Consider the following 72,089-nt stretch of genomic DNA (forward strand, 5'->3'; position numbering starts at 1 on the left):
TTGATTTTGCTTGTATCCTTTTTGGTATTTGAAACCTCTTCCTTTTCTGTTTTAGTTGCAGTAATGTTTTGTCGATGGTCTACTATCTGTCCATCATTTTCTTTTACAGGTAATTCAGTTTTCTCTTTTATTACTGCGGGTGTCTTTGGTCTATCTAATGCTGCTATTTTCATGATAACGCCATCAAATCCGCCAACCCATATGCAATCGTATCGGTCGATTCCCAGTGCACATGGTCCATATATGCCTTCCGGTTCCCTATTATTCAGCAGGCAAATAAGCTCTCCGTTTGAATTTAATAAGTGCAATAAACAATTATCGAAATCTGATACAATGACTCGGTTGTGGCTATCACATTTGATTGCAGTCGGATTAAAATTTCTCAAATCTAAATCCTCTCTTCCACAGTAAATATACTTCAAGTCGCCGTCGTTGGTGATTGTGACAATTCTGCCAGTAAATAATGACGTAGAATCAATAACGCAGACGTCATTTGAAGGCGTTACCACGAGCTTCCTTGGTAACGTAAAGAAATTATTTCCCTTGTTTTCCTTTGCAAATCGTTGTAGTCCAGTTCCAGTACTTGAATACTTGATAACATATCTATTATTATCATCTGCCATTTCAGTGGAATCGTTATCTATTACCGATACATATATGAACCCATCAATAGTCACGTGGATCCCGTTTGGATAAAGAGGTTTGCAGTCAATGAAATCTAACTTTTGTCCGTTTAATTTCACTCGTAACAATCGATGCCGTTTCTTTAACACAACGATAATATCGTTTTCTTTAGAAATACCCATGTCTAGAACAACCGAGTCTACTTGTACAGTTTTCTTTATTTCTCCCTCTCGACTGAGATCAACCTGTTTTGTACTTGCATGACCAATCCAATGTGTACCATCTTTCCTTAAACCGATACAATTTACAGGTGTATCATGCAGCTTGTAGGTAGATAATGTGGTGATACTTTTTTCAACATTGACACGTGTAATCTTTTCGTTTTCAGCTTGGACTTCGACAAATATATCTCTATTTTTACATTGCCCGAATAACTCCTCTAATCTATTCCGTGATAGTTCAGATTCGGAGAACTCCATTGCTTCTATATAGGATGGTGGTGCTTGCTGTAGATTTTGAATTGCATTTTCTAGAGAGATACCAAGATGTATCATTTCTTGATCATTATTAGTTGTAATTGATTTCTCTATCGACCTGATCAATGAATTTAAGCCATGTAATTCTTTCGATAGATACTTTTCCATTTCTTGTTTTCTTTCTACTTCATATTTTTGAGATTCTTTCAATTCATGTATACTTTTATTTTTTATTATTTCAACCTGCATCCGTAGAGCTGCCGCTCGTCTACTAACACGTTTTGAACATTCAGTTATCGATTGTTTGGTAACTTTTTTGGATTCCTTGCTGCTCTGTATCCGGCTTCTTAGTTCTATAATGTGGTTATTTTTCACATGGTTTACTAAATCTACTATAGCATTCTTCTTGAGGGCTGCGAGTTCACTTATTTTCTGTATTGTATGTCCTTTGTGATCCTCAAGGATACACTCGAGACAGACAAATTGGCTGCATTGCTTACAATACCGTTTGACTTCTTCTCCCTTGTGTTCTTGACAGTATTGTTTTGGAGTGTTAGAACCAAGCAATCCCGTTAAAGAACCTCCACATGACATTTCTGTAGTAAATAAATGAAAGTACATGTAACACATTTGTATGCAACCACTTTATTGCTTTTTTTAATGCTTCTATATTTCTTTTTAAAAGTGAATGAAACTTATTTCAGTATTTAAAGATGAATTGCATTTACAAAAAAGTAAATCATAATCCAAAATACTTATTATTCAAACGCCTATTAATATTATTGATGAAAGATATACTTAATTCACAGAAGGATGTGCTCAAAATCAGAATTTTAGTTAATTTCTTACTTAAGGGCATACGATATAGTTACAGGGTAGGTAATGACGTTGCTAACGTAAAATGTTATTTTCGCGACGTCAAACTGTGACTTATCGGGGAAAGATGCATTTTTCGACTGATTTTTATCGTTCAAACTGATTTAATTTGAAAACGAGTTCATGGACCCCTATTTTACAAAACGGCATTTTGTTTCATTTTGCAGGGAGATTATGTGACCCAAATTTTATAAAACTGTAAATAGAGGTTTTTTTATAATTTTGATAAACATGCAGTAAAAAATGACGTTTTTTCCTCAATTCATGAACATTTGATGAATGTGAGTTATTTCTGAATAAAAAATTGCATATTTTTTAATGATATTATAAAATACAGAAATTACCGATTAATTAACAAAAAAACAATTTGTGTTTATCTTTTATAACAAAAAAGTTATGTCTTTCTTTCGAAAAAGAAATTACGGACACAAATCTGAATTTTGAGCAAATATACAAAATTTCAACCTCATTTTACTCAAAAAGTAGCACATGGAGGTATATTTTTATTACATATTTGATTTAATCAGGTAAAAAATAGCATATATGCAAATTTTCATGAACTTGTAAATACAGAATCAAAACTGTATCGTATGCCCTTAAGTGTGAATGGTTTGTATGATTTATACAACATTTTTTTTCTTACCTCTAGCTTGTAAATTTTAATCACTGAATATGCAAAATCCTCAATAACGTTGTTAGAGGAAATATATATCAGTTTTATAGCTATTATTGTTCTATCTCTATGGGTCCGAAAGTTATAAATATCATAACAAAAAGTAAAAAAGTAAAATCGAACTTACTAAGATTTCCGTTCATTTTCTCTTCTTTCTGTGTTTCGATTACTTCTTTTGTTCAGCAGATTTTAAAGATGTTTGATAGATCGTTGAGATTCTTTAAAGTAAACAGAAGGAACTTTCCCGAGGCTACTGCTTTAGCTATGTCAATATTTGTAAATAGAATTGTTATAACATTTTTTGTGAATTTTGGTTGATTAATTTGTTCAAAATAACTTTTCTAAACTTTTAAAAACACAGGCGTGGTTTATTGATTTGTTCAAAACAACGTTAAAATAATGTTAGCTTTCATTTCTGATTTGTGTTTCTAAAAGATATTCTTCACGAAGGACACCAATCGGAAATTGATTCTTAATACACAAGTGAAATCATGCTTCAATTTGGTTACTAAAACACCATATTAGGCACTAGTCACCTAGCAATAAAAACTTATAAGGTCAACTTAAGTACATGTACAAAACATATATAAAACGAAATGTGCCTCTTTATACTCAAAAAGTTCTATTTACATCACACAGAAATACTTCTTGGTGAAAGGTAATCCAGGGACAAATATCGAGTATCTAATTTCATATTTCCAAAACAATGCTATTTAAGGAATAACAGTACTGTAGTTGAAGAGTTGCCACCGTCAATTGTAGATTTGACGGTCGCAAATGCAGTTTTACTGGCGACGCGTAGCGGAGACAGTAAAACGGAGATTTGCGACCGTCAAATCAAAATTGACGGTGGCAACTCTTCAACTACAGTACTGTTATTCCGATTCTAATGCATTACAAAAAGAAAAAATACGATAAAACTTGAAAAAATGTCTAAATTTATCAAATAAAAAAAAAATCCGCGAAACTTTATGAAAGATTTTGGCACAAAGACGTCATGGCTAAACGTGACGTCATACAAATGAAAACTTACAAACTGGAGGTTCTAACGTTACCTGTACGCTTCAAATTCGGATAAAATTACATTGAAACGGCGATTTCGAGGTAGGGGTTGTTTTATTTTCGATTATATAGAAGTAATCGAACATTTGTTGATTCATCAATTCAAAATGGTGGGTCTCTCCTTAGTTACGCCTGGTCAACTGTGGATTTGACGGCAACTTCTAGCCAATAAAAAATGTTGTTACATAAAGATAGCATTAGAATTCCCGATTAAGGTAAATATGCACATATAAAAAAAATTATCAAGACAAATGTTTATATCATTGTTTGTAGTTCAGTCGTTGAATCTACGAAATGAGACTATAATATAGATATATTGTCCAAGTGTTTAATTAATTACGTGATCCTGAAGTAAGCTTTACCAATTGAGAAGAAATATTAATGCAAGCTTAATGTACAAGAGAAATGTTTTGTCGGTCAAAACAAAAGCAAGACAATAAGGTATAAGTCATGTAGCAAATACCAGCTAAGTCCAACTTTGCCTTCAACTGTCGAGTGCTAAGCGGCGAAACATCTTCTAAGTCAATCTGTTTGACAGGACAGATGATCGTATTCACGACCTCTTACACTCGGAGGCGATCACTCTTCGCCAAGACCACAGAGTCGGTTTCAGAACAAATAATGAACATCACATTACATATAATCAAGACAGAAGAACTCAAATATAATTTACTTTACAAATAATAATTAGTGTAGAAGTCCATCTACTAGTGTGGTTTTTCGCATATACTGTAATGGTCAAAGTTACATTCTTCGTCGTTCCACAATCCATTATAATATGTTGATGTATCCATACAATCTTCTAGTGGTGAACTCCTGTTAGGTTCACCAGGATACCACAGGTTGATGGAAATCTTTTGGCCTGTAGAAGCCCACTCCCATATACCCTCAGCTGCATCATCTACTCCATCTAACCAGTACACTCCTATTCAATGGATGTTTTTTTGTATTGAATTACATTTTCATTAAATATGCTATAAAAATCAAATATATATTATTATGAACTTTTTATTGGACGAGTCGATTTCTCAATATTTTCGTTGACGGTACAGAGGTGGTGGAATGTCTCAAACTCTGTAAAGTTGTCGCTTCCGTTCCAGAATTATTTTCCAGTGTATAGTTGTATGCACATCGGAGCTGGAACTGGCAGAAAGTTTCAAAATGGCTTAGACACGAATAGCTATATGTGATCATATGAATAAGCTCTGGAAAGGTGACTATCTCTGTTTGAGGGAATTTTAAAAGACAATTTAATGTGGACATTCGAAATATTTAACTTCCCGGGAGGTGCTCTAAATGTAAATATATTTTCTTTAAGGATACAACGCCAGTCTTAACGGAAATGGATTAGTCGAGTATCATTTTGGTATTCGATACTCGCGGTATTACCGAACGCTCATGTGACTCGAGTACTTGTTGACATTCCTATTATACATTTACAATGTTACAATTCATTTTGAAATCAGAGTAACTCGAGATTGATGTTAACCAATCAAAACAACGCATTAAAATGTAATTGTACAGGATTATCAACTTACCGGGCATATTCTGAATCATACCATTAATGAAGTCCTTTTCCGAGTCAGATTGGACAGTAGCCAGGTGGGCTCCACGGGATCGACAATAATTCTAAAAGACATAAAATACAAGTATGAGCATTTCACTAAACATAAAGACAATAATTCTAAAGGACATAAAATACAAGTATGAGAATTTCACTAAACATAAAGACAATAATTCTAAAGGACATAAAATACAAGTATGAGAATTTCACTAAACATAAAGACAATAATTCTAAAGGACATAATATACAAGTATGAGCATTTCACTAAACATAAAGACAATAATTCTAAAGGACATAATATACAAGTATGAGAATTTCACTAAACATAAAGACAATAATTCTAAAGGACATAAAATACAAGTATGAGAATTTCACTAAACATAAAGACAATAATTCTAAAGGACATAATATACAAGTATGAGAATTTCACTAAACATAAAGACAATAATTCTAAAGGACATAAAATACAAGTATGAGAATTTCACTAAACATAAAGACAATAATTCTAAAGGACATAATATACAAGTATGAGCATTTCACTAAACATAAAGACAATAATTCTAAAGGACATAAAATACAAGTATGAGAATTTCACTAAACATAAAGACAATAATTCTAAAGGACATAAAATACAAGTATGAGAATTTCACTAAACATAAAGACAATAATTCTAAAGGACATAATATACAAGTATGAGAATTTCACTAAACATAAAGACAATAATTCTAAAGGACATAATATACAAGTATGAGAATTTCACTAAACATAAAGACAATAATTCTAAAGGACATAAAATACAAGTATGAGAATTTCACTAAACATAAAGACAATAATTCTAAAGGACATAAAATACAAGTATGAGAATTTCACTTAACATAAAGACAATAATTCTAAAGGACATAAAATACAAGTATGAGAATTTCACTAAACATAAAGACAATAATTCTAAAGGACATAATATACAAGTATGAGAATTTCACTAAACATAAAGACAATAATTATAAAGGACATAATATACAAGTATGAGAATTTCACTAAACATAAAGACAATAATTCTAAAGGACATAATATACAAGTATGAGAATTTCACTAAACATAAAGACAATAATTCTAAAGGACATAAAATACAAGTATGAGAATTTCACTAAACATAAAGACAATAATTCTAAAGGACATAATATACAAGTATGAGCATTTCACTAAACATAAAGACAATAATTCTAAAGGACATAAAATACAAGTATGAGAATTTCACTAAACATAAAGACAATAATTCTAAAGGACATAAAATACAAGTATGAGAATTTCACTAAACATAAAGACAATAATTCTGAAGGACATAATATACAAGTATGAGCATTTCACTAAACATAAAGACAATAATTCTAAAGGACATAAAATATAAGTATTAGCATTTCACTACAGTCAGGATTCTACTTCGTCAAAATCAACTCCTCATTACGCCAGTTTATTTTCACAATCGTAAAGATGGAAGCCATTGTAGGGATGACGCGCTGCCAAATTTGCTCTTGAAAACCGATAAATTTATCCACATACCACAATTACGATCCTTAAATATCAGTTGTATTTTAGAAGACAAATGCTTCTACTAGCTAATGAGCATCAGTTAATGATCTTGTCTGCAGTGGTTCGACCGAAAACTATTGTCTGATCGGTTGTCCGTTGGGATTTTCGCAAATTCATAAACATCTAAAAAAAATCTAATTAAATATTTCGTGAAGGGGCAGACTAGATTTTTTTAGTGGTTGAAAACAAGAAACCCCAGTAATCACACACAAAAAAATATAACTTTTCGAAGATATGCATTTTCATCATCCAACTTGAAAGACTGTTAAAAAAAATAGCTATTCGAACACACCTACTCTGTCTTTATGATTCATTAGATTGGTATTTCACTTGACCCACAAATTTTATCTTTTAGTACTGTAATTTGTGTTTATGTTATAAAGTCAACCTGCAGCTTTGATATATAAAAATGATAGAATCTTAAGCGAGACGATGTATGAAATATTCTTGCTTTGTACGATATCAAGACAAAATATTCAACTCAAACACTCTCTAACCTAAAAAGGTGCACTCGATTATCTCTTTTCGATACAATTGTCACCCATTTTTTGGAATTTTTTCTTGAGTCACATAATGGAAGGGCAGACACGAAAATTACTGAAATAATAGATTGATATTTTTTCCGTCCGTGGTAAAAAAAAAATCAAAAAAATCGGAGGTTATGCATTTTCTACATCCCACATGAAAGATACCCATGTCGACGACTTGATATCTTATTGTTCTGCTTAATATTGTACTAGATAAACTTAATATGCACATGGTGTTTTTGAAATAAAACATTTCGTAATTTTGTTTGTTTCTTTTAACTTTTAAGATGTGTGTCACTATCGTAAACATTACAGTAAGCATTTATCGCCTTCTCTTACAAAGAGCATCGATTCTTTTGTTCTATTTCAACCGGCTTTCCGACTGACTAAGTATATAGACAATATACTGTTGGATTCAAGGCTCCCTACCAAGGTTTCAAAGAAATTCTGAGTTCCGTGATACATGTGTACTAGTATTTAATGTTTTAAATAAAAATTGGACGATCAACAAATGATAATATTTCCGTATCACATAATCAAACATAGATTATGATATGAAATCATAATAATTGTAAAAGTCTTAGATGCATGATTTTTTAATAAGTTTTTATTGGCTTTAAACTAACTGTTAATAACTGCGAGTATAGATTTCTCAGATCTTTACTTCATGTCTATGTTGTGGGGATGCGTTTTGTTATATGTATTTCTGTTTGTACCTATCTGATGACATAAGCCTGGTCGACTGATTTTTAAAGTTCGTTCTTATGTTGTATTGTAACAACACTCAGCTGTCCAAGGTTAGTGGGATAGTTGGTGCCTTTAGATAAGCTTAATCCCGTTACATTCCGTATGTACCTGTACCAAGTCAAGAGCCTGTAATTCAGTGTTTGTCGTTTGTATCTGTTTAACATTTTTGTTTTTCGTCCATTGTTTTGTATATATTTACGTCGTTAGTTTTTATCGTTGTAATTGTTTTACATTTTTCTGGTCGGGGCCTTTTAAAGCTGACTATGTGGTATAGGCTTTGCTCAAGGTTGAAGGCTGTATGATGATCTACATGTATGTGTCATGTTGTATCTTGTGGAGAGTTGTCTCATTTGCAATCATACCACAACTTCTTATTTTTGATGGAAGTCTGGTATTCTTTGTAGTTGGTAACGAGTCGTAATGACTGCACTGTATTGCAAAGACACTGGGAAAATTGGAAAAACAATATTGAATAGTAACTATTGGAAAGGCTGATCTGCAAGAATTCTAGACAGCAGATTCGTTTTCAATAAAAAGAAGTTGTTGGGTTGAGGTGATTTTGACGTTGTATTACAGACTAGGGGAATAGCTCTGGTAGCATGGATGGAGGCGATTACATATGGACACACAAAAACACATCAGCTTCCATTTCTACATTTTAATCAGACAAAGATGACGTCACAAACATAATTACAAAATACTGACAAAAGGGGAACAACTCTCTCTCACAAACAGAAACATAATCTGACCATACATACTGATATATAACATCCCGCCCCCAAAACAAAAATTTACTAAATTTTTACAATAGTCAATATGTTTATGTGTTAAAAAAATACAATAAATAATCATTTCAAAATTAAAAGTTTACATGAATAAAGTTAATCTCTCACACTCTAGTAACCATTTTAAGACAAACGTATCAACGCTGCAAAACCGAAAGTCTGGCATCTCGGACTCCTCCCTCGGATGACCTTATGCACGCATTACTCTCACACAAACAATTATAGTGATACACATACATTAATGGCATTTCCTACTAGACAAGCTGATATCATTATAAAAAGCTGAATACACATTTGATAATATCATCAGAGACCTTAAACTCTTAAATTTAATAAGGTTTTATTTATGATAAATATCACACCGCTAAATGATAAACACTTTCACAATTTAGCTTAAATTCGAAGTAAACAAATAACGTAGTTCGAAATTAACATGAAAAGTATCTGGATTCATAAAATCAACATAGTTAAAAATAAAATGTTCTCGTACGGAAAAAAAATCTTCAGGGTTTCTTTAAAATATGTCTTCTTGGAACTCTTCAAAACTATGGCGATACAGTTATCACCAAAATACGGTAAATATAACAGTTAATATAGGTTACGGCTGAATGAAACACAACAGCAATACAGTCAACATTACGCAATACACATCAGGCACACGTGTAGTTCAACGGGTTAATCTGGGTCAACGAATGTTATTTAAAATCGCTCTTCCATGTGATGAAATCGGAACTCGAGTATGCATGGCGATACAGTTATCACCGATACAAATTGAATAATGTCAAATGAAATTAGCATATAACAAATGTATAAACAGGATCCAAACGAATGTTACAGAAATAAAATGCATGATCATAATTAATGCTATGAGATAAATCTCACGTGCTTTAGGTTTATAGTTGACATTCATCACACTTCACAAAGACAGTACGTATACAAGACGAGACATGGTCTGTTCTTCTTTCCAAAAAATCAATTTAAATGTTGGTCGAATAATAAAAGTTCAGGTATAAATTTTTAAAAACAACGAAAAGTGTTCAGCATCATGGCGGCATGGCAGATCCATCAGGAACAGTCGTTCAACTTTAAAAGTAAAAATATCCAAAATCCAATGAAAAATATAATCCAAAATATGTATAAATCATTATTCACGATCGTTTAGGTCACTCCACCATATTACAGACTAGGGGAATAGCTCTGGTAGCATGGATGGAGGCGATTACATATGGAAACACAAAAACACATCAGCTTCCATTTCTACATTTTAATCAGACAAAGATGACGTCACAAACATAATTACAAAATACTGACAAAAGGGGAACAACTCTCTCTCACAAACAGAAACATAATCTGACCATACATACTGATATATAACAGTTGTGTGTTAGCAGTCTCCAATAGTACACAGAATGTAGTCCTTATGTTTTTGTGTTGTGTCTTGTGTACTATAATGTGTCTGTTTGTCTTTTTCTTTTCTACTCATGAAGGTGTCCGTTTATTTGCAATCTATGTATTTAAATGTCCCTACGGTATCTTTCGCACCTCTTTTATATTAATGTCCTCTGACCTCCTTATAAAACTGCAAAGACTAGTGGAAACATCTCTTGTAGAATGCGAATGAGTTTATATCTTCTTTTTTCAAATTGCAAGCATTAGTTCTTTATAGAAGAAAATGCAATTAAAAGTACTGTTTCACATTTGTTTAATAAATAATGTATCATTGTAGATATATATTTCATAAATCAGAAATAGTGTATTTTTTAAATAAAAAGTGCATTGATCTCATGGTTACAAAAACGTATGTTTAATCAAATTAATTCTAAATGTACAACTACATATAGTTCTTGTTTATTTAGCAACAAACAACAGTTATAATATGTCGTTCATTTAAGAACATCTGATTTCATAAAACAATGTGGGACCATCAACATTTTTCAAATGGGACAATCTCAACTGTTCATGTGGTACAATCAGAACTCTGAAATTCAAAAAAGGGTGACAATCGGCGATTATTATAAAAGGACAATATTAAATGATATTAAGTGCATCATTTTTTTAATATTATCATTTGATTTTATACTTTTCGCGACAAAGTATTAAATTAATTTAATATTGAAACGAAGCCCTCAAAGAAATAATTATCTGTTTCAATTCTTTTATTAGTTTTTTACAATTTAAACATGTCTTGAATCTACACGAGTTTTCAAGAAATGGCAGAATAAAAAATATATACTTTTATGTAAATAAGGAATCACGGAAGATACGAAAGATAAATAAAAAGAAACTGTCCGATGCTTTATTTTAAAAAGACAATCACTGAAAATAGATAAAAGGAAACACCAAAAACGCTCCACGGAAAGAAACCCACGAAACCTCAATTAAAAGAAACTCGTTGACGTTTTCAAAAAAGAAAGAAACTCACAGAAGAGTCTATCCATGTCGCCGGTGATCTGTGGAACAAATAACAAGAAGAATCATATCTTATCCAGCCGAATGGACATGTACTGTGTACGGAATCTGAAAACAAACAACTAATGTCAATAAAAAAAAAAAAAAAAAGGAAGGGTCACTAGGGTTAAAAATGCGACGAAGACAATACGAATGTGCAAGTCGTTATATATGTCAAATATCCACATACTATGATTAAGAGTTTTCTTTCGTTAAAATCATATACGTTGTTGCTTAAATTACCGAGGAAATTGACAAAACCACAAAATCTAAACATTGCCCAATGAACAATGAAATTGAGGTCAAGATCGGATGAAACCCGCAAGTCGGACAAGTACACCTTACAACCATTTCATAAACCAATTATAATTGACCTACTACTTGTAGTATCTGATGTGTACGGACTTGACCACTTACCTTTAACCTTGATCACTGAACCATAGAATAGTTATTGTGGTCAAGTGAACCCTACCTAACAGACATGTAGACCTTGCAATGAGCCCATATACCAGTTATAAATTTCCATTTCTCATAATAAGAGAGTATTTTACTTTTCCTAAGAACAGTTTTTTTTTTCTGAACCATGAAAATGAGATAAAAACAATGGACATTTGGCAGAAGTAAACTTGGTAGCATAATTTATCTGCATACATTGAATTAAGCATCCATTTTTTTTAAATTTTTTTAGCTTCTGAAATATGAAACTTTATACAAATAGTAAACGCCGTCGCCGGATTGTAATACACGTGTTTCGCATTCTGCGAATTTCGTTGCATGCGAGACATACAAAATTTTTAATAGATATAGGAAGATGTGGTGTGAGTGCCAATGAGACAACTCTCCATCCAAATAACAATTTAAAAAGTAAACCATTATAGGTTAAAGTAGGGCCTTCAACACTGAGCCTTGGCTTACACCGAACAACAAGCTATAACGGGCCCCAAAATTTCTAGTGTAAAACCATTCAAACGGGAAAACCAACGGTCTAATGTTTGTAATATACATACCCACAGTCATAACCAAAAATAGAGTTACAAATACAGGTTTCATGTCAAAGTACGATATGTCTCTTTACTACCTCAAATTCCAAAGATTTTGGCTATTGATTACAATATTACATAATCTATGGGTCTTCCTGATTATACTGGTATTTTGATTTATACTAAAATAGAACTGAAAAAGATTAGGCACAGAATAAATCTGGTTGGCTTAGTTGTATAGAGGTTGTAGAAAACAAATATTTATAAGAAATTTATTGGAAGGGACGCGCATTCACTTTTCGGTCATTTCAAAAGTCGTGGATCTGACATTGCTACATTGTAGTTGTTCAATAACCGACGAAGCAAAAGAAAGTAACATTTCAGAAGGGTCCTCATTTAAAAATATTGTTTATGAGGTCTGAAGTTTAAGTGAAAACAATTTGGTATACTGTTAACCTCCATAATAATGTTGAATACAACACCAATTATAATATTTTAGCAATACTTTATTTATTGTGACATCTTTGATCTGTGTCAAGTAATATATGTTTGCCACTGCATCATTTACTGAAGTATTTATCCATTCACATTTTTTTAATTTATTAATTTAAAGTTTGATGGGATTATGTCATACATGTCTGTGATCAAAAATTTTGTGGAAAGCATTGAAGAATTTTATATATATTTTGGGAAGATATTAGTAACTTTTTAACCACTAGTAATGCACTAAGTATACTAATGACCTCTAGATCTCTTAGTCTATATAATATATCAGTGACTGCTGTGGATATTAAACTTGAAATTGATAATAAATAACAAATGCCAGCTGTTTGTAGTATAGTTATTATCTAATGATACATAAACATGCGAAAATAATTGAAATTAATTGAAAACGATAAAATAACAGATGTGAAAAAAAGGGGGAGGGCAAAAGCAAATGTCCTGACACCAAGTATCTATGTCAATGATAGACAGCTTAGAAGATTGACAATTTCATGATTATAGGTTGCACCACTACAAAAATAAGATAAAGTATTAATTGATCAAATGTCATCCAAACAAATCTAATTTAAGACCTCTTAACAATATTTCCTGTTCAATATCTTTCCAGTTAGAACGAATATTGTAATGATTGCAGATATCAATTGATAAGACAAGGTTACATAGTTTACCTAGTTTGATAGTCTGTTTCCAAATGCACAGGGAGTAAAGAACGTGCTTAAAGTTTTTGGCCAAATTAAATATGAGCCAATTTCCTGCAATCAAAAGAAATTGTACCAACATAAAAATCCTAAAATAAACATAATTATCATAACAATCTTTAAAACATCTTTTTGGGTATAGCCTTCGCTTATAATTGACCATAAGGGATAATCACCTTGTAACTCAATATATATATATATGAATATAATCTCCTTTATAAGATCTAGTCTAACTTATCATTTCTGCAGTTTCTATATAGGTATAGGAAGAGGTGGTATGAGTGCAAATTTGGCAAAATTGGCATTCGGACGGTTTTGCATGGTTTTCTGGCAGATTGGCTCCTTTATGTTTGTAGTGTTGTCAAGTGCATGCATGTATTTTTGTGTTATGATTAATATTCCATACATTTTTCGTGGCAGCCTAGAAAAAGTGTGGCCACAAATAATTTTGTTTCCTTTATTTATGTGGGTACCAATTTTCATGGATTAAGAAAAGGATGATATATCTTCAATTAAGGATATTTGAATTTTGGGGTTTTCATAAAGACTAAAGGAAATTAGTATTTGGAATAACACTAGCTATCTTCATTGAACGAAATCAACAAAAATTTGTACCCTACAAATCATAATGAATTCGAAGCAGAGAAAGATTATGAATAGTCCTAACCTCATTTTAACTCTGCTATATAGACAACCATGGTATAATGCTCATGAGTAACAATGACAACAGACAATGACAGACATGAAGGCACTTTGAGCAACAAGAGCTAACTATAGCTATGACAATTGAGAGAAAATATGGTTTGATTTCTTTATATTATCAATTTATTTTGTATTTAAAACATGTTATATTTAACATAGTTTTAAGATATCAAATCAATTCATTCAGTAACAATGCTCAAATTAAAAAAGTGATATTTAGTCTATATACATAATAATACTCACTTTTTTTAAATAAGTTTTTAATAAATCTTAAATTTCTCATTACTACTATTAGTAGCCTGTGGCATCCATGACACAACATGACAGTATATCTAATATACATTTCAAAATTCAAATGCAATTTAAGTAAAACATTTTCACAACAAAAAGATATCTAAATCTATTTGTATGTGCATATAGCTCATCTTATTACTTTCAATCTACATACATATAGTTATACAGAAAATATACTTGAGCTAAGCATCACAAGAGTAAAATCAAAACCAGAAATTATGGGTAATTATGAATAACATACAGTAAATTCAGAAATTATTGGGTGCATTTATTATTGCGATTTTGTAATGTTAGACTACAATGCAATATTTATTAATAAAAACCTTGCAATAATTTATGAATTTACATATGATTGTTTTGAAATCATTGTCAAAAGGCACAGGTACAATCATTCACCACTTTATTTCTATACAACTATCTTCATTATGTAGTTGTTCAACAGTCTATTTATCATAATCTAAATTCATTTAAAAGAAAATGCATTTAAAATGTCCCAACTATTTGTAAATAAACAATCTGCTTACTAGATGAGGGCAATACCACACATTTAAGTATTCTTGACGCAACTAGTAAATTTGCTATGACTGGTTGATACAGAGGGCGTAGAGAGCACCAATGGATTTTTTCATATGAATGTTTATAAGATTATTTGGCATAAAGTTGTCTAAAATATAATACATTTTATGGACTTATACCTCTTTCAATATCCTAGATTAGCTCCTGATATAGGAACAGAAAACTTCTCCTTAACAAACCATATAAATGTCCTTCCATGGGTACATGAATATAACATTTTTAGCCTCATATTGACTATTTCTGGTATAATGTTCCTTTTCAAAATAAAAATTAATCCTAGAAATGCACCTAGAATATTTTTTTAATTTTTGACTGAATTATAATTAATACATCATACATATATGCAGCATTCGAAATACATTGCATTCAATCTTTAAAAACACCCATACATTTATGTTCATAAAATTAGTTATAAAAATAAACCACAAACATCTTAAAGTTTGCACCAATTTCAAGTTTATGATAAATCTATAAAATGTAATAAGATTTCAAGATACAGGTTTATTATTTAAGTTTTTAGTATTTCATTTTAGTTAGTTCACAATGACATGGCTTTTAAAAATCACGTAAATCTTTACTTCAATATTTACATATGCACGGTATAAAATATGATATTTTCACATATACATGAAATAGCACTAAAAGATTTCCCATGACATTATAAAGCACAGGACCACATATATTGTAGCTAATTGGCTGGTCAGAACCATTTTATTCTAATATCTTCAATTTTGTAATACAATATCTTGTCAGTCTGCTTGATAGTTACAGGAATTGATTGATTGTTGGATTAAAACATCCATTTCAGTGCTACAAACTATTTCATGCAGATCAGTTTTTATTGGTGGAGGAAGGCGGGTTTTCAAAATGAACTGCAGACCTTCATCAGGAAAAGGGATAATCCTAGTCATTTAAAATTTGAGACTAACACACCTGCCAACCTAAGTGTTTACAGTCTAGTAAAACAGTTGATTGACTACTAAAACACTCAGCCACTGAGACCCATATTGACAAAAAGAGGACACTCCTATGACAAAAAGGTATTTATACAGTAGTTGTTGTTTGTTTATGTAATATATACGTGTTTCTCGTTTCTCGTTTTTTTATATAGATTAGACCGTTGGTTTTCCTGTTTGAATTGTTTTACACTAGTTATTTTGGGGCCCTTTATAGATTGTAGTTAGGTTTGAGCCAAGGCTCTGTGTTGAAGGCCGTACATTGACCTATAATGGTTTACTTTTTTTAAATTGTTATTTGGATGGAGAGTTGTCTCATTGGCACTCACACCACATCTTCCTATATCTATTTATGAATTCTTTGTTTTAATCATAAAATAATTATTTGTTTACCACTTCACTATGTCAAGTACAATACTAGTCCACTATTGACAGATATTTATTATTTAAATGATCTGTCAGTAGTGAACAGATCACAGCTGACACCACATTTTAAATCTACTTCATTTTTACATTTCAAACATGTCAAAGGAGTTGATAATTATTTACCAAACATAAAGTTGGTATGTCTCCTTATTGCCATACATACATGCATTTCAATAGGAACAATTTGGTATGAAGAAATTATATTGTTTATTCTTTAGATTTATTAAAAGCCATAGATTTAAATAACATGCATCAATGTGCACACATAAAAGTTGATTCCTAATACTTTTTGGTTTAGTTAATTATTTTCTTAAATTGCATAAGTGAAGGGATTCATGATCTTTAAATTGTATAAAAATGATAGAAAATGTTAGGATTCTAATATGAAAGAATTATTAAATTACACAACCATATACTAATAATTCCTTTCATTTGTTCAAGTCATGTAATAAAAAAACTTGTAAAAGTCCTATATTACAGAACTATAGCATTAAATTTTTAATAAATAATTTAAAAACATATAGAAAACACATTACAATCAACATTTTTAATCTGAACACATGTTACATTTTCTTAATATGAACATGAGCACCATAATAACAGTCAGATCTGTCTTTCTGAATAAGTTATCTTTGATTATCAATTATACAATAGTCATGCATACGAGATCATCAATAATTCAGAAAAATTAGTTATTTAAATAAGAAAATTCTTTGGTATAAATTCTTTTTCATGCACTACCATTATTTTACAATATTCTATTATGTCCATTTGATTTAAATACACTTCATATGTCCATGTTTTGCCATCAAGGATCTGACCACACACGGTTATACTTTCTGATCTGAAAATCATTACATTGACCAATGAAATTTTAGCTGGACAATACCAGAGGTTCTCAAAAGGTCTTCAAAGAGAACTAGGAACTGAATGCTTTCATATCTATGAAAGAAAAGCATAGACACAATACAATAGATTTGTATGTTAGTCAGATTGTACTTATGTTCACATATAAATAATATCACTTGAACATGCTTATTATGTTTACAAAACATTGCTCAACTCAACATAAGTTAAAAAAGCTAGTTTATAGCTGCATTTGCATCATTCTTGAATGAACCATCAAAAAGTGCCCGATGACATCCGTACAAGATTAGATATGTGGAATATTTCCGTCCAGTTTATTCTATAAGGATTTCAGACAGTGAACACTTAATTGTTTGTGTTGTTTATCTGACAATTAATACTACGAATGATTCATTGTGTTTTGTTCTCTGAAGTAAGCCTTGAAGTATTCATATGAACTGATCATGATGGCACAAGCTGGAGCTACCTTTATGGTTCTGGGAACCAGTCCTAAAATTAAAACCAGACAATAATTGTTAGCAATGTGTATATAAATGTTATAAATCTGTGTCAGCTGCTCTTTTTTTCAAAACATTTTTTTTCTTTCTTATAAAGGAGTAGGTCCGGTAAGAGCCCTTTTTGGCCCCAAAATATAGCAGTTTTACAAAATTGTTAAAATGTAAACTTTTAGTTATTTATTGGATAGTAGAATGGTTCTGCTACATAAATATTGGCTGTTTTTGACAATACACTGCACATATATTGAGTACTAGCACCATTAAGTCATGCTAAATTACAGAAATCTTCACAATTCCAGCATTTTAGTTAAATTTTAGACGGTTTCCATGTAAAACGAAAGTGGCCGCATTCGTGTTCATCCAAAATATTGAAATGGAAGTTGTATTTGATGATAATACATAACATATATAAAGATTGAGGATGAACACAGATGCGGCCACTTTCATTTTTGACAAAAACCATCTGAAAAGTGACATTTTCTCGCATATTTGGTAGATTTTTCATATTTTAGCTTGAATCGGATCGTTTTAATTGATTAAATGAGTTAAAATCTTTCACAAAAAATAATTGAATCAAATGAAATAGACACTTAAGTGTTTAAAAAGTGGTCAAAATCTTTCGTCAGATGAAACTGAAATTTGAGGCCAAATTGGTCCTTACCGGACCTACTCCTTTATATGAGATGCTTCTGGGTTAGATTTGGCTTTGCAACTGTTTTACTTGAAGTGACGTTGATGAGTCTTGTATAGATGAAATTTTCAGCTAGTGTACAGCCTTGTATCTTTGACAGACATGAAATGTTCATACAGTTAAAGAATTTTCTATATTTCTAATTGTTGCATGAATGAAAATTGACAAATTGTTGAGCAACACAACCAACATGATCAGGGGATTACCATAATTGTGTATTGTATTGTTCCCCATTGATTATTTGTGTTTGTTAAAGGCATCACTCCTGAGCTGACATATAATACATACCTGTAAAGAGAGCATGATATCCATGATCAGCTTGCATCTTCATCATGAGTTTCCAGGTTGACCTAGTTGCATTTTTGTTTTCTGAAGAAAAAAAAATGGAGCAAAGTCTTTAGTATTCATACTATGTTAAGACAAAAATATATTAAAATTTGAACTTGTGGTTTGCCAATGGCCAGCAAGTTAGCTATAATCAATTTATAAAAACACTCATAACTGGTAAAAATTCAAAGAACTTGTAAATCTTGAACAGATTATCATGTTATGGAGGGGTATTTGCAAACAATACCAATCAAGGGACTGTGAAATTTCCAGAGCCCCAAGGCAAGGGAAATTCGTTACCAAGACTTGTATTTTTCGCAAATACCCCTCCATAACATGATGTGTCTGTTTAATTACATCAAGTAGATATGGATTGAAACTCTCTGTACAAATGAATTAAATTGTATTTTTTAACTTATAGGCTGTTATTCATAAACATGTTTATTCATAATTTTGAGGATATACAAGTACTGTACAATGTAAGTGGATACCATCATACATGTCATAGAACCACTAAAATATACATGTACTAATATACGTGTAAGCTTGCTTTCTTTTTGTAACGTCATATCTGAAAACATTTGGCGGGTATATGCTCTTGAGGGTAACAAGGAATATTCAAAATGGCCAATACCATAGTATTTGAGACACCGGCAGTGGTGCAATACAGGCAAACTCGTTTGAAATGAGGATTTAAAAAAAAATACACTGGCTACCAACCAATCAAAATCTGACATTCTTATATTTATGTATGGTGTAATTATTATAGAAACATCACATAAAATGTTTGTGCACAAAGAATTATTAATTTGTTGTGCTTAGCAAATACAAGAAAACAGGACGTAAGCGTAAGACATGAAGGTTCAGAGGTTATTATATACCCTGTAACAATGAGTTGGTAATCAGGTCATGAAGCTTTGACATGTTTACCTTTTAATACTTCTCCCAATTCAATCTGTCTGTGTGTCTTAATCACATCAAATGGAAGAGTCAGGATACCAGCTATCTGTAAATTAAAGTTTCAGATAAATGAAAAAGCTGGAATGAAGATTAAATGTATAGTATCTTTCATCTCTCAGTTTTTTAGGACATGCATATTGCAGTTGTTTGGATACATATGCTTTGCTCAGTAATGTCACATTTCACAGTAGGTCAAAAGTTAGTTATATATTAAAAAAGATTGGGAGTCCAACATCTTCACAGTCAGCTATATATATATAATTCTTTATTCAGATTTTTGTAAAGTTAAGTTATCCAGTATACTGATGAAAGATTTGCTGATTATTGCAGGGTTTTTTTGTTTACAAATTCACCATGTACACCCTTTTGTTGACCCTTCTGACCTTGGTTAAGATATCTGTTTTGAAAAATGTGAACTCACTGTTCCAGACACAGCACCAGCAGTGAAACTCTCTGCAAATGTCATTTGTGATGGTCCTCTCTGTAGCTGTACACGAGCTTTCATACTCTCATAGGACAACCAATACAGTGCTGAAAGTAAAGTTGTACGTTAATATGTGGAGGTGATTACAAAAAAGTATGTTTAACAGTTTGTTGCATATGAATATGGTAGCACTATATGGCCCCAATATGCAGGGTAATAATGAACCTTAATTTCCAGAAGACAGACACCTTTTTTCAGCAGTAGTGCAAAGTGTTCCTCCTCTATAAATAAAGTGTCTAGTAAGGAGTCTAAGTTTATCTAGAGTGGTAACATGTATAAGGCTGCTACATCAGCCTAAAATATGACAATAAGCTTAGTTTACATTTAAATATTTTTTTAATATATTATCATTAATGAAAACATGTAAATGAGGGAACATTTGACAAAAATGATACAAATTTGAATTTTCTTTTAGAAACTTTTGTGACAAAAGAATTTCTTGCTCTACATATTGTTTGTCATATTTGAATTATAGTTACAAAATATTATTAAACTTAAAAAGCTTAAGGGCATATCATTCAATAATCTGATCACTTAACATAGCCAAGTGAACCTCTACATCTACATATACCTTACCTGAAAAAGGAACATCTCTAAGCAGTGTTGGTCCCAAGCCTTTCCACAACATGGTAATACCTCCAGTTTTGATGGACTGACCAAGAGACTTCCTAATTTGGCTGTAAGATAGCTGTTCTGACTGTAATTTGGTTCTGATCATTTCTATGGGACTTATAACTGTCACACACAGTGCTGTTTAAAACAAATTACATCTAGTCATGGAAAGTAGGAAGGTTGTCCCCCCCCCCTCTATTCCATGATAAAGACATCACATATTGTTTTAAAATAAGATACATTGAACTCAATATTAATTGACTATCATAGACAAAAACACCACACCCATAGCCAGGCGGGGTTCAAGGGGTTTGTACAAATCCCTCCCCTTAAAAACAAATAAGCCCTGTTAAAGTTGACATTCTGTTTGAATTGTAGCTGTTAAAGTTGAGTATGATTGTTGTATCGACCCCCCCCCCCCCCCACCCCCCTCTCTCCTTTTAGAAATTCCTGGCTACATGCCTGAACACAAAGCTTAAGTGGATCAGAAGGCAATAAATGATTCGGGTGTATTAACAGTAGTTTCTCTAATTTTTGTGCTATTTTCACATTTCCTGACTGGTGTGGGAAAAAGATTTCTCCTCACTGTTCTCAGCAAATGATTGGTTAAAATTTAATTGTGACATTAAATTTTCTTGGGTTTTTTTAATTTTCTGAACGTCATGAAAAAAGGCGACCATGCCTGATGACCTCACATTAAAGTAAACAACTTTCCTCAAATCTTTGAAAAGAAAGGATAAAATCATCAGAGAACAGATTCCACCACTGTAACTCATGTATTACGATATTTCTCCACTCTCAACAGTTAAATTTTAATTATCTAAAAAGCTCCCCTCATGCTTTAAATATTAAAATTTAACTGTCTCCAGTGGAGAAATATCGTAATACACTTATTGCAGTTGTGGAATCTATATATTTATAGTTCATGAGAAAAACAAACAGATTTTTTTAGAAATTCTTTGAAATGCATGGGGTAAAATCTGGATGAACATGATGAATGGAATCATGTCATGCATACAAACAAACAAAAACTTATATAACGATATAAGTTATATTAAAAAGCACTTTATTTTCATCATAAATTTTGTTGCAATTCTGAAAGTTTCTTGTTTTAAGTAAAGCCCCTGAATGATAAAAAAAATAATTCATCTATGTACTCATCAAATGAAACACACAACAAAAATATCAAGCAAATAGTCAATCTATATGATAACTTCATAACATTACACATACTTCTTGCTGCTGCACCTGCAATCATGGGTTTCCACCAATCACTGCCTGCTAATCCTCCATGGTAACCTAACTTCTTACGAAATATCTCATAACATGAAAAATAGATAACTGTAGCAGGAATAGCCATGACTCTATAATAAAAAGAATTAAAAGTAAAATCTGTAAAACATAAGTAATAATATGGACCATAATTTGGTATTCGGCCTTTGGTTTCTTTTTGTATCCTTTTTTATAAGTTCTAAAATTTTAACTTTTATTTTGTGGGTTGTGTTGGTGTTAGAATAGTAAGAATGGAACAATTGAGTTTTTCGAGAAAAAATTAATACATTTTGATTCACCGTTTACGTGACATGAAACCAAACAGGAAACCAATCTTTATTTTCTTTATTTTGCACAATATAATTCAAAAGGCATAAATAAACACCATTACTAGTGTTACTTGCTTCATGTTAATATTTAAAATTTTCAATGTTATATTAAAGTTTTTTTTAAACCTGACAGGAAACCATAAGAAACCGAAAGCATTTTTTTAGTTTTATTTTATTGCAAAATCTGCTTAAAATAATCTGAACAGTATACTTTTTCTTAATATCCATCTTAAATGTAACAGTATTATAAAACTCCTAAATATGTGCTTGTTTTGAAAACAATTAGTACAATTTATTCAGAATTTTCCATATTTTCTCCATTGATACAGGATACCATAATCGTTGTATCTTGATGTTTAAGCAAAAAAAATGTATTTATATTTGGTTTTGATATTCCAGTTAAATACAATTTATTCCAAATCATTGGCAATGTAACATTCTTTAAATCCAGTAAAGAAAAAAACTTTTAACTTGGAATTAAAATCTTTAAAATAGGCACAATGTGATACTTATGACCTGTACACCATCTACATGGTTTCCACATTTTAACCTACTTTAGTGGGCTAAAATCAATAAAGTACTTCCTTTCAAGTCATGCATGGTAAAAGTTTACTTCTCCTTTGACAAGTTTATTGCGTTTCTGATAAGTGTTTGCAGAACATGAATAAAAAATATTAATTAAAAACTGTGACAAAGATTCCAACTTTCCTGTCACCATCTTACGGTGTTTATATATCTCAACTTGTACGATTCGCTCGTGTATGTAACAATGTTTTAGATTTTAACGAGAGAAATTTATGTATTACTGAAAAATTATTACACCAGGGTTTTCGATATCACAAACTAGTCAAAACATTTACTAAATTTTATCATCGGTATAAAGACATCATTCGTAAATATAGCTCAACATGCAGACTTTTTATACGTTCAGGTATTTCACATCCAATTTTTTATGGAAATATTCTTTATAAAGCACAAAGGTGTCAGTATTCACCTCATAAACTTACAAAACCTTTGAATAGACTTATTAAGAAGGGATATAATTACGATACTGTTGTCAAGTCATTAAAGATTGCATATTTTGGAGTTAATATTGAGTCACTGATAAGGTCTTTGCGTCGGAACTAAACACATTTATTCTAAAAACAGTTGTTGGCATGACACGGGTTATGTTCTTCTCATATATGTTATGATGGTATGATACTAAACCCCTTACGGGAAGGATTGTGCCTGATGTTCATATGATGAAATCATAATCTTTCAGTCAGTTTAATTGAAGTCTGGAGCTGGCATGTCAGTTAACTGCTAGTAGTCTGTTGTTATTTATGTATTATTGTCATTTTGTTTATTTTCTTTGGTTACATCTTCTGACATCAGACTCGGACTTCTCTTGAACTGAATTTTAATGTGCGTATTGTTATGTTTTTACTTTTCTACACTGGTTAGAGGTATAGGGGGAGGGTTGAGATCTCACAAACATGTTTAACCCCGCCGCATTTTTGCGCCTGTCCCAAGTCAGGAGCCTCTGGCCTTTGTTAGTCTTGTATTATTTAAATTTTAGTTTCTTGTGTACAATTTGGAAATTAGTATGGCGTTCATTATCACTGAACTAGTATATATTTGTTTAGGGGCCAGCTGAAGGAAGCCTTCGGGTGCGGGAATTTCTCGCTTATTGAAGACCTGTTGGTGACCTTCTGCTGTTGTGTTTTTTTATTTTGGTCGGGTTGTTGTCTCTTTGACACATTCCCCATTTCCATTCTCAATTTTATTTTTTACAGAGTTTGTCTTTAGTGCCGTGTGGAGGCAGTAGAGTGCCTCCCCGTGCTTCAGGTTTATGCTCTTATAATATACTAGATTATGGAGTGTGTGTCCGAGCGAGAACTGCTCTAGTTCATTACTTTAGGAATGTTTATCAAAAAGTAGTATTTCAATATTCAGCCCCATTCTACTAATTGGTCAGCCATCAGTCATACCCTGATATACACTATCTTTCATACCCTGATATACACTATCTTTTTCGGGTACTAGTAATTAATGCTGATAGCGTTCGACATTTTCAGCCGAACAAATTTATCACTTTTACTTAACTTAATTATTGTATGCTGGTTCATATTCTGGACGCCAATCTTTGCTCCTTTATTATGTAATTCACTAACAAAACAATTATGAAACTAAGAAACGGAAAAATACTAAATACTAAACTTGTTCAAAGGGTATCTACACGTCTCAATTTTCAAAATCGGTTATCTAAAAATACTACCATCGCTAACATTTTTAACAATAAAAATCGTGGTTACCCTTCTATCGATAAGTGTCATGCCAAAAAATGACTTACATGTCCCCGTCTTTCCACCAACAATACGGTAAGGTCCACGTTTAATGGTCGCACATTTTCTTTAAATTTTGAAACTGATATTACTTGAAAAACAAACAGTATTATTTACTCACATGAAACAAACCGGGATGTGGTATTCAGTACGTAGGAGAAACTGGAAGATATTTATCAAAACGCACTCAAGAACATCTGTATCGTTTTAAAAGACCTAATAAATTCAAAAGTATCATTTACCAACACCTTAAGAAGCACAACCATCCTTTTAAATATTTAGCAGTTCAACCTTTAGAAGTAGTAAATAAGCAGCCTGGTGAATCGCATTCAAAGTTTGTACGATCACGGAAAATAATTGAATTAAATTGGATTAAAAAATTACAGACAGTTTACCCTCTCGGTCTAAATGATAATATCATGGGAATTGGTAATATATCTAGAACCAATTCCGTTAACATTTTGGATATTGTTTCTAAAACTGTTCGTAAAAACCGTTCTCACGGTTGTAGAACAAATCGCAATCAAAGAAAATTTCGGGCCAATCATACCAATATTTCGGACCTAATTTCTATTTCAAAAAACAACGGCAGACATTATCTGTTAACAAAACTCTGTTCGTTACCGGTTAATAAGTTAAATAAAATTTTGGAGGATTGCAACACAATTTCATATAGCAGTCCTAAGTATGAAATTGTTCAAATTATTATGGCATATTGTTATTCTAAATTATTTCCCAAAATTGATCGCCCTGAAGATCATAAAAAACATTTTATTAAAATTAAGTATGTCAATAAAGGCTTTGATTTTGTAAATATTGCCGGTATATTTAACGACCATTCTGTTAAAGAACAAATTCCTGGATATTTTGACAATACTGAGCTACCTCTTATTTGTTATATTTATAAGAAATCTACCCGGAAATTTGTGTTTAATTATAGTCAATTGTGTAAAGATGTTAATATCAGTGAAAATACACCTACTTCATGTAATTGCAGTAATTCCGAATATATTTATGGACCCATTTCCCATGTTATAACAGGAGATCTTAACATCGTTCAAGACCGAGAGTTAAAATCATTTCTCAGTAAAGGACCTAAATATCGTCCCCCGTCAATTATTAATTGGAATGAGTGTCGTAATATCATCCACGACTCACTTCATACTTACTGTATGAAATGGATAAAACGGGAAAAAGCTGACAAAAAATCTTTGGACTCTTTTTTTAATTCAGTAATGAAGATAGTTGATATACGTATTCAACATTTTAAAGAACATTTTACTATTAACAATAACCACAATAAACCTATTTCTCGTATCAAACATAAACTAAAAGAACTAGCCAAGGAATTTGTTTTTGTCCCGGCCGATAAAGCTGCTAATAATATTATTATTGTTTGACGTAAATTTTACATCGAGGTTCTGAAAAAGGAAATCACCAATTCACCAACATTCCAACTGACTCCATTTTCAGAAAACGAAATCTGTAACAAACATAAACTTTTAGCCACCGCTTTACAAGCAGAGCCAAATACAATGAAAGTTCCAACTATGTATTGGCTTCCGAAGCTACACAAAACCCCTTACAAATATAGATTTATTTCGTCTTCAAGCCATTGTTCAACTACTAAATTGTCTATTATTCTTACCAGCACACTTGGTACAATTAAAAACCTTATAATAAATTGTTCAAATAAGGCCTTCGAAAATAGTGGAATAAATTACTTTTGGAGTGTCAAGAACTCGTTGGAAGTACTTGATAAATTGCATGCTTATATTGGTGATTTTGAATCTGTTCAAAGTTTTGATTTTTCTACCCTGTATACCACATTGCCTCACATTCTCATTAAGAAAAAATTCACACACCTAATTAAATGGGCATTCAAAAAATCAGAATGTGAATATATATGTTCAAACTCTTTTAGGTCATTTTTTAGTAGCAATAAACAAAAAAACTATGTTAATTGGACATGCTTTGATACTTTATATGCCCTTGAATTTTTACTAGATAACATTTTTGTTCGCTTTAGGGATTCCGTATATCGTCAGATTATCGGAATTCCAATGGGGACTAACTGTGCACCACTTATTGCGGACCTCTTTTTGTATTGTTACGAGTTACAATTTATGACAAAAATAAGCAAAGACCCATCAAAACAACATCTGATAAACAAATTTAATAATACTTTTAGATATTTGGATGATATTTTGGCTCTCAATAATGACGACTTCAGTATGTATATTAATGAAATTTATCCTGGTGAACTCACTTTAAATAAAGCTAATACTAACAATGACCACTGCCCTTTCCTCGATCTTGATATCTATATCACTAACGGAAAGCTGAATACTAAAATTTATGATAAAAGGGATGATTTTTCATTTCCTATCGTTAATTATCCGTTTTTAGATGGTGACGTTCCCTTGTCACCATCTTACGGTGTTTATATATCTCAACTTGTACGATTCGCTCGTGTATGTAACAATGTTTTAGATTTTAACGAGAGAAATTTATGTATTACTGAAAAATTATTACACCAGGGTTTTCGATATCACAAACTAGTCAAAACATTTACTAAATTTTATCATCGGTATAAAGACATCATTCGTAAATATAGCTCAACATGCAGACTTTTTATACGTTCAGGTATTTCACATCCAATTTTTTATGGAAATATTCTTTATAAAGCACAAAGGTGTCAGTATTCACCTCATAAACTTACAAAACCTTTGAATAGACTTATTAAGAAGGGATATAATTACGATACTGTTGTCAAGTCATTAAAGATTGCATATTTTGGAGTTAATATTGAGTCACTGATAAGGTCTTTGCGTCGGAACTAAACACATTTATTCTAAAAACAGTTGTTGGCATGACACGGGTTATGTTCTTCTCATATATGTTATGATGGTATGATACTAAACCCCTTACGGGAAGGATTGTGCCTGATGTTCATATGATGAAATCATAATCTTTCAGTCAGTTTAATTGAAGTCTGGAGCTGGCATGTCAGTTAACTGCTAGTAGTCTGTTGTTATTTATGTATTATTGTCATTTTGTTTATTTTCTTTGGTTACATCTTCTGACATCAGACTCGGACTTCTCTTGAACTGAATTTTAATGTGCGTATTGTTATGTTTTTACTTTTCTACACTGGTTAGAGGTATAGGGGGAGGATTGAGATCTCACAAACATGTTTAACCCTGCCGCATTTTTGCGCCTGTCCCAAGTCAGGAGCCTCTGGCCTTTGTTAGTCTTGTATTATTTAAATTTTAGTTTCTTGTGTACAATTTGGAAATTAGTATGGCGTTCATTATCACTGAACTAGTATATATTTGTTTAGGGGCCAGCTGAAGGACGCCTTCCGGTGCGGGAATTTCTCGCTATATTGAAGACCTGTTGGTGACCTTCTGCTGTTGTGTTTTTTTATTTTGGTCGGGTTGTTGTCTCTTTGACACATTCCCCATTTCCATTCTCAATTTTATTTGTACATTCTAAGTGTAACGGTATATTAACATGTATTTGTTATTAAATTATATTTATTCACCTAAAATATCCAGTAATATTTACTGCTGAAGTTAAATCAATCCAACGAGCATTGGTACAATGATAAGAGACGTAATTTCGATTGATTTTTCCAAGGACTCTTCACGTCATTATCGGGAAACGAAGTGTGTTCTAACGTCTGTCAAATATGAAATCGATTTTGTCAAGTCATTGGGCATTTATTTTCACACAGGATCGTATGTAACATTATGCACATAGGAAAAATAATAGACCACCAGCGCAATCTCTTTGACAATTGTATTTTCCTCTTTTAAACAAGACGAAACAAGTCTACAGATTATGTTTGCTAACATCCCGTTGGAAACAAAAACAATGTTTAGACCTAGTATTTCGTACATCCGGCCGTAATGGCGTTATCACATGTTAGTCAAGTGTTTCACGTATGACCGGAAATGGTTAGAACTTAAGGACAAAAACAATTTTAATAAATAACTGGACTTCTGTTTCGTGTGAAATGTAACGTATAACGACAACGTAATTTTCTTACTTAATTATTACGAAGATCAAAACAAGAATGTAAATCATCTCGGATTTACCTGTTTGAACATCTCGCGAGAGTTCATATTTGCATATTGTTTTTAAGAATTCTATTACAACAAAGCAGATTACATCATCTACAAATTGCGTTACGAAATCGGACACAAAAATCACGCCACTGTTCTTACATCTGCTACATAAATACTTATAGTTCTCGGCATTTTCTTCTCACTATTCTTATTGGTCGATGTTCTTTGTTATTTGAAAGCAAAAGTTACGAATTTGCCGGTGACAATTATCTTTAAATCAGTCAGCGTTATGCTCTTCAGAAGCAATAAATAACGTGAGAAACGACACAAAAATACGGTTGTAGAATCTTTGAAATTCGTATATTTTAATTTTTTTTCTAGGGAAGAGTAGCATACACTTGTATGTTGATAAAAATAATGGCATCTTTAGATGTAGTTGCAACTTTTCTTACAGTAATTCACATTTTATCACTTTTCTATAGTTATAGGAAACGGAGCCCAATAGCAAATTATGGTCCATATATATTATAACTTCAAAAATCCCTTTTGATGTTTTTATGAAAACCAAATTTTAATATATATGAATACGCTTATTTTTCATCACAAATAATAAATATTTTAAAAGAGAGATGAAAGATACTGAAGGGACATTCAAACTCATAAGTCAAAAATACACTGACAACATTATAGCTTAAACCAGGAAAGACCATACAAATTGTCTAAAACTAACAACAGAACACAAAATACAATGTAGAAAACTAAACTCTGAACAACACGAACACCATGAAAAACTGAGAGTAACCTCAGGTGCTCTATAAGGGTAAGTATATCCTTCTCTGCATGTGGCACCTGCTTTCAGAGTGACAAACATTCTGCTGCTGTTGTATTTGAATAGTCAAACAAACATATAACCATGAAGTAATAGGAATAAAATATAAAGAGGAAAAATATGTCGATGAGACAGCACACATACATGTATGACACAATAAACAAAAGATACATGTACCTTTAGTTATTTATGATTTTTTAATTTCCCTTTTTATAAATTGATAGTGAAAACTTTGTGCTTAATTTGTCAATGAAATAACTATCTAATACATTTGTACATTGTCATAAATCAAGACAGTTTTACAAGCTTGTACATATTGTAGCTCACACATAATACATAATGATACCCGAATAACCATCCTAACTTACAGAGTTGGAGGCAATCCACTCCAAAGGGAAGCAACACCTTCATATTTAAGAATCTTGAAAAAGGCATCCTAAAAGAAAATAAAGAACAGAGCTTTGGTTTAATATCTATATAATTCTAACATGTCTAAAGTCAATAAAACAACATTAAAGCAAGGTTTAAATTCCTATTGTGACATGCCAGCTCAACTTGTAAGACAATGTGACGCTACTTAATTCAACATTCATTCTTACAAAATCTTATTTAAAATAAAGAATACATTGCTACTCAATATTAATCCATGTCACATCTTTCAATTAATAAAGAGATATATAATGTGTTTTTCTTTAGCATGTGTAGAAATTACATGTATATAAACAAGATCGAGTGTTAATCATGTTAATTTGAAATATATGCTAATTGTCTAGGTTGGCAGTCACACCACATCTCTTTATTTCGTATTCAGATAATCTTAAAAATTCTTTTGTGAAAGCGTTAGGCTACATTTGTTAATTTACTACAGTATACAGTATAGAAATTATATTTAGGTTTGAAATAGCATTCTATACAATCATTTATGACGGTAAATAGTCATAATTAATTTTTCAAATCATCAAGGCAATAAACTTTTCAAATTATTAAGGCATTGATAGGCAATAATTCCTGGATTTGAATATACATGATATATATCTTATAACAAACATTCAAAACTTACAGCTGTGCCAGTAAGAGGTTTTGGTATAGGCCTTTTATACCATGGACACTCTGGTGCTGGTGTTAAACTTGAACCCCCGTTAACAGCACATACACATACATGATCCATCAGTCCATTGCAGTACTGGAATATTTGGCCTTTGACCAGTGGTTTCTTCTGTGACTGAAGTCGTATCTTTATCACATCCAATGGAGTAACTGTAATCATAATAATACAATATCAGGAATATGGTGTGATATTTCAGATTTTATTTAATCAAAAACTAGAAGAATATGGGGAACTTTCTCATCATGGTCTTTGACCAGATTTCTATCTCAACATGAAGTCACCTGAGGACATGACAACAGTCAACGTGCATGTATTGATTTATTCAAAAAGCACTTTAGCGAATAAGTTCTAAGTCAAATTATTGTTACAGTAGGTCTCTGACAGATCAGAAAAAAATTTATCATGATTATCAGACTTTATTCATTACTTAACCATTCCAAGCTACTTACCAAGAAGAAATTTATGCAGTACTAAGTACCAGAGAAAAATGTGACGGAAAAATTTATATTTCATATCACATGTATCATTCGGATGAGGCAAACTTAGAGAAAAGATACCAATTTCAGGACGCAATGACATACACAGGGATGGACAGATGTACAGATGTACAAGGGTAAACTTTAATGCCCCTCGCCTAGTGCATAATAAAACCTCAGATTGGTCCATGTTTTCTATCTAATTACGCTATCATGACTATGTTGTGTATGTCATGCCATGTGAATGTCAATACACCTTATCGCTATTTGTCCACCATTACTGTATATCACACAGGTTCCCGTAAAATTTTGACGTCACAAAACAAAATAACTGACGCCACAATGGAAAAGTGATTGTGTATGACATCACTTTTCTTTTTGCTTTTCCTATTCTACATAAATGACATGCCCCAGGAGATCCAATCAACTGTACGACTGTTTGCTGATGACACAATTGCGTATGTCACAATTTCATCTGATGCTGACTCAGCAAACCTTCAAAAGGACCTTGACAAACTAGCTGTATGGGAAACTAAATGGCTCATGAAGTTTCATCCTGATAAATGTAACGTTCTCACCATCTCCAAAAAGCGAACACCAGCTAAATACAGTTACACACTACATGGCCATAACCTTGAACATGTCACAGCAGCAAAATACCTGGGATGTACCATTGCATCAGATCTCAAATGGGGTAAACACATTAGCAACATCTGCTCCAAAGCAAACAATACCATCAGTTTTCTTAAAAGGAACTTAAACATCTCCAACAAGTCTATAAAAGAAAAAGCATATATATGTGTCCCTCGTCAGACCAACATTGGAATATGCTAGTTCAGTATGGGACCCGTATCAACAAAATGATATTTATAGATTGGAAATGGTCCAAAGGAGGGCAGCAAGGTATGTTACTAACAGATACCACAACACTTCATCTGTTAGTGACATGCTTGAACAACTAGAATGGACTACACTACAAGAACGAAGAAAACAGAGCAGACTGATAATGATGTATAAGCTTAATAACAACTATGTAAAGATTGATACATCAAATAAACTGATACCAAACGAACGTCCTTCCAGGAATAACAACAGAAAGCATTCAGAATTCCATCATGCAAAACTACAGTTCGGAAGGAGTCATTCTATCCTAGAACAATAAGAGAGTGGAACACCTTGCCCAACTGTAAGGTCTCTGCCCCGAGTCCTGAATCTTTCAAGGTTCAGCTCCGTCAGTAATTAAATTGACATGTTTTTATTTGCACTTGTATATAAAATTCACCTAGTTTTTGTTTTTGTTAAATTAATTTTTTTTTATACATGCGCGCACTCCATAAATGTGGCAGAATAGTCAACCAGTTGACGGTGGCCGCTTACTGGAAGAAGAAGAAGAAGACATCAAAAGTTCAAGCGGCCTGGATTAGTGATAAGGTGTAGAAAGTGTCATTAAAAAAAAATCAGAATGATGATGATGATCATGATGATGATTTGCTAATTATATACAGGTTTGAAGTGTCACTCTTTCAAATTTCCCTGAAAAAATTCAAACTATGTAGAATATTTATTATCATGAACACTTAAGATTCAATTTAGGAAAATAGCTCTGACCTCTGAACCCATGTTTATTTGCGCAGTGTTTTGCATAAAATAAATAAAGTGACAGCCAATAATGAATGATTGTTACTGATAATGGACCAATACGTGCTACTTCATTTTTTATTTGACGTTTGACATTCACATTTATTTACCAAATACTGAAGTTACAAATGCTCCACTGCATGATGAAATCATTTGCTGAACTGGAGTAATTCCATTTCCAGTCATTCCGTCATTTGTCTCGACTGCATCTGTGTTCTTATTCATTCTTCTACAATCCATGCAACTTTTCTCATATTTAACCCATAGTTTTTCACTGTATAAGTGGGAAATAAAACTTTACTAGCAAGCCAGTTTCATAACAGTCTGCTAATTCCAGCTTAAACAGTACTGCAAATTTTCCCTTTTGTAAAACACTCGCATATCTCCGACAAGAAAAATCTGTGCGTGCGTTCTATAATCTATCTGTATTCGTCGACAATTTTTGCCGAAGTTTATATAATTATTAAGTATGAGCAAGTATTTGTATAGTACTAGTATTAAGAATACAGTCTATACAAATCAAATCCTTGAAATGAGTAAAAATGATATGGAATTAACATTGAACAAAGGCTAAACACCGTACAAGTACGTTTATTTTATTATAATGAATTATAGGCCATATTGTAAATCTACTCTAGGAATAATATATCATAAGAAAAATGCATCCAATTAAGGAGCAAGAGTGGAATTAGGGAGATTGCCTATAGAATGTTTTACAACAAATGGAAGTTTTTAACGACCTTGACTGGCTATACAACCCTTGCACGGTCGGTATTAATATATATATAGAATGTTTTATTAAATCACAAACCCTTTTATATTTAGCTAGACTATATAATAATAATTTTAATAATATATTATAATCCATTGATAAAGGAAGCTTTTTCTCTAGCACAGTCTCTAGATTTGACAGGAACTTACTCATGACACTCATGGTATTATATATACATATGCAAAACAATATTGTTTAAAAAGAGACTAATGTTAACCATTCTTTCTACTTGTTAGGACATAAAATGTAAATAAAATAAAAACGATATAAAGTTAAAAATGAAAAATAGATATGAAGATTTAATTCAAACTAAATTTCAAAATATTGATGATACTTGAAAGTAGATTTTTTCGGGTCCTACCAAAAATCGCCCGGGAGCGCCCGGGGGAAGAAAAAGCGTCCTGAGGGGAAGAAAAAGCGCACGGGGAATATAACATCGCGCCGGGGGAAAAGAAAAGGCGCCCGGGAAAAATATAAAAAATATTTTATTGCCATGAGAAAATTTTGTGTCGATGAAATCAGTTATTAACATTCTTTTTTAAATTTTCGACAAGAATTTTGCAAATTCAGATAATAGACATTTGTAATAAAGACCAAAAACAAGTATGAATGTTTCAATTTTATATATAACAATAATATATGAATACTGTTTCGAGACACAGACAATACTGGATCACAGTTTATGCGGAAGATTTATAAAATGTAAGACATAAAAAAATATCAATTTAAACAAAATTAAAAGAGTTACACATAATAAATCAGCAAATAAAGCAGTACTATATAGAATAGAATAGAATAGAATATCTTTTATTTCCATAAGAGGTACCATCAAGGGGCATAGTGCATATACATTCATGACAATATATAGTTACAAACAATTACAAATACAATAAAGCAAAACAACAAAACAGTATGCTTTAAAAAGTTAGACATTTTAAATATTACTTACAGTATCCCAGTGTTATATTATACATGTTTACTCAAGGCAGGTGTTTTGATAAGAAATAGCCAAGTTGTTTTAAAATATTAATAGACTCACAGTTTAAAAGCCAAATAAATTTATTGACCATATCCAAGGAGTAAAAATGTTTACATTCTTTAAATATCAGATCAAATAACATATCTCTATCCTTAGAGTATACAGGGCATTCTATAAGAAAATGAAGTTCATCTTCCACTTTATTTAAATCGCATTTATCACAAATTCTTTGATGAACTTCTAATTTGGAATATCTCCCAGTTTCAATTTTAAGTCTATGAGATGAAATCCTGAATTTTGTGATAGCTTTTCTCAAATCAAAATTTTTCAAGATATTTAAATAATTTTCTTTACAAAATGATGTTTTAAACTGACAATATGTTCTTAGTTTTCCTTGGCTATTTTGGCTATAAGCATTTTCCCAAGATTTAACATAGGATACTTTTAAACAATTAAGTAAACATTTTCTGAATTTGTATTTACTAAAATAAATGAAGTTACTAGGCAGGTCAATAATTTTACATAAGTGTCTGACACTGCTATACCAACTATTGTGATTTTTATCATCTAAATCTTTAGAGGTTTGTAAGGCTTTATATAAAAAAGAGTCCTCAGGCATATTTTCAATTCTAAAATAATAATTCAGTAAATTTTTCACAATACTAATATAAATAGGAAATCTACCTAGTTCAGAGAGTACAGCAAAATTGCTGCTCTTTCTGTTTACACCCAAAATAAATTTTGTTATTTTCATGTGTAATTTATCTGGTTCAAGATCTGAATACATTTTATCTAAGACTATATCATTTCTAAATTTACTACTCTTTGGGTTAAATGTACCCCAAATTTCAGAGGAATATAAAGAAATAGGTTTGATCATGTGATCAAATAGATGTAGACTGGTAGTAATTTTTGGATGTGAACGAATAACATCTTTGCATAATTTATAATAGCCTTTTAGACTCTTTTTGTACAATTCCTGTCTTGCATGAGAGAAGACTCCTGAAGCCGAAAATATAAGGCCTAAATACTTGTAGTGCTGTACACATTCCAGTTCAACTTGCTGAAGAGTAAATTTTTCATTGATAAGTCTACCTTGCTTATTAAATACTAAAATTTTTGTTTTATTGGTGTTTATGTTTAAGCACCAGTCAGAGCAAAACTTATCAACATTTTTTAACTTAGATTGAAGACCATATGATGTGGTAGAGAGCAAAACAATATCATCAGCATACATTAAACAATTAATATTAGTATCACCCAAAATCAGATCATCATCAACATTATCAATATATGATGGAAAGTCATTTATAAAAATTTTGAAAAGATTAGGGCTTAGGTTATCACCTTGTCGAACCCCTAATTTAACTCTAAAAGAGTCAGTTAAAATTTTCCCAGATTTGACACAAGTTGAGCTAACATTGTACATGTTCTTTATAATGTTGTAAAAATTTCCTCCTAATCCCATCTGTAATAGTTTATATTTAATACCACTATGTATGACTGAATCAAACGCCTTTTTAAAATCTATAAAACAGGCATACAATTTTTTACCTGTGGAAAGTACCGAGTCAATTAGATTTTTAAGCAAAAACATATGATCAGATGTTCTGGACTTTTTAACAAAGCCAATTTGAAACTCAGTAATTAGACTGTTTTGTAATAAATATTTGTCAAGTCTATCATTTAAGATTGTATTAAAAAGTTTACCAATTGCACATGTAATTGAGATGCCTCTGTAGTTTGAGGGATCAGTTGGGTCGTATGTACCGTAGTTAAACAAGGGGACAAAGAACAGGAGTTTGGTTTAAATTTAAAACTTAGCCTTAAAACCCTGATAAGCAAATCCATTGAAACAGTTTAAGTTTTAATATGCTCATGAAGTGTATATATAAAAAGATATAATAAATCTGTATCCGTATATGCAAAAAAAAGTGTTCACCATGCATGCAGTTGCGAAAATATAACACCTCAGGCACTGATTATTTTTAAATAACAAAATATACGTTTTAATCGAGGACAATATCGTTCATGATTCTTCTGAATTGGTCCCAGTTTTGAACTTTAGGTGTTCTTTGAAATTTATAATTAATAAAATGCAACCAGCTGGAAGCCAAAGAATTCAAAGTGGGGGGGGGGGGGGGGGGGGGGGGTATTTGCTACGTATCGGGATTCATTTTTAGCTCACCTGGCCCAAAGAGCCAAGTAAGCTTTTCTCATCACTTGGCGTCCGTCGTCGTCCGTCGTCCGTCTTCGTTAACTTTTACAAAAATCTTCTCCTCTGAAACTACTGGTCCAAATATAACCAAACTTGGCCACAATCATCATTGGGGTATCTAGTTTTAAAAATGTGTCCGGTGACCCGGCCAACCAACCAAGATGGCCGACATGGCTAAAAATAGAACATAGGGGTAAAATGCAGTTTTTGGCTTATAACTCAAAAACAAAAGCATTTAGAGCAAATCTGACAGGAGTTAGTTAAATTGTTTATCAGGTGAAGATCTATCTGTCCTGAAATTTTTAGATGAAGCGGACAACCCATTATTGGGTTGCTGCCCCCTGAATTGGTAATTTTAAGGAAATTTTGCTTTTTGGGGTTATTATCTTGAATACTCAGGATTATTATAGAAAGAGAAAAACTGTAAACAGCAATAATGTTCAGCAAAGTAAGATAAACAAATAAGTTAACAAGACCGGAATGGTCAGTTGACCCCTGTAGGAGGAATTGCCCTTAATAGTCAATTTTTAATCATTTTTCGTAAATCTTAGTAATCTTTTCCTCTTAAACAACTTGGCCAAATTAAACCAAACTTAATCATAATCATCATTGGGCTATCTAGTTTAAAAAAAGTGTGTCCAGTGACTCAGCCTACCAACTAAGATGGCCCGCCATGACTAAAAATAGAACATAGGGGTAAAATGCATTTTTTGGCTTATAACTCAAAAACCAAAGCATTTAGAGCAAATCTGACTGATAGCGAAATTGTTAATCAGGGCAACATCTATTTGCCCTTGAATTTTCAGATGAATTGGATAATCAGTTGTTAGGTTCCTGCTCCTGAATTGGTAATTTTAAGGAAATTTTTATTTTCTTTTGTAATTATCTATTATAGATAGAGATAAACTATAAACAGCAATAATGTACAGCAAAGTAAGACCTAAAAATAATTCAACATGGCCAAAATGTTAATTGACCCCGTAAGGAGTAATTGCTCTTAAGTCAATTTTTAACAATTTTTATATACTTTGTAAATTTTCACTTACATTTTCCACTGAAACTACTGGGCCTAGTTCATTATAGATAGAGATAATTGTTAACAGCAAGAATGTTTTAGTAATTAAGTAAGATCTACAAACAAATCACCATCACCAAAACACAATTTTGTCATGAATCCATCTGTGTCCTTTGTTTGATATTCACATATACCAAGATGAGCGAGAGAGGCTCTTTAGAGCCTTTAGATTATTATAGATAGAGAAAAACTGTAAACAGCAATATTTTTAAGCCAAGTAAGATTAAGAAATAAGTTAACATGACCGGAATAGTCAGTTGACCCAGTTAATGCCCTTTCTAGTCAATTTTTAACCATTTTTCAAAATTTTTAGTATTCTTTTAAAAAAAATCTTCTACTCGTATATTACTGGGCCAAATTTAACCAACTTTGGCCACAATCATCATTGGAGTACCAGGTTTAAAAATGTGTGGCGTGACCTGGCCAACCAACCAAGATGGCCGACATGGCTAAAAATAGTACATAGGGGTGACATGTAGATTTTGGCTTAGAATCGAATTCATAACAGTGTGGCTGTGGACATTGTTTGGCGCACTTTAATATCCCATTGAATGGGAAAGATTAGGTGAACGTTCGTCTATAACGCCCATTGCTCACGACGTCCTTAATATAGACATTTAAACCGTGGGATCACCAAAGGTTCTCAACGCCTATATAAATAATTCGAAATACTAATCAGGAATTTGTGTTTTGATATATATTGATTAACTAAACGTCCTTTACTTGTTTTTTTGTTATGTTTCGACAATCAATTTTCATAATATGATATTGCAAAGTCATGTTCTTTCAGAAAAAAGAATGACTTACTGGCTTTAAAAGTTGTAATGCATGTATTGATTGATTATCTTTTTCGGATGTCAACGCGATTTAACAATTGCGATTGTCGAGTTATGTAATCTTTTAACTTTTATCTAGTCTAATTTTATTTTAGAACAAATGAACGGAAGCGTATTAGGGACATAGAAAAAATAAAATTGGCAGTGAACTTTTTTTTCAAAGTTGAAATTTTGACATTTCAAATCTCGAAATTTCGACTTTAGCTCGAAATTTTAACTTTTTTTTTCTTGAAATTTTGACATTCTAAAATCTTGAAATTTCGACTTTTTTGAAACTCGAAATTTTGACTTTATCTAAACTCGAAATTTCGACTTTTTCTAAACTTAAAATTTCGATCTATTTTAAACTCAAAATTTCGACTTCTTTTAAACTCAAAATTTCGACCTTTTTTCAAACTGGAAATTTCGACTTTTTCTAAGTTCGAAATTTCGAATTCTTTTAAACTCAAAATTTCTACTTCTTTTAAACTCAAAATTTCACAGTCATTTATATCAGCAAGGCGGAGAGCCATATACATCATAAACTTCATAAGCATATTTTAATAAACTAAACCATTTTTAAAAAGAGGTTATTTTAGATTGAAAATCTTGTTCTTGCTGAAGAATAAATAAAAAATGTTTCACGTTCAAATACATAAGTCAGGACTTCTGATATGTGTATCAAGACAACCCCGCTATTCCGACACACCTATATTGCGACATACTTTTATTTTACAGTCTAATATATAAAGACAAGAGTTAATAGTTGTGTAATAAGAATGCAAACTTCCAAAACTAGAAAACTGAGCAGCTCAATGGTCGTCCTGAATATGTATGGCATTTTTGGCACCTTGATTTACCATTTTTTAAACAAGGCAAAGTCAGTGACTTGCTATTTGGGATACCAAACAGGCCTTTGAAACTGTGATGCTAAATGTCCTTAGATCTGACCATCTTATGACAGTGTCGTGGAAACTAAAACATGGAATAGGGGGGGGGGGGGATTATGTCAACATGCATGCTCTTTACGAATGATTTCTTCACAATATTAAATGCTAATCCATATCTTAATTTAAGAACAAAACCAATTTCTAAATATAAATTGCCAAAATGTGTGGATGACGCTGTAATAATTTGTGTCCATGTCTACTCCTTCTAAAATTGTAATAACTGTGTTTGAATACTAACATCAAAGTTTTAAAAGTACTCAGAAAGAGTCAAAATTTCGAGTTTAAAATAAGTTTAAATTTCGAGTTTTAAATAAGTCGAAATTTCGAGTTTTAAATTAGTCGAAATTTTGAGTTTAAAATGAGTTTAAATTTCGAGTTTTAAATGAGTCGAAATTTCGAGTTTAAAGCGGAAATTTCGACTTTTTTTTAAGTCGAAATTTCGAGTTTCAAAAAAGTCAAAAATTTCAAGATTTTAGAAAGTCAAAATTTCAAGTTTGAGTCAAAATTTCGGGATTTGAAAAGTCAAAATTTCAAGTTAAAGTCAAAATTTCGAGATTTGAGAAGTCAAAATTTCGACTTTGAAAAAAGAAGTTCACTGACAATTTTTTTTTTTATGTCCTTAATACGCTTCCGTACAAATGCATAATCCACTTTCAAAAGTTGTGCAAATACGAAACATAAAGACAAAATATACTTCTGCCCTATCTTTTTCGTACTTGAAAATTATTGGATAGTAAGAAAGCTATTTGGATTAAACCTTGTGAAATTTGCATGCATTTACGTTATTGTATTGGCAAAATGTATCATTTGGTGAATATAGGAAACTTAAACTGTTCTGCTATACTGCTACTATACTTGTGAAAACAGAAACGCATTCATCTTATTTATATGAAAATCGACCCAAATTACATAGAAATCGACGTCTTCGTGCGTTTTGTAATCGCAAATAAAATATGTTCCGGACCTTATGAGAATTTGGACCATACGCGCAAGACCATACCCGTCATACGCGTACGGTCGGACCATACGGGGACCTATAGCTTGCTAACGCATGTTGGTCCCTGGAAAGAATGTGTCTGATTGTCTATCACATTACATATTCTTATTTTAACATGCAGTTATATCTATGATAAGAATGAGAATTGAATTGTCATTGAGACAAAAACCCAACCAAAGAGCAAAAAAAAAAAGAAGAAAAAAGCCCAAGGCAACATGTGGATCTTTCGTATCAAGGGGAATTGGTATAAATATATTCCCAAGTCAGGAGCCTCTGGCCTTTGTTAGTCTTGTATGATTTAAAATTTTAGTTTCTTGTGTATAATTCGGAGTTTAGTATGACGTCCATTATCACTGTATTATTATGCATATTTTTAGGGGCCAGCTGAAGAACACCTACGAGTGCGGGAATTCTCGCTACATTGCCTTCGGCTGTTGTCTGCTCTATGGTCGGGTGGTTGTCGCTTTGACATATTAATCACCATTTCCGTTCTCAATTTGATTATTTCAGGTTTATAGTATTAGGCCATACTCAAGTTATAAAATAGATCTTGTCGTCAACTTTTGCAACCACCTTCTATCTTTCTATAATGCACCGTTCATCTTTTTTGGGCTTCGACTTTGCCATTGGACAGACAATTTTGTTTTCGACTATTTTAAAAAGATGCATTTGTTTACAAAATCATACAAGTAAGAAGTCTCTGGCCTTTGGTAGTGTTGTACAGCCCGTAACAGAGAAGTGATCGAATTGATGTTTCTTTACCGTCAAAATTAGCTACGTTATCGACAAACTTAACTGAGTAGTGACCGAACTATTGGTACTTTAACGTTAAAAAGATTGACAATGCTGACAAACTTTCATGTGTCGATAATCAAGTTTAATACCGATAATATTGAAAATAATTCTAATAATATGAAACAAAATATGTCCATGCACCATTTCGATTGGGCGAAAAGTAGTAATTTCTTCAAAGTCAGAACAGAAAAAAAAGATATATGGAAGGACGTCTTGATAGTATAATTTCCTTTACCTACAATTTTACCCAAAACTAAAAGAAATATACTGGTAAACAATTAAAAAAGTGTTTGATAGGAATGGAGTCCTTTATTTTTTCGAACTTCAATGTGTACCATATGTGTGATGGATTTGAATTCAATCAATAACTTTGAAATGTTTTCTTATATGAATACACAAAAGGGAGGACTGCATGTATAGGTTACACAAAGCTGGTTCTTATAAAACGTTTGTATCAGGGAAAACATTTCTCTTTGACTTTTAAAACATGTAGGGGAAACGGTTTTCCTTACCATTCACATATAATATTCCGTATTTCTGATTTTTTGTTCGATAACGTAAATTATACGACTTTTTTTTTATGGCTACGTGAATTATGCCATTTATTTTTGCTGGTCTTTAGGAAGACAATTTACAATTGTGCAGTGAACACTTATACATAACCTTATTATTCTGTATGGAAACAAATATAAGTTCCCAATATATAAATATACATGTATGAATATACATTTGTACATGTATTATATGTCGTGTACATGATTGGATTTTGTAGGTATAACTACCGCACAGAAAAGGTATCATTGATTTCGAGGCTTTCATATTCAAGGTTTTGAATTCTACCATTGTTAAAAAATTGTGGAGACCTCTACAGTTCCTTAAAACATCAATTATTTTTTTGGTAAATTGAGTGCCGTCACCCTGAACATGCTAACACTTAATTCTTATATTTTCATTTTCATATTTTTTTCCCTGTTTGTCTCTGTTGTCTTGATTGTTGGAACGATTTAATAGTGGTATCTAACAATATTTACGAAAACTTTCTGAGAATAATGAATATTTCTTCTCTGTCAGATATGCATCATTACCAATGATAACATGAAATGCTGTACATAGCATCTTATAGAGGTTTAAATTTCAAATATTCGTTAATAACTTAAGATATAGAGCAATTTTGTCTTCAACATTTCAAATGTTTAAGTGTACATTAGTATTTTTTACTTCGATTTGAAGGAAATTTATTTCAGTTTTTTCTGTGACAAAGTACAAGCATGTCGGTATTGCAACAATGTATGATTGACATAATCCCGGGGACATAATAAACAGATAGGTATGAAAAAGAAAAGATATGGGGTATTCTGTATCAGACGAAAGAAAAACTATAACAGTGTTGAATCCCATAAATGTGCACAGTGCAAGTAGTATACAATATCTACATTGAGCAAATCGATGAGGTCATGTTTATTGTAGAAACGATGGATGCGACCCCGATAAAGTCAGGATCTTTTTATCGAGGTCGCATCAACTGCTTCTACAGCTAAGATCAGTTACATGTAACATGATCTCGTCGATTCGCACGACGAAGCCATTGTTTATGACAGAACACACATTCTAGAGTATGCATTTTTGTTTCCGTCAGTTTGAAAGTATTTGATCATTTCAACTCCTTTGTATTTCATAATATGTGTCATGAAAAAAGACATATGTTCGATTGAATAATGATTTCCTCGTAACAAATGATAGAAATTTCGGAGATCCCGTATTTGATCCTTTACCGTTAAAATGAAAATGCCAATGACAGAGGTTGATTATAAATGTTTTACTGTGTTAAAAAAACCTTAGACTTTAACAAGAAAACTTACACGTTGGACATGAAATATTTTGTCGATGAAGAAAATTATATGATGTCACTTCTGAAATAAGTTTGTCGATAGCGTAACTTATTCTGACGGTAAAGAAACGCGAATTCGATCACTACTCTGTTACGGGCTGTATGTTAATTAATTTTTGTTTATTTATTTGTTTAGGAGATAAGTATTACGTACATTTTCACTGAACTAGTAAACTTTTTATAATAGTTTTTCGATATCGTTCGGGCAAAAATAATCACGAATATAATGCCTACCCATGTTAAACTATAAAGTATAGTTTGCATCAATTATTTCTTGAACCTACCATTTTTTTTTGTCTGTGTTGGATTTGTGTGGCAATAAATAAAAGAGTATAAACTACACAGTGCAGCTTCCAACAAGAATACAAGATTTATTGATTTTAAAAATGCGACCAAAATTAAAAATTTGCTCGCAGCTGAAAAATTCAACAGTTTGATTTTCATTGAAATAAAATAAAGTAATTGTTATGATTTACACACCGTTACTTTTTCCAATATAAATATTCGAACTATTTTGTTTGTTGTTTCCTTTTTTAAAAAGACCACTATGTGTTTTCGATATGTAGAAGACTATAAAAGCGATGTTCATTATCTTTCTTCTGCTGTAAGTTTAATTGAGTTATTTTGTGTCATAATTGCCATCTCGTATGTTTTTAAATTTGAATAAAGAAGAGCCAGGCTGTCTTATACGTCAATGATACACACACAAAAAAAACGACAACAAATAAAATAAGGTGCAACATTCATTCTCCATGAAAAGAATACATCACATGGATGTAATTTTTGTAAGAAAAATACCAATTTCGTGAGAAGTTGAGTGTTGGACTTGAAGAGCCAAGGCAAACTGACAAATATCTGAATGAACGAATCGATTTATGGTATATAAAAAAAACAAAGCGGCTTTTAAGCCCACATGGTTAGCATTGCATAAATAGTAGGCCACTCTTAAATGATCACAACGTAGAAGTTTTTGTTCTCTTAATCAATAAGATATTTTCAGAAATAACGCGGGTCCCCATTAACTTAAAAGTTCGGGTTTTTTTTACCATGAATAATTTTTTTTTTTTTTTTTTATTATTTATTGATATCAGCTCTGGACATTAATAATCTTAAAAGTGAAACTTACAACAATTATTTAAAACAAATTCCTTAAATGATTTGTGAAAAGGAAGTTTAATTTTATTTATCAAAATGTGTAACAAGTGATTATTTAAATCCCCACTTGAAGGCCTCCGATAGACTGAGTGAGCATAAAATCATCGCCCACGACAAACAAGTTATAGGTACATTTTTCAGTACAATTGCTAATAATCGTTTTACCGTCGACCACACTGTTATGAATTTCATTTCATCTATATATCTGAAACCAAAGCATTCAGAGCAAATCTGACAATGCATTAAATTGTTTATTAGATCAAGATCTATCTGACCTGAAATTTTCAGACAAATCAGACAACCCCTTGTTGGATTTCTGTCCCCAAATTAGTAATTTGAAATAAAATTGGTTTTTATCTTGAATATTATTATAGATAGAGATAAACTGTAAACAGCAATACTGTTCAGTAAAGAAAGATCTATAATTAAGACAAACTTGACTAAAATGTTCAAATGATCCCTTAAGTCCTTTATAGTCAATGTTTAACAATTTCATCATAGATATAGGGAGATGTGATGTGAGTGCCATTGAGACAACTGAAAACTTTTTTAAATTTTTAGAAAATATTTTCCACTATAATTACTGGGCTAAGTTCATTATAGATAAAGTTAATTGTAGCAACAAGAATGTTTAGTAAAGTAAGATATACAAACACATCACCATCACCAAAACACAATTTGTAATGTGTTTATCTGAGTCCATTGTTTAATATGCACATAGATGTTTAATATGCACATAGACCAAGGTGAGCAACACAGGCTCTTGAGAGCCCATAGTTCATACCGTATCTCTATTTAGAATTTAACGTAGACGACGATTGCTTTCATTGCCTACAATTGAAGCACAGGCTTGCCAAAATAATGGTTTAAGCGGTTTGAACTTTCATCTTGCCTTATCTTGTCTGCGCAAAAAAAATAATACTGTAGCCATATCATTCCAATTAAGGGACTTTTCTACATTGGATAGAGTATATGGTTGAGATCTCAAAATACATGTTTAACTCCGCCGCAGTTTTGCGACTGTCTAAAATCAGGAGCTTCTGGCCTTTGTTAGTCTTGTATGATTTTTAATTCTAGTTTCTTGTGTATAATTCGGAGTATTTGTCGTCCATTGTCACTGGTATATATTTGTTTAGGGGCCAGCTGAAGGCCGCCTCCGATTGCGGGGGTTTCCCTCTGCATTGAAGACCAATTGGTGACCTTCTGCTGTTGTCTGTTCTATGGTCGGGTTGTTGTCTCTTTGACACTTTCCCCATTTCCATTTTCAATTTTATGTTAAATTAGAATTGATTTTGAAATAAAGTTGTAAGGTTTATTATCCCATCTGTAGCCATGTCAGTGAATTACACTTGAGATTTTCAAACTGCACTGAATAGTATCAAGACAGAAAAGATAATGAACTGTAATAGAAATGGTCCATTTTGTACATATACGGCCAGGGGGAATTTCGTGCAACACTTTTTATTGTGTCATTGCTTTTAGAAGAAAAGTTTTTTTTTTTTTGTGGTAAATAAAACCGATATTTTTGTAAAACAAATCCACAGCCTTTCCCCTTGTACTCATATATTTGGCAATTTGGTGCTTGCTACATAGAGGATTGTTGCATACAGTATACAGTAACCTTTGAATAGACTTATTAAGAAGGGATATAGTTACGATACTGTTGTCAGATTATTAATGATTGCATATTTTGGCGTTAATATTGATTCACTTATAGGGTCTTTGCATCGGAACTAAACACATTTATTCAAAATCCAGTTGTTGGCATGACACGGGTTATGTTCTTCTCATATATGTTATGATGATATGATACTAAACCCCTAACGGGAAGGATTGTGTCTGATGTTCATATGATGAAATCATGATCTTTCAGTCAGTTTAATTTAAGTCTGGAGCTGGCATGTCAGTTAACTGCGAGTAGTCTGTTGTTATTTATGTATTATTGTCATTTTATTTATTTTCTTTGGTTACATCTTCTGACATCAGACTCGGACTTCTCTTGAACTGAATTTTAATGTGCGTATTGTTATGCGTTTACTTTTCTACATTGGTTAGAGGTATAAGGGAATGGATGAGATCTCACAAAGATGTTTAACCCCGCCGCATTTTTGCTCCGGTCCCAAGTCAGGAGCCTATGGCCTTTGTTAGTCTTGTATTATTTTAATTTTAGTTTCTTGTGTACAATTTGGAAATTAGTATGGCGTTCATTATCACTGAACAAGTATATATTTGTTTAGGGGCCAGCTGAAGGACGCCTCCGGGTGCGGGAGTTTCTCGCTGCATTGAAGACCTGTTGGTGACCTGCTGTTGTTTTTTTCTATGGTCGGGTTGTTGTCTCTTTGACACATTCTTCATTTCCATTCTCAATTTTAGTGCTAGCAATGATTTTTTTAAACAGTTCTATGAATTGAGATATTGGTTTAAACAAATATATTAGATATGTACCAATTGAAGTACACCTTCTTGGATTTATACCCCCCCCCCCCCACCAAACCCCCCACCCAAACTAGAGAAACTCAGCACGATTTTTTTATTTTATTTAAAGGTTGTTTTATGACTTTTTTTAAACAATATACGAGAGAATATCATAGAAAAACAATTGAGCAATATATGTTTAAAATTTTCTTCAAAATCTTGGTTTTTTTTGTCACAAAATCCCTTCTTAAATGCAATGAAACTATAAAAAATTAAAGCTCAGTGTACGAATTTTCCCTTTGAGTAGCATATCTGTATAATTCATTATCTTTGCTGTTTTGATACTATTGCAGTTTGAAATTTTCGTAAATACCATGACTACAGAAGGGGTCATAAACCTTAAGGGGGCTCGCGGGTGTAAATCATTTTTTTGTAATATAGGTTTTCGCTATATTTTTGTATAAATGACCTTTATCATATACTTAATAGAAAAAATGAAATAAAAAAAAACGGGGTCAGCGGTCATTTAAGCTCACAATCTGCCTCCGAAAGAAGCACACATTTTTGATAATGTCCTTTTTTTCTGTTGAACTATAGAATGTATATAGAAATATGGTAATATCGAAATAAAAATAAAAAATAAAAGAACTAATTATGATAAATTTGCAGAAATCGCTCAAATTTTACAATTATTTGGTTTGTGTGAGCTTATTTGAAGAAAAATAATAAAAAAAAATATAGGTCGCCGATGAGTTAAAAAAGATATTTCAGTTTTAATGCCCAAAAATGAGGGGACTCCGGGATCGGGTGTTTTTAAGCTCGGGATTTCGGGATAGACCCTTTCGGAATTCGGGAATTCTTTTTTGGAATTTCGGGACTTCGGGATTTCGTTTTTTAAGCCCCGGATTTCGGGATTTCGTGTTTTTAAGCCCGGGATTTCGGGATCAGGTCCCCTCCTATCCCCCGCAAAAATGGCATTTTTGCACCAAAGGGAGATAATTTGGAACATTTTTAAATGATATAAACATTTTAAAAGTCATCTGGGGCCAAACCGAATCGATTATTTTGGTTAAACTTTGTACCATATCATAAAGTTATAACTTATAGTGTAATCAGAGACATATAGTACAATTGTATTATATGTCTCTTAGTCTGGTGTAATAAATAAAAATTTGCGATGAGAAAACAAATGTCTATTGTTTGGCTGAAATGTTTGTACCAATCGTAACTACTCGGCCATTCTCGCTACGCAGTACAATAGCTTCGTGCAACCAGAAAGGCCGAGTTGTTCCGATTGATGTTTGTACCTTACGAAACTGATTTGTATTGGGTGCGTTTCCGACTGTATTATGCGAACGCACTCACGGTATAACATTGTTTTCGGATAACATGCTGTTGCACTTTTGATAAATAAAACACGACATACTATTATCTTAAAACGATGGAAAGATGAAAAGAATGGTATTCCTTTTTTCTTGAATGCGAAAATAGTTTTATCAGACAGTGCTTCCGGTTGATCACGTGATGGTCGGTTTGTTGGAACTTTCAACGTAACAGTATTATTTCTCAACCCACAAAATACCCTTTAGCTGAACAATAATGGTTTGTGGCGGCTTTTCATGTTCTAAAAATGCTTTGGCAGCATTGAATGTGTTATATTTCGTAAGTTTTAGTTTTGTCTTTCTACACCTCTACGCTTTTAGTGTTTAATTAATTTCTGAAATTATCATGACTGTTTTGTTTTTTACAAAAAAAAACCTATGTCAGTGTCAAAGGCATTTGTTTATCATAAGAATTGTTGCACTGACACGAAATTTTAATTGCATCTGAGAACAGGGATGTATCAGTTAAATTGAGAATGGAAAAGGGGAATGTGTCAAAGAGACAACAACCCAACCATAGAAAGAATAACAGCAGAAGCCGTGAGAAAGTGACCAACAGGTCTTCAATGTAGTGAGAAATTCCCGCACCGGGAGGCGTCCTTCAACTGGCCCCTTAACAAATATATATTAGTTCAGTGATAATGAACGCCATACTAATTTCCAAATTGTACACAAGAAACTAAAATTAAAAAAATACAATACTAAAGAATGATATGGCTGGTACAAAAATGTATCAGTATCTTATTAAACAATTTTTTATATATATATATTTTCATAGTACAATGTCTTATTTAGATGATCACGTGAAACAATGTATGGAATCCGGGTCTGTTCGCGCCAAATGGCGTTCCCACCTGTCCACATTGGCCTCCTTTCACTTACGCACCCTACACGATCGCACCCAAAGTCCATTTGCACCCTACATGTTCGTGCCCAATTTTACAGAGTATTAGTTAGTGTATTGCTATAAATATATATCATTTTTTCTAGATAATGTGAAATTCTAACAAGTTTTTTTTTTGTAAGCATGGTAAGTTTATTGCTAAAAAAAAAAATCATTGTTTTTAATTTAAGTGTGATTCTGACAACAAACAATATTCATTATATTAAAAGTATTTCATTTATGTGTTGGATAACTCTTAATCATGTTTTGGTTAGTGCATTGAAATAAATGTTTTTTTCCCCCAATGTTTCTAGTCAATTAAGTGCAAATCTGACAACGTTTGAAAGGGTAGACCCAGAGGAGGGGAAACAGACATTCTTTTAAATATGGCTCTATCCAACAGCACAGCTCCAGAACAAATCTAACTGTATTCTAATTTGATGTGATTGATCATTACTTCTCCCTTAAGTCTCCCTCTTGATTCAAGCCTTCCCTTCTCCCTTAAATTTTGGCCAAAGTAACCTCTGAACAACAATATCTATCTCTAAAGCATTTTTAAAAAAGAGAAAAGCATAGTAAGACACGATCCTCAAGTATCTAAAACCATTGTGGACATGGTGGAATGGAGATCCAACAAGTATATGTTTTTTTTTATTTAAACATGTAATTTATTCCATATTGGCAGAGACATATTCATATACATGTATCAAATGTAGATTTAAGTGAGGGGTTCCAAATAGTCAAAAGTCTGCACTGAATACATTTTATATGATTGCAAAACCTACATGTAGGTCATTTAATAGGGGCTGGAGTATAAATCATACTACTCCATGTTCTCTTGACATGTCTGATAGCATGATAGCTTTGTAAATTTTTGAAGAGATCTATACATGTATAAAAGGCAGTTCAAACATCAGCTATAATGTATATTTGCGTCAAATTTTCTTTTAATTTGAGCATTGTTTGTAAATTATAATTATTTTTATTTCACTTATGATGCTTATCGTGCTTATTATCAAATGCTCCAAATATATTTGAAATGAAAGTTTATAGATATTAAAACAAAACTCTTTATACATGTTACAGTTAAACAGAAATATCAAGACCACAAATCCATGCCAGTGGCAATAGCAATTATCATGTGATTATATTATAATTACATATATATATATGTATTACAATGTATTACATGTAATTAAATTTCATTCAAAATGTTCAGTAAGATAAACAGTTACATCATTTGTATATTGTATATATTACCAATCGTTACATGATATACAAAAATATTTCTTCTTTTATAAACAAGCATTTGACATGTTTAACATGTTTAATAATGTTAATTGAAAAAAAAAACCAAAACCCTAAAAAGTATTTCAATAGAAATTGACATTTAACGTGTTGAATATTTTTCTTTTGTTCTAAACTTCTTGCGTCATGTGCTTAAAAAAAACTAAACATGAGTGTTGATGTTTTTACCACATGAGTTCCATGCAAATGGCCAAATACTGAAATACAATAAATGTATAGTTAGAAAACATGTAGAATGTTATCTGATAACTCTTGCTGTTATAAACTTTTTGTTTTACCAACTGTTCACAGCTGACAATCATAATAATGGGGATAGATTAGAAACATTTTTTCATTAAATATATATGCAGCTTCAAAAATGCAAAACCGCTTTTTACTGGATTCAGGAAGGTGCATGTTTTTCTTATTCCTCTTGTACAAAATGTTGTATCATCATGTGTATAAAATGAACAATGTTTAAAAAATTAAAAGACATCTTTTATTTGAAAAAAAATACAATTATTAACATTCATTTTTTTACATTAATAATTCTGTTTCAACAAGTTTTAATTTAAAATATTTATTTGATAAAAAACAATAATATTTATTTAACAAATGATCACAACCACTGAATTCCAGGCTCCTAATATCTGATACATGTATCCACACTAAAATACTTTGATAAATGTTTAATGGTCATGTTTAGTGTTTATCTGAATAAAGTGTCATTTGAAATTGCTTGCAGTGCTGCATATACTACATAAAATGGTTAATGCTTTTATGAATGACAGATTCAATTAGGTACACATTCTGTACACAGTGATTTATTGATTTTATAACAAATGAATACATATCCAATGCAGTATAGTGGTAACAGCTGTATATTTGTCTGTACTACAGATTGAAATTGTAATCATTATTACAATCAAGTTTTGTAGTGACCAATCAGTGCCCAGCAAGTGAAGGCCAGATGTTTGTTTGCCTCTAGAACACGTTATTTTATCTTCATGATCTTAACAACTTTTTTTTCACTTTTTAAATCAAACTATCTTTTATTCATCATACATGTTATAATAACAAAATGAAATAATCCTTTTAAAGTTAAATTGATACTCTATTCTGCACAGGAGATAAATAAAAGTACCAAATGTATTTGTGTATAATCTGTTCTTGTTTCAAGTGTATTCAAAGTTCAAGAGCACAAATTCTAACCTTGCGTACATGTCTTTATTCTATTGACATTAGTCATATATCTTTATCATGTATATACATATGATATATGTATATATACATTGTATGACATAATTAATAATAAAATAACCTTTCATTTTTAGAACTTTTTTTTTCTAGATATATTCTACCATTTAATTTAGTTACAATGTATCTTTGGCATGTTTGGGTTTTATATGTTTATCATTAATATGTCATGTATGGATATAAACATGATAAAGTTTAAGTAGAAAAGACTATGAATAAATGTCTCCATGTGGCTATTGTTTCAAAAATTCATAAGTTGTATTTTAACTATGAGTTCTCTGATCCATGGTCTGCATGGATTTTGTTGGTTTTTATACGACCGCAAATTTTGAAAAAATTTTCGTCGTATATTGCTATCACGTTGGCGTCGTCGTCGTCGTCGTCCGAATACTTTCAGTTTTCGCACTCTAACTTTAGTAAAAGTGAATATAAATCTATAAAATTTTATCACATGGTTTATGACCACAAAAGGAAGGTTGGTATTGATTTTGGGAGTTTTGGTCCCAACATTTTAGGAATTAGGGGCCAAAAAGGGCCCAAATAAGCATTTTCTTGGTTTTTGCACTATAACTTTAGTTTAAGTTAATAGAAATCTATGAAATTTTGACACAAGGTTTATGACCACAAAAGAAAGGTTGGGATTGATTTTGTGAGTTTTGGTTTCAATAGTGTAGGAATTAGGGGCCAAAAAAGGGCCCAAATAAGCATTATTCTTGGTTTTCGCACAATAACTTTAGTTTAAGTAAATAGAAAATAATGAAATTTATACACAATGTTTATGACCACAAAAGGAAGGTTGGTATTGATTTTGGGAGTTTAGGTCTCAACAGTTTAGGAATTAGGGGCCAAAAAGGGACCCAAATAAGCATTTTTCTTGGTTTTCGCACCATAGCTTTAGTATAAGTAAATAGAAATCTATGAAATTTAAACACAAGGTTTATGACCATAAAAGGAAGGTTGGTAATGATTTGGGAGTTTTGGTCCAAACAGTTTAGGAATAAGGGGCCCAAAGGGTCCAAAATTAAACTTTGTTTGATTTCATCAAAATTGAATAATTGGGGTTCTTTGATATGCTGAATCTAACTGTGTATGTAGATTTTTAACTTTTGGTCCCGTTTTCAAATTGGTCTACATTAAGGTCCAAAGGGTCCAAAATTAAACTTCGTTTGATTTTGACAAAAAATTAATCGGTTGGGTTCTTTGATATGCTGAATCTAAAAATGTACTTAGATTCTTGATTATCGGCCCAGTTTTCAAGTTGGTCCAAATCGGAGTCCAAAATTAAACTTTGTTTGATTTCATCAAAAATTGAATAAATGGGGTTCTTTGATATGCCAAATCTAACTGTGTATGTAGATTCCTAATTTTTGGTCTTGTTTTCAAATTGGTCTACATTAAAGTCCAAAGGGTCCAAAATTAAACTTAGTTTGATTTTAACAAAAATTGAAATCTTGGGGTTCTTTGATATGCTGAATCTAAACATGTACTTAGATTTTTGATTCTGGGCCCAGTTTTCAAGTTGGTCCAAATCAGGATCTCAAATTATTATATTAAGTTTTGTGCAATAGCAAGTCTTTTCAATTGCACAGTATTGCGCAATGGCAAGAAATATCTTATTGCAAAATATTGTGAAATAGCAATTTTGTTTTTAATTAGAGTTATCTTTCTTTGTCCAGAATAGTAAGCAAGAAATATCTAATTGTAAGAATTTTTTTTATTTGGAGTTATCTTTCTTTGTCCTGAATCAACTTAAATCTTTGTTATATATACAATATACAATGTATATTCACTTTTTACTACCAACTGATAAATTAAAATAATCTTTACCATTCAGTGATAACAAGCACTTTTTTTACATCTTAATATGTTATGATGTATTTAAATGAGAAGTAATTGTTGCAAACTCCATTAGAAATTTTAATTGAGATTAGTTTTGGAATAAGGGAAAGGGGGATGTGATTAAAAAAATTGGGTTCAATTTTCTCATTTGAAATTTCATAAATAAAAAGAAAATTTCTTCAAACATTTTTTTGAGAGGAATAATATTCAACAGCATAGTGAATTGCTCTAAGAGAAAACAAAAATTTTAATTTCATTAGAACGCATTCATTCTGTGTCAGAAACCTATGCTGTGTCAACTATTTAATCACAATCCAAATTTAGAGCTGAATCCAGCTTGAATGTTGTGTCCATACTTGCCCCAACCGTTCAGGGTTCAACCTCTGCGGTCGTATAAAGCTACGCCCTGCGGAGCATCTGGTTTAAATTTTATTTAGGATAATGTCATTACTGTTCTTGTCATTGCAACTCATCTAAAACACTACAAAAATTTAATTATATTTTGTAGATTATGTAGAAAGGTACATGTTTTTTTATAAATTCCCTGTATAGCAGGTTATTTTCAAGGGTGTCAAATTTTGAGATTTAAAATTAACAAGGTATAAAAAATATTTTTGCGGATTCAAAACTTTTATCAATACCTTTGCATGTGTTGTGTGTTTAATTGACAGAATTTATTTTGGCGATTTTGCTAAAATAAGCAAAAATTTGCACCTCGCAAAGATTGCACTTTATATATGGTATACCAATCAATGCCATGTACAAAATGTAAGCATATACAATGTATCATATATATTGACAGCAAATTATGATTCAATGATTTTTCTAGTAGTTATGTCACTTTGAATTGAATGTGGAATTTCAACCTTCATGACCTTTATTCATAAATGTGCTACTGCAACAGTTTCTCAGCACAACTTCTCTGAAACAACACAGCAACATTTCATGAATATTCTTTTTTTTTTCAGATTGTAGCCTTGATTCTAATTGGTGTCTCAGCATATAGCAAGGTAGTGTCAATCATCGTCAGTTTGTCATTAGTGGGAGGAGTTATTGCTTCTGGTGTGTTTCTGATGCTGATAGCAATCATTGGATATGTAGGAGCTGTTAAACATCATCAAGTCTTACTGTTTTTTGTATCCTTTTTTTGCAGTTTCTTGTATTTATGACAATATTTTGTTTGGCAAAAATTTTGAAGATACTTTTAGAAAATGAAGGAAATCCAGTATCATATGTCATTATGTAATCATATAAATTACATGTTATACATTGAAGGATCTAGTAATTTTTCACAGCATGCACAGTTTCGGTTATTTTAAGATGACTTAAAACATGTAAAAGTTAGGGCTTTTTTTTTTAACTGTTGAAATACATATTATAAATATATATCATGTACATAATGTATATGAAAATTTACATACCAGCAATTAGCATGATAAGTGCTGTCAATTGTATATGTACATGTATAAACTGTAAATTCAGAAGTTTATTCCACTATTTTTACTATAATCATGATAATCATGATGATTGCAAAAATTGTTACATGTACCACAATTTGTACCAGTCTGGGTGGAGCTTACACATGAACTGTATACACAAGCAACTTCCTTAACAGTGAACCAGTACATGGTAATATTATTTCTACTGTTCCTGTTCCAGTTCTCTATAGCATGTGCCTGTCTTGCAGTCAACGCTGAACAGAGGAGTTACTTTGCAAATCAAGCCTGGACAGCAGCTAGTGAAAAATCATTAACAGCTGTACAAAACAAATATGATTGTTGTGGATATTCTGATCCCATTAAATTTCCTCATCCTTCTTGTGTAAAGGTAAGTTTTACAAGTGGCAAATGCCTTGCATGTTATGCATGTTGGTTATATTGAAATCAGATGGTCTTTTAAATATAATTTCATTTATTTTCATGGTATCAAATTTCGTGGATTGCTGGGATCTTGCAAAATATTTTGTTTTAATCATGTGTTGCAAAACATGTCAGAGTGAAATTGAAAGTAATGCTGTGTTGAAAAAAAATTAGTAATTTTTCATAACATATACCAATTTTTACTTGCATGACTAACATGCATATATATATACAACATGTACAATCATATTTAATTTTCGTCCACTTGCACAACTGATTTATTTAGAAACAATAAGATTTGATATGAATACAAATTTTACAACTCTTCACCAGAAAATTAATGGGGTAGATGTTATCAACTATATGTCACCATACTGCCTACAACAATTTGCAAAACCAATGCTGTATATTAAGAATGGAAATAAAAGGCCCAGGACTCACAAAATATGAAACAATACAAAACAGCTTCATATCTGATAAACAATGATAAAAAACAAACCTACAAAAACAACTGAATTCGAAGCGTTTTGTCATGTTGATGATGTATAAAGAAGTGATGCAGCAATTTTCACATTTTCACCAGGTTCTATATACACATACTGACTCTGTGGATTAATTATTTTTCGTTGGATACCAATTTTAAATTGGGAACCTTGGTATAGGTCATGTAGGTGAACCATGCATTTAAGGGTTCAATATATAACAATATTTCTATAAGGTTAACGCTGTATGCTGCAGTTTGACGAATTTTGAAAAACTATGATAACAAATATCCATGAAAATGCAGTTTTCTCAGTCCATGAAAATCGGTAACCAAGAAAAAGAATAATTCCACGACTAAATTAATGATGTTTAATAGATTCCTGGCTGTGTGTTCAACTTGATGCTTGTTGGGTTTTGAGTGTGTTTGTACTTCGCGTTGTGTTCGTTTAGGGTTTGACTAACAATAAATACAATCGTGTGGTTCAACATTCATTCAAAAGCATAGAATCATAAGATACAATATACATAGTAACGCGACGTCACATCGTCAGTGGCGACGGCACACATACGAACGCATAACGTTCCCGCAATCCTCGACAATGCTTTAAGCCAGCAATATTGGGCAAATTGTTTGTAAAGTAATATTGAGTTGTCAATCCAAAGTTAACCCTGCAAGTCTTTACATTTTTGTAAATAAGACAACCTTTTAATGTTTTAACAAAAACGTTTTATACTCTATCTTGAATGTTGAACAGAAATAATGAACATTTTTTTTTTTTCATTTTCTAACAGTTGGCATGCTGTACTGGTCACAACAATACAGATCCTGTCTGTTCACCTAATTTTAAACCAAATGAGACATTAACATATAATGGCATTTGTAAACCTTGTGAATCAGAGATGAAAGAGGCAATACACACAGCTTTCTCTAGCACTGGTGGAGTTGGTCTATTCTTCAGTTTTACAGAGGTGAGCCTTTTGAGGAGTTTATAAAACAGCCAACACATACATGTAGTATTCTTATGTAGTGCTAGGTATGAGGGCTAAACAATGTTTGATTGAAAACTTTGTTAAGAGATCATAAAAATACTTTTAGCTGTAATATTTTGTTAAAAATCAATAACAATAGATGATGATCTTGCAAGTGTTTGAAAAAGCTCTCTTAAAAGACCCCCCAAAAATGGAATTATGAACTAATTGTCAACTAGATTGAGATTATTTACTAAACACATTGTCAAAATTTTTGCAATATCTTAAACCAATTGTCTTTCTCTCTATGCTAAACATGTGACAACTTTACTTCAGATAATCATTCCAGGTGGTAATGTCACAGAAGCAGGGATTTGAAGCCGACTTAAGAAAAGAAAAATAAAATATGCAAATTTGTAGATCTAAGATCATTATTGTTGGGCTAAATTTGAGAAAAATATATATTGTGTATAAACATTTAATATTTTCAGATATCTAGTTCTGTAGTTGTCATGGTTATTGATTTTTATGAAATAAGATAATATCAGCATATCATGCGTTATTTCAAAGAGTTTATCAGGAAAATACTTTTTAAACTAATTGATAGGTTCTGCGATTAATCTATGATTTTCCTATTGCAAAAATCAAAGAAAATTATAAATTGAATTTCAAGAATTTTTAAACGCATTTATAGATCTGGTAGAATAGAGTCTTGTGAACCTCTAATGACTGATAATTCCATGATGTACAAATTCTTAATTAAAAACCAAATGTGTTCTAAATGGGACATTTGATATTTTCAAAAGCAATTTGAAAGAAATGTTTTTAGCTAAAAATATAAATATTCAAATGTATGTCATAAATGAATAGTTTCAAATTTGACAATTTTACACATGTATTTACATTCGAATGGTTTTACACTAGTAATTTTGGGGCCCTTTATAGCTTGTTGTTCGGTGTGAGCGAAGGCTCCGTGTTGAAGGCCGTACTTTAACCTATAATGGTTTAATTTTTAAATTGTTATTTGGATGGAAAGTTGTCTCATTGGCACTCACACCACATCTCCCTATATCTATGTATACAGGATATATGGTAGTTTGCATTTCCGAAAAGAAATAAGCTATGGTATACAATACAATTCAAATTTATTACAATTCTTGGTATGATAGATCTTTAAAGCATCTTCATGTCATGTTTATCTTCCAATACATAACAAGTGGGTTTGAGTTTTTTGTTGGAAGAAAAGCACGGTTTACGATATTGGGGCATGAGTTTTAAAAAAAATACTGCATGGTGAACTGAATGGTACAATTAAGCATGTAAATATTAATAAAATAAGCCTGCTAGAATAATTGCTTGCACATGTTTGTTTTGTTGTTCCACGTTATTACCATAATTGTTTGTTTCGTGCACTAGTTTAACCATGATGATATTTTGTGTTTCAGATAATTGGTGTTTGGATAACAATACGTTATAGAAACCAAAAAGATCCGCGAGCAAACCCAAGCTCATTTCTTTAACATTAGTACGTACTAACACTGCATGGTCAGTGGTGTTGGTTTTTATTTTTGGTTTAGTATTTGGCTTTTAATTCCTTGTTTCAGTTCTAGAAAGATCCTCATAGCTTAACTAAGAAATACTGTAATCTATTTTATTGTCATAATAAGAAAAGTGAATATTGATGAGGCACAAGTTTTATGAATACTTCATAAATAAATGAATTTAACAAAAGGGAAATTACATAAAGCTTAGCTGAATTTTTAATTAATCTTTCCAAAAAAACTAATTCAAATTTTTATGACTTTAATAATACATAATTCATAATTCATATTAAAAAAATGCTTCTGAACACAAAAATTAATGAACTAAACGTAAAATATTTAAAGCAGTAAGCAAATAAAAACAACTAAAGTTTCTGTGGTTTTAGATATTATCTCCCTTTGTAGCCAAACATAATTTATATAAGCTATAAACAAACTAAAAAAGAAATGAACATACAATATTATGCATTGTAGTAAATAAAAAAAATTCCTGAAGCAGTTGAACCAATTAAACTACATTTACTGTTAAGAAAAAATGAGAATTACGGATATATAATGATTTATCATAAATGATGCATATAATAGTTTATATATATAAACCTGCATGTAATGGAGAAAAACATAGTCTGAGCCTTTTAAAACTTCAGATTGTTCAGTGAAACATTTTTATTTTCAACTTTAATACTCTTTAAACACTGTGCCAATTAATTGATACAATCTCAATGAGTCAACAATTTGTAAAGGGATTTTGTTCAAGCATCAAATAAGAAGTGTGTCCTTCACTTTAATTTCTAGCCAGATATTTATAGGCAGATACATCATAAAAAAGTAAAAAGAAGAAATATCCTGAGCAAAAATTTTCATGTTTGATGATAAAATAGAGTTTAAAACAAAACAAATTATAAAAACTTAAAAGCAATCATTTAAAAAATACTAGTAAGCCATTATCTAATTTTTAACAAAATGCAAATAAAGTATAAATATGTTAAATGAAGAATAATGAGGATTTCTCCTTTCCTGCATGGTGTTATGCTTATGCTTCCTGTATATGATATTGTTGGTTCTTGAATACTATATAAATATATGTACTATATGTTTTTTCTAACATGTCTCATTTTACAGCTAACAACAAAATCAGTCTGGATGCGGTTTCATACAGTGTTTGGGGATTACATATGCCCTGGTTTCTGGGCTTCATTTAATTTTATTGCTGGCCAAGTTCCAATTATGGATTTGTTGTACCTTTGAGTAATGTTTTTGGGCCTCAGGCTCCACTGGTTAATGCTGTAAGATAGATCTCTATGGGTAGGGATGAATGTGTTTGGTGCCCCAGGCTCCACTGTTAGATAGATCTCTATGGGTAGGGATGTGGCCTAAAGAGATGTGGATAAATATAGGTTTTAAGTGACTGCATGAGACTATATTATTACCCAAACAGAATGTATACTGTATACCATATATATACATAATTAATGATGTTTATTAATTATTTAAATTTGTAATCTGTTGTATGATTCCCTATAAAAAATGAAACTGAGACCTTTAACCATTTTTTCTATGAAAAGCATGTCAGACTCATTTTAATTTCAATTTTGCCACATCATCACAATTCCCTCTGCATTTCACTAATATCATTTATAATTGTTTATATATCTCGTCAGTAGCAAACACTAACTAACCATCTTACAATGTCCTAATAGGTGCAAAACTTTATCACTTTAGATTTGTATCAATCCAACGGAAGCCTCACAACTTTTCACATTTACTATTTTTTTCAAAACTATATCTTTATAATAAAGTAGACCAATAGTAAAATATTAAAACAAAGTTATATTTTATGTATAAACGATATAGGTAAAATGGGTAAACTGAAATGTAAGTAAAACTTCTAAAGAGAAAATATTAAACTGTGTTGATTGTTTCTGGATATAAGGTTCCTGGACGAAATTTGAACATGGATTATTATAAGGACCAAGATGAATTTTGCAGAGTGATCATCAATTCTATAAAAAAAACATGCTTTAACTTAACAAAAAATATTCATGGTATATTTATTTGATGGTCATTCTGATTATTGCCAAGATACCTTGGTTATAATATAATGTGCAAAAAATGTACCCATAAATTGTGTATGATTGTTCAAACATTTCCAAGAAAAAAACAGATTTAAATTCAGTTTGTTGATGTAATTGAGAAAGAGACATTTTAAAAGGGTTTTCTTAAATTCAATTCCTTTTTATTTTTATTACACATGTTAAAAAGAAACTGAATTATGCACATCACCAAAAATTGTTGGGGTTACATGTACATGTTAAAAATGCAACATTCATTGAAAGATAGGCTATTTATATTATGCAGGTTCTGATGCAGAATGTCTCTCACATTGTAATGTTTAGATGTATTGGGAAATTTGTGTGTGTCCTTTTCTTTCAAAGAGGCTTCTTCTGCATAGGGGTCTAAGTTGTGGAAAAACTGTATTAATTGTCTGTTAACACTGAGGTTATGAGTTTGAATCCCCCATGCTGCAGGTGTGCTAAACTCCAATCTTAATTGACTAGAATTGTTAGGTCCATTGTTCTCTCCAGTCACTCCCGCTTCCTCCACAATTCCTTTATAACATGCAACTTGTTATATAAAAGATGGAAGGTTTTGTTAGAAATATCTTCTGGTACATTATGCAATATTTCAAGAAAGATCCCTTAATCCTTGGTTGATGGAAGGCTGGTTCAAAAACAAAGACAAAGTAATATTAATACAAACAGTAAGAGCAGAGGATTCAATATGTAAATTTTTATACCTCACTAAGGCATGTAAGGGGCATTATGTATTTCATCCGCTTGTCTGACCCTCTGTTTGCTTCAGGTTAAAGTTTTTGGTCAAGTTTGTTTGATGATGAAGTTGAAGTCCAATCAACTTGAAACTTAGTACATATGTTCCTGATTTTAATGCTTAATTAGAGATATGATCCCAATATCACAATCCACTGAACATAGGAATTGATAGTGCAAGTGGGGTATCCATGTACTATGGACACAATCCTGTTCTTTCTTTTTCTCATTTTGGTTATGAATTGATTTAAAGCAGCCTCGTTCTAATAGTCTCTTTGCATTGTGATGGAATCTGAGCTCCCTGATTCTTCCACTATTACCTTTGATGAGTGACTGAAATACTTGTTTTACTTAACAATTGATGATGCACACAAACCTTACCTTTTATCAAAATAACATGGTGTGAAATTATCTGCTAGGAAGATATGTCTATGAACCACTTATCAAGAATATGAAGAGCTTGAAACCTGTCTCCTTTATTGAGGTTTAATCATTTGTTCACATGCATGTTAAAATGCTGTAATGATTTGCATTGTTTTGGTATCAATCACTTAGATTTTTTTGTTGGTGTCCATTGTTAACTCTGTTTAATCTGTTATACAGGCATACTTAAAATGGATGACACGCACATGAACAAAAAAAATATAACTATGAGTTTTCAATGAATTATTGAAAATATGATGAAAACCGTGACACTTTTCTACCAACTGTTTTTATTCTATGAAAATTAATTTAGTATTGTTAATTTTTAAAACTTAAAATTATGAAAATTTTATAATTTTTCGAAAGTCAATATATGCTATATGTTTTATTATATTTCAGATTATTGGAGTGATGATAGCAATGCGGTATAGAAATCTGAAAGATCCTTCAGCAAATCCTAATGCTTTTCTTTGATACATTTACTGTATAGTTATATAAATAAAACATTTTCCTAAAGTCCTACAGTTCTGTAGCCATGCTCACAAAAAAATGATCTCAATAAGATAGAAACATTTATAAGCATGATAAGATCTCAAAACGAATTTCACTGATAATTTCAGAATTATTTACTAACAAGAATTTTACAGGGATATTAGATTCTTTAATATATTATATAAATTTTGAGATCGGGAAAAAATTAAAATAACTTTTTCTTTTTTATTTTGAACATGTTGAATTGTATATTAAAGTAAGTCATGTAAGTGTATCTCATTAAAAAATGACATATCTTTTTTGTGAAAATGGCTACACACTTGCTCAAAACATTTGAAACCGGAGGTTGATGTATCATTCCTTTTGACTTTATTTTCATTGTTCCATGATAGTGAAGATCCATTGTCATATGTAAATGTACTTACACACTGTAATTAATACTATATTTAAATGTGCAATACATACAAATGATATATGTATGCTAAAACTGGCTAAATACTTTAGAAGAACCACTTTTAATCAGGTCTTCCTCAACTTTTTGTTTCATGAAAGTTTACTATGTGAATGAACAAATTGCCATAACTATAAAATGATATATTTAAAACAACGGAGGCCATATAAAATTTTCAATTTCTTTCATTTTATTTTATTACTTTAAAATTAAAAAAAAAAAGGAAAAGACAATACTGAACTTTACATTTTATTTATCGGGGGATTGCTATTGAAATTTGTGTTTAAAAAGTGTTTACCAGTTTACATAGAAACAGCATGTTTGATTTTTTAAGCACACCAAACTCTGTATTAAGCATTGTTATTATTTTATCTCCTTGAATGATTGTGTTATAGAAGAATTGTGTGCAGTCGTAAGAATCAATAGAACAAGTCAGCTGATCTGGTTATTTTCAGTTGTAAGATGATTTGGCAATGTATGATTATTTTATTATGTATTTGTAATATTGATAAAAGGGTTTGCCTGGATACTGCTATTTTGTGTAATTACTGTCAGTATAGAAAAATATGTTTACATTGATATACATGAGTGTTGTGAAAATGTTCAAGATGAAAATTTTGAATAAAAATGCATTAATTTTTAAGGGGATGAAAGGTTAAGAGGTATTTTTATGAAACAACACTATCTTGAAAACAAAAAATAATTACAGATTGCTTAGTAAAGGAATAATGGATATATTTACAAGTGGTTTGACTTTATACTCCCAAAAAAGCATTAAAAAGGGTTTGGATGGGGTTAAATGATTAAATAATAATGCCCTTAAAAAATGAGGATTAGAGAATAACGGGCAAAAAAAATGAAGATTAGAGAAAAAAAGGGTTATTTTTTGGAAGATTAGAGAAAAAACGGGTGAAAATTAAATGTTTACAGAATAACAGCCCCTCATTAAAGTAGTCAAAATAGTTAAAATATTATTTTTTGTACAATAGTTGGTAGTCATAAAGGGCTGAATGTTTTATCTGTTAACTTTTGTGTAGAATTGTGTGTTTAATTCAATTAATATTACATATAAACAAAAATGTTTTTAATTTTGTATGAAAAAAAAATATGAAAAGGCATATCCACAGAAGTGTCTTGACTGAAGTAACTATATGGAAAGGTTTAGATTCAAGTTGAACAGTCAAAAACATTGCAAGTATGTACATGTTTTTAAAATGGACACATTAATGGGGGACCATTTATGTCTGGATGAAAATGCTCATAATACACAGTTTTGTGAATAATTTCTGATGAGAAATATTTGTCAATCTGATTTAATTGTAATAATTATGTTACAGTCATTATTAAAGGGTACTAATGGGGTTCCACACATGACAAAAGTTGGTTAACATATTAGTTCAATTTATGCTAGCAATAAATATGTAACTCCATTTCATGCCTACAGTAGTGTTAAAGGGATGTAACTCCATTTCAAGCCTACAGTAGTGTTAAAGGGATGTAACTTCATTTCATGCCTACAGTAGTGTAAAAGGGATGTAACTCCATTTCATGCCTACAGTAGTGTTAAAGGGATGTAACTCCATTCATGCCTACAGTAGTGTTAATTGGATGTAACTCCATTCATGCCTACAGTAGTGTTAAAGGGATGTAACTCCATTCATGCCTACAGTAGTGTTAAAGGGATGTAACTCCATTCATGCCTACAGTAGTGTCAAAGGGATATAACTCCATTCATGCCTACAGTAGTGTCAAAGGGATGCTTGAAGCTTGATAATAAAGGGCATTCCTACCCTTTAATACCTATACAAATTTCCACAATGCAGTGCTTAGTTCAGTCTTGAAATCCAGAGTTGTTATTTGAATGGTTGGTTGTAAGTCTCCATATATATATATTTAGTATTTTTTTGGCATTATTTTATTATTGTATTAGATAATTGGATATATGATTACAACAGTTACAGGATAATCACACAGTACAGATCTAGATTTAAAAAAAAATTAAACAGTTTGGTATTTTATTTTAATTTTGTAAATAAATATGAGGTTTGGACATTAAAACTTCCATGACATTCCTTTTGATATCCGAAGAACAAGTCCTTTCCAGCTGGTTAGTGTATCAGCCATGCATGCCTGGTCATAGTTGTGGGTGTAATAGAAGATAGATAAAATGTATTATGGTTGTGAGATTGTTTAAGGGTATGGTGAATTTCGTGATGTCATAATGAAGTTGTATGTTTATGTATATATTATATTGGGAGAAACTGCCAGACAAAAAGGCTGTACTTAAACTCTAAAAGTTTTAATGGGTTTATTACAAATTTTAGATGTGATATGTGCTTTATGCATACCTATAAATATTGTTTATTTGAAGAAAAAATATCTAACCCAACAGTAAAATGTTGGTTTTCATTAAAATCCAGTAATAATAGATTATCACATGACATTTTGCATATTGGGCATGGTATTATCCAATTACCTATATCAGACCTCAGACAGAGCCCTCAGTCTGATATTTGACCAGGAATCAAATGTGAAATATCATGTTATAAAGTTTTCAAATTTTATCTGGTAATTGTAAATGCATGGAAAATTATTGATAAATGTTTCAAAAGCTGCAGAAAAAAAGAAATGAGAGTACTGTGGATTTATTATTATTCGTTGTATACCAATTTTTGTGGGTTTCGTGGGTACAGGTGAACCACGAATTCAAATTTTCAACGAATGTCATATTTTCAAAAAGCTTTGTTTAAGGAGATTGGCTAAACCACGAAATCAAGTATCCACAAAATCAATATGAAAGTTTTCAGCAACCCTCGAAAAATTGATACCCACGAAAATAAATGAATCCACAGTATTTTATTTAAATTAAAGTGCAAGTATAAAAGTCTTAAGTTAAATTTTGCCAAAAACTATTTTTACTACCTCCGATGTAATTCTCTAGTGAAAATAATTTGGGACAATCATTTGCAAGAGCTTTTCAAATTCATATAAGAAAATACAGTTTCTTAAACATTTCAAATTTATTAAGAAATTACAGTTTATATGATTTGTTTTATTATATGAAAATACCATTATCTCCGTGTCAGTATATTCATTTGACCTGGTCTATTGAGCCATATAAGATTAAATGTCATATGAATTATGCACAGTAAAAGCCCATTTAATCTTGAAAAAGGATTACGAAAATTAGGTGAGTTTTGTAAAGTTTAAATCAGTACCTTGAGATTGTGTGCAAGTGATTTGTTAATGTTATTGTTTTAGGTATATGCAATATACATCATGGGTAATGTATTTTATCAATCATCATATGACACAATACATGTACATGTACGCTAATTTTTTTCCAAATTTATTTTTATTTTATTGAGAAATAGTATTAGAATTATGTAGAAAATAATCATTTATTCATTTGAAAGTCAGCTGTTTGACAAATGTAACTTATTCATCACCCTATAGATGTAAAACCACATGTTTTTAATTATATTTAAATAATAACAATTAAACATTAGCACAATTAGACCATGATCATGGAAAACAAAAAATATTAATATTATTGAATAATAAAGAACTTTAAAGATAGAAGTAAGGGCTATTCCAGAAAAAAATGTATGGGGGGGGGGGTTGGAATGCAGTTTTTGTCAGCACACGCCACCCAGACAATTGTAATATAGAATTATAGTGCATATTATAGTGTGAAAAGTTGCTCTGATACTCATCACCCATGTATTATTGATACAATGTGTCTTTCAACCCCCCATACATTTTTTTTGGTGGAATAGCCCTAGACCTGTTGTTTAAGACTTTTTTGGCTCTGGCAAGTAATGTGTTGATGTTTTTTTTTTTGAAATTTAGATATTTTGAAACTGTATGCAATCCTAAAACTACTGTTTGGTTCTGGGATCATACACAAATTGACTTGGAAAAAATATACAAAAATTATACTTGTATGACAAGTAAAAAATCAACAAATTCTAATAGTTTTTTTTAAACTTTGGAAATTCAAAATAAGATTTAGTTTTTGTATGGCAAGTAATGAATTATAAAAATAGATCAGCATTTTTTTTTTCTTTTTACTTTTTAACTTAAAAAAATCAGATTTAGTGTTTTCTTGTCCTAAAGAGGTGATTAGTCTTGTAGTTGGTCTGTAGTTAAGAATACTGTTCATGTGTATTCAATCTTTGACTCACTTGTTTTGTCTTGTTTGTTTCGTTTGCTTGTTATATTATTTATTTCTTGATTTGTGAATCTCTTTACTTATAAAATTATTATTTAATTAAAATGAGAAATCCATTTATTTATCTACGTGTGGTCTTGATTTTATTGTGCAAACGGAAGGAAGAGGAATGAAAAAGATGTGTGGTATATGTCAACGAGACATTCAATACAATGGCAGCAAAAAATTTAGAAATATCTAGGAGGTCACTAGACCCATGATACATATGATGTCAAGCTCTTAATAACTTTATGAACAAGAATGTGTCCCAAGTACACAGATGTCCCACTTGCACTATCATTTTCTATGTTCAATGGACCGTGAAATTGGGGTCAGAACTCTAATTTGACATGAAATTATAAAAACCATATCATAAGAAACATATATGCTAAGTTTCAGATTGATTGAATTGAATTTCATCAAAAACTACCTTGACCAAAAACCTGAAACTGGACAGATGAACCAACAGACAGACAGACGAACGGACACACAGACCAGAAAACATAATGCCCCTCTACTATCGTAGATGGGGCATAAAAATGTATAGCAAAGTAATGACTAAATTTAACAGGTTCTATTAATATCAGCCATCAGGAAAAGTCCTGAATCGTACATTAGTCAGTTACACCAAAGAAAACCGACTAGGATCCTGACTGGTTACAATAAACATATGACTAACCTCCCTTAATTTGAGTTCTAAATTGACAAAATAATTCAGATGCATTTAATAAAATCACTGACAGAATTCCTGATTAAGATCAGGCACTAGAACAGATTGATGGATTGAGGAATTTTATACGACCGCATATGCGTTGTATAATGATATCATGTTGTCTGCATCGTTGTCTGGGTCGTCCGTAGCGCATTTAGGGTTTGGACAATAACTTAAGTTTTAATAAATGGATCTCTATAATTTTTTACCAGAATGTTCAATACCACTAAAGGAAGTTTGGGATTGATTTTGGGAGTAATGGTCTCAAAAGTTAAGGAATTTGGGTCAAAAATGGGGCCCAAAATAAGCATTTTTGTACTTATCAAACAATAAATTATGTTTAAGTGTATGCATCTCTCTGAAATAAAACCACAAGTTTCCATACCATGAAAGGATGGTTAGTATGGTTTTTTGGGAGTTGTGACTCAAAATATTTTGAAATTGAGGAAAAAACAGTTTTTTTCTGGTCATTTGAAAATGAAGACAATTTAAAAGCAGTGAAAAGGGAGGTAATTCAAAACATTTAACATACAAATCCAGTCTATTTTGTACAAAACTTGATGTCAGGCTTTAGTACTTTCTGTCCAACATGCGAAAGTCAATATTATATTCTCCTTTTTTTTAGCTCACCTGGCCCAAAGGGCCAAGTGAGCTTTTCCCATCACTTGGCGTCCGTCGTCGTTAGCTTTTACAAAAATCTTCTCCTCGGAAACTACTGGGCCAAATTAAACCAAACTTGGCCACAATCATCATTGAGGTATCTAGTTTAAAAAATGTGTGGCGTGACCCGGTCAACCAACCAAGATGGCCACCACAGCTAAAAATAGAACATAGGGGTAAAATGCAGGTTTTGGCTTATAACTCAAAAACCAAAGCATTTAGAGCAAATCTGACATGGGGTATAATTGTTAATCAGGTCAAGATCTATTTGCCCTAAAATTTTCAGATGAATGGGACAACCTTTTGTTGGGTTGCTGCCCCTGAATTGGTAATTTTAAGGATATTTTGCTGTTTTTGGTTATTATTTTGAATATTATTATAAATAAAGATAAACTGTAAACAGCAATAATGTTCGGCAAAGTAAGATTTACAAATGACTCAACATGACCGAAATGGTCCTTTTTTCTAAGGAGTTATTGTCCTTTATAGTCAATTTTTAACAATTTTCATATAATTTGTAAATTTTTATTAACATTTCCACTGATACTACTGGGCCAAGTTCATTATAGATAGAGATAATTGTAAGCAGCAAGACTGTTTAGTAAAGTAATATTTAAATCACCAAAACACAATTTTGTCATGAATCCATCTGCCTCCTTTCTTTAATATTCACATATACCAAGGTGAGCAACACAGGCTCTTTGGAGCCTCTAGTTTTAATCCTTTAAATTTCACCCAATATGTTTATTATTCTCTACCTCATTTTTATGGTAGGAAATGCTTGGAAAACATTTTTTTGTCATGTGAACTTATGTGTAATTTAATTGGATAACTATTAGGTGTATGGGTTCTTTCCAAGGTCTACATGATCAGCAGACAGGATTCACCTGACCTGGACTATTTCATGGATCACTGATCAAGGCTAAGTTCTTAAAAATTATTTACTTTTTTAAAATGCAATAGGCCACCTATTTTTAATATATGAAACGATTGTAAGGAGTGCAGGTCATGACCGACACATTTCATCCGGCCTTGACCTCTTTCACCATTCATAGAACAATTTACAATTCTTTTGTTATTTTTATTTCTCAAATGCTATCAGCAATAGGGTCATTATATTTGGTGTATTGTTATGTATATATGCATGGTCGTATGTTTTTTGTAGTTGTCATGAGAGTTGTGTCCCTTTGTATAATGATGCATATTTGTCATGTGATATTTTCTGTCTCTTTAAAATAAGCGTGCTATGGAAATAGATGTTAAGTAAATATATTTTTAGCGGCATGGGGTGGCAAGTATATGTCCCCCCATGTACGTAATAGTATTTAATTAGTTCAAGGTAAATTATTTAATGACCTTGAATTCATGTTGAACTTCTATTTTATGGTCAATGTTAAGTTTTAATGTTTTTGTCAGCTTATCAGATACTATGAACAATAGTTCAACCATGTGGTGTATGCAATGCTTGTTATGTGCTCATATTGGTTTAGCAGGGTTCATATGACATTGACCTCATTTGCATAGTTCTTTGATGAAAGTTTAGTTTTTGTGGTTTGGTGTTTCTCATATCCTCAATGCAATAGGGCCACTGTTAGGTTCATCGAAAACCAATTTGAACATTCCTTACTTGTATTTGCTAAACACCTTTCACAATTGGCATTCTGAAGTATACAATATTTCCAAGGGTTGGAAGCAGTATCTAACAAAAATAAAAAAAAGAGCAGTCCCATGGAAACACATCTCTACAATTGAGAGGTAACTAGCTTAAAACCAGGTTTAGTCCACCATTTCCTACAGAAGAAAATGCCTAGATACCAACTCAGGAATATGACAGATATTATCCATTCCTTTGGATGTGCTTGAGCTTATGATTTTCCCAATCTGCTAAGGGATTTTCTGTTAAGAACTTGCATCGAATTTCAGAATATTTGTTATTTTTCTTACTTCTTAGTTGATCATAAGAATATCAAATATACTTGGGGCATTAATGATAGACATGTATCCAATCAAAATCATAGTTCAATTTGTTCGATTTAGCCATCATCCTGAATATGTATGTGCCATCAGAAGCTATAAATTAAGATAAAAGAAGAAGCTTTGAATTATAAAGGAAACTCCATCAAAGGATTTTCCAATCGATACAATTCTACATGTATCTGTGTTGATAATTATACAGTTTACCTTAAACAGCCAAACCATCATATATACAGAATTTATCAATAATTTCAAAACCAAATCAAGAGAGATTCAAGTTTTATTTCATATATGATATGTACAAAGATTTGTTTCTCCTGAAATTTCAGCTATGCTTATTGACTATAAAAACATTAGTTTTGTGGTAATGAAAGCCAGAAGCTTGATGGACTTGCACCACTAAGTAGAGACTGTGAAATTTAAATATAATTGGCATTAAAGATTCAAGTATGAACTGATATACCTGTATAATGACTAGGTTCTTTTTTAAACAATAAACTCAATACTGTACTTCATATGGTATTTTGATTTATGGTTACAATCTCTTGGTTAAACAATGCTAAAAAAGTTTTAATAACAGTAGAATGACATGACAGGAACCCAGTTTGCTGTGAATTATATTGCTGTGGTGTGGGATAAATAGCTACTAGATATCTGCCATGTTATTCACTTGATCCAACTATAAATTTCACAAATGAAATCAAAATTTTTAGTACTTTTATTTTTGTTCATTCCGTCAAATACTGGCCAACTTTAACATTACAGGCATGAATTTGTTATATCATGAATACCATTTCAATGAGATTAATGTAAATAGAGACATTTGTATGCTCTTTGGAATGTCTAATATTAGTACAGACTACACATCACTATTTATGATCAGTGAATTTTGGCAATACACATCATAATGGTTTTTAAAATGAAGAATAAACTCCCCAAAACTGGTGGTTAAATGAACAACACTATTTATACTTCTGATCAACATGCACAATGGCCAGAAGTTACAAAAAAAATATTGTTTTCTTTCTTTTGACTATAAATAAAACATTGCATGATGGTAGTTTAGTGTTGTTATTGCTGATACAAGTACAAACTAATAACAAAGATGTATATGAATAAGCATCGAGTGTAAATACAATCGCTAACAATTTAATACAAAATAACTATAATATAAAATAGGTCTCTTTAAAATTGTCATGTCCTGGTCATGTCCTGGTCATGTCCTGGTCATGTCCTGGTCTAGCCATTCATAACCATCTTGATAAATTCTGTAAAAGAGAAGAAAAAAATTATAATACCAAATGATTTCCCAGTTTCAATTAAATTGAAAATGGAAATGGGGAATGTTTCAAAGAGACAACAACCCGACCATAGAAAAAAACAACGGCAGAAGGTCACCAACAGGTCTTCAATGTAGCGAGAAATTCCTGCACCTGGAGGTGTCCTTCAGCTGGCCCTTCAAACTTCAAGTAGTTTTGTCATAAAAAAGATTTTGAAAAGACCTTAAAATAGATGCATATATGGGTTCAAAGATAACACAAATGTTGGGTACGTAGTACAAAATATTCAGTATTTACTAGGCATTAAATCATAATTCAGAGCAAATCACACATATAATAAGCTGACATATACATGAAACTATCAGACAACACCATAACATTTTGACAGCTTGTATATAACTGTATAATATACCAGTGCACTATTTCATTTTTTGTTTACATAATTCTTATCTGATTTTCCTAACTATTGTACAACTATAACTTGAACATGATTTGCCAGTGA

The 72,089-nt window shown here is 31.5% G+C and overlaps 4 protein-coding genes across 5 annotated transcripts in view; 1 reads left to right on the plus strand and 3 right to left on the minus strand.

Annotated features, from left to right (window-relative positions):
• Nucleotides 1-4,079: 4,079 nt before the first annotated feature.
• On the minus strand, nucleotides 4,080-12,473 carry LOC134705603 (galactose-specific lectin nattectin-like). The gene is made up of 4 exons (XM_063564324.1): nucleotides 12,377-12,473; nucleotides 11,344-11,438; nucleotides 5,250-5,340; nucleotides 4,080-4,636 (listed from the first exon to the last, which is right to left on the minus strand). The coding sequence occupies exons 1-4, from the start codon at nucleotides 12,417-12,419 to the stop codon at nucleotides 4,419-4,421; spliced, it is 447 nt and encodes a 148-aa protein (XP_063420394.1). The 5' UTR covers nucleotides 12,420-12,473; the 3' UTR covers nucleotides 4,080-4,418.
• Nucleotides 12,474-14,337: 1,864 nt separating this feature from the next.
• On the minus strand, nucleotides 14,338-33,306 carry LOC134708582 (probable mitochondrial glutathione transporter SLC25A40). Its single transcript, XM_063569229.1, has 9 exons — nucleotides 33,106-33,306; nucleotides 30,834-31,030; nucleotides 30,142-30,209; nucleotides 22,177-22,307; nucleotides 20,908-21,081; nucleotides 20,269-20,378; nucleotides 19,818-19,893; nucleotides 18,849-18,929; nucleotides 14,338-17,861 (listed from the first exon to the last, which is right to left on the minus strand). The coding sequence occupies exons 1-9, from the start codon at nucleotides 33,233-33,235 to the stop codon at nucleotides 17,752-17,754; spliced, it is 1,077 nt and encodes a 358-aa protein (XP_063425299.1). The 5' UTR covers nucleotides 33,236-33,306; the 3' UTR covers nucleotides 14,338-17,751.
• Nucleotides 33,307-48,447: 15,141 nt separating this feature from the next.
• On the plus strand, nucleotides 48,448-62,366 carry LOC134708583 (tetraspanin-31-A-like). 2 transcript variants are annotated; one of them, XM_063569231.1, is made up of 6 exons: nucleotides 48,448-48,716; nucleotides 54,671-54,838; nucleotides 55,326-55,529; nucleotides 56,837-57,013; nucleotides 58,459-58,538; nucleotides 62,205-62,366. In XM_063569231.1, the coding sequence occupies exons 1-5, from the start codon at nucleotides 48,654-48,656 to the stop codon at nucleotides 58,531-58,533; spliced, it is 687 nt and encodes a 228-aa protein (XP_063425301.1). In that variant the 5' UTR covers nucleotides 48,448-48,653; the 3' UTR covers nucleotides 58,534-58,538; nucleotides 62,205-62,366. The 2 variants fall into 2 exon arrangements, with proteins under 2 accessions (XP_063425301.1, XP_063425302.1); XM_063569232.1 differs by lacking the exon at nucleotides 58,459-58,538.
• Nucleotides 62,367-70,569: 8,203 nt separating this feature from the next.
• The window catches only part of LOC134708584 (myosin-2 essential light chain-like), an 8,571-nt gene continuing 7,051 nt past the window's right edge, over nucleotides 70,570-72,089 (minus strand). Inside the window, exons 6-7 of the mRNA XM_063569233.1 lie at nucleotides 71,538-71,575; nucleotides 70,570-71,499 (exon numbers count right to left, since the gene is read on the minus strand). Of these exons, the coding sequence (XP_063425303.1) occupies nucleotides 71,547-71,575 (29 nt within the window). The 3' untranslated portion in view covers nucleotides 70,570-71,499; nucleotides 71,538-71,546. The remainder of the gene's footprint in view (nucleotides 71,500-71,537; nucleotides 71,576-72,089) is intronic.

This window comes from Mytilus trossulus, chromosome 2, assembly GCF_036588685.1.
Source record: "Mytilus trossulus isolate FHL-02 chromosome 2, PNRI_Mtr1.1.1.hap1, whole genome shotgun sequence".
Classification (NCBI taxonomy): Eukaryota; Metazoa; Mollusca; class Bivalvia; order Mytilida; family Mytilidae; genus Mytilus; species Mytilus trossulus.

Bases quoted from the DNA above. Each gene is read 5' to 3' on its own strand.
- LOC134708583 (XM_063569231.1), top strand. From the start codon at position 48,654: ATGGTTTGTGGCGGCTTTTCATGTTCTAAAAATGCTTTGGCAGCATTG. The intron at 54,839-55,325 runs GTATCCTTTTTT...ACAGTGAACCAG, and splicing joins ATCAAGTCTTACTGTTTTTT to TACATGGTAATATTATTTCT. The intron at 57,014-58,458 runs GTGAGCCTTTTG...TTTGTGTTTCAG, and splicing joins TATTCTTCAGTTTTACAGAG to ATAATTGGTGTTTGGATAAC.
- LOC134705603 (XM_063564324.1), bottom strand. From the start codon at position 12,419: ATGAAACCTGTATTTGTAACTCTATTTTTGGTTATGACTGTGG. The intron at 5,341-11,343 runs GTGAGTTTCTTT...TATGTCTTTTAG, and splicing joins CGACATGGATAGACTCTTCT to AATTATTGTCGATCCCGTGG. The intron at 4,637-5,249 runs GTAAGTTGATAA...TCCATTGAATAG, and splicing joins TATGATTCAGAATATGCCCG to GAGTGTACTGGTTAGATGGA.
- LOC134708582 (XM_063569229.1), bottom strand. From the start codon at position 33,235: ATGGATTGTAGAAGAATGAATAAGAACACAGATGCAGTCGAGACAAAT. The intron at 30,210-30,833 runs GTAAGTTTTGAA...ATTTTCTTTTAG, and splicing joins AACCTCTTACTGGCACAGCT to GATGCCTTTTTCAAGATTCT. The intron at 17,862-18,848 runs GTATGTATTATA...TTTTAATTTTAG, and splicing joins ATATCATGCTCTCTTTACAG to GACTGGTTCCCAGAACCATA.